A 72089-nucleotide genomic window follows, 5' to 3' on the forward strand; every position below is an offset into this window, starting at 1 on the left:
ACACTTGGAAAGAAGAGATTATTCGAAATACGTTCCTCCCGCATGAAGCAGAAACTATCCTTGGAATCCCTCTTAGCTCCTTCCTTACTGAAGACAAGCTTGTATGGTTAGCCACTGCAAATGGCATGTTCTCTATTCATAGTGCATATAGTGTTGCCCAAAAACTTCTAGACAATAAAAACAGGGGGCAAAGTTCAGATGGCACAGCAATGACAGGCTTATGGAAGTCTATTTGGAGCCTCAAATGGCCATGCAAGCTACGAAATTTTTCCTGGCAGGCTTGCAAAAATATCCTCCCTACCAAGACTCGCCTTAAGAACCACCATGTTTCGGTTGATGTGGATTGTGATATGTATGAAGCAGTGGAAACATTGGGGCACATTTTCTGGGGATGCGACCTGGCCATGGAAGTGTGGAAAATCCTCAATATAAAGTCGCCTAACACCACCTGGGAACCAAGGGACTTTTGTGACTGAGCGACACCAAAATGCTGATTTGGAAATCCTTGTAGCTGCGGCCTGGGGCATTTGGAATAACAGAAATGATGTCAGACATGGTGGCTCCTCCAAAACAGCAATGGCGATTGTTATTAATGCACGTAGGTACATGGAAGAATTTAGACAAGCAGTATCCAACATAGTCACAAGGCACGAATCCCCCTAGGAACATTGGATGCCCTCGCCTCATGGTTGGTATAAGGTGAATGTAGATGGAGCAACTTTCAAGGATTCAGGGCAATGTGGGCTAGGTGTAATAGTTCGAAATGATAAAGGTGAGATCATGGGAGCACTATCAAAAAAGGTTCGCTCCCCTCTAGGCACGTTAGAGGCTGAAGCAAAGGCGGCGAAGTGTGGACTAATTTTTGCATTGGAGCTGGGACTTAGAGAAGTCATTATTGAAGGGGATTCACAGGTGATAATTCATGCTCTCTCTACAAAGCAACCTGCTCCATTATCAATCCAGAAAATCATCTCGGGAACTAAATCATGGCTGCTAACTTTCAGATCCTGGAAAGCAAGATTTGCGCGAAGGGACTGTAACAAAGCAGCACACTTGATGGCTAGACATGCCAAGGACATTGAAGATTGTATTATCTGGGTGGAGGACACTACCCCTTGGCATGTGAAGGTGACCCAATGGAACTTGAGATAGTGGCTGCAGGACAAGCTTCATCATCTAGAAGCCGAGGCAAGAGGAGTAGAGTTTCAACCTCATCAGAGGTACCTCTAGATGCATTCCAGATCATCCTGGAGAGGATTGATGGACTCAGAGAGGTCCAGAATGAGCATACTGATAGGATGGCAGCAATTTAGGATCAGCTCGACATACTTTCAGCCAAGTTTAACAGCTTCAGCACCCAGCAGTGACCCTTTGGCCATTCCGGTCAAAAAGGGGGAGAACTTTGAAGGGACAGCTCTTGAAGGGGAGTGTCATTTTAAAGGGGAGCTTGTCATAAGCAGTGTTTTCAGTTTATGTTTTAGTTTTACTTTTTGTTTATCATGGTATTATGTTTTATGGGTTTAATACACTATGATGAAAGTTCTGGTTTAAAGGTTTAAAACTCATGGATTTGTTTTACTTTTAAAACACTTATGTTACTTTGGTTTGATAATATTTAAAGTTTTTTTTTTTTTTTTTTTTTTTTTTTTTTTTTTTTTTTTTTTTTTTTCAGTTTATTGTGTTTGGTTTGTGCCCATGTTGCTTTTGTAAGCTTTTAGGGTTTGTTTCCATAAGTTTTTTGTAGGCTTTTATGGTTTGTACCATGCTATGCAGCCTTAATGTTTTGTTGCCTAATACTTCTAGCTAAATGTTTTGTATAATCTTTAAGTATTCTCACTCTTGTGCCCTTGTAGGATTTTGTTCCTAGATGCATATACTTTATGTATTGTGCATTGGTTGAGTGTTGGGCATGCAAGTGATTTGCATTGAGCTTATTTTCTTGTATGTTCGGATGTTCATTCCAAGTGGAAATGAGCATTGTGGTCACTATTTTATAGTGATTTCCTGTTTGGTCAAGCCATGGTTTATTTCTCATTCCATTTTACTTGATCGCATTGTGCTTGTCTCATATGCAATTACAAGTTTTTCTACATACAATGATGATACTATGTTGTTATGTTTCAGGAGATTCTTGTTCATATGATTCAAGAGCTTATCAGATTCTAGAGTTAGGTGTGAATGAGTTTTGTTCAACTGTTCCCTACTCACATTTTAAGTCTAGAGTTTGTTTTAGGGTTTTGTCACGGAATAGCCAAAGGGGGAGATTGTAAGGTTGAATTTTATCAACCATCTTGTTGGCTTTATTCCGTGCCAAATTTGCTTGTATTTTAGCAATTAGTAACCTTGTATTTAGGTGGGAATCTTGTAAGGGTAGTGAGTGAGAGAGTGTGAAGAAATGCCCAAAATTGTGCAAGGATGCAGAGACTCGCGGCTGGACTCGTGGGTGACTCACGACTAGCAAGCCGCCAAAATTGGCACACACGTGAAGCATGCAGGGGAGTTGAAGAGTCATGCCAGCTGTTGCACTATAGGAGAAAAGTCCAAGGCTAGCCAGGCCATTAACTCATGGCTTGAACTCGCGACTTAGCCTAGTCGTGAGGCCAAGTCGCCAGACCACCCTGTTTGGGAAAAACTAACTTTTCACATTCCTTCTCACCCTCCTATATATAGACCCTTATACCCACGAAATGTAGAGAGCTTCTACAGAGAATTTTGAGAGAAAAACAAGATTAATTCATCCACAATCTTCACATAGAGACTCTTCAAATTCCTTTACTGTCTTCCTCTCCATTGTTAAATCCTTGAGAGGTACATTACCAAAACATTTTCTCACCATACCCATATCTGTGAGAAGGCTATTTGGTACTTTGGGAAGCAGTTAAGAAGGGACCAATTTCATATTGGTAGATGCTGTGGTCAAGTAGCAGAATCCGGTAAGCTAAATAAGAAATAGGTTCGGCGGAACCTTGTTGGAGTAGGAGCTTGGAGGGCTTAGGTACATTGGGTAGATTAGTCTTGAAGGGTCTTCTGCTGTTCGTGTATCCCAACTACATTCCTTAGTGGATTATTTACCGTTTCGAGGGCGGCGGAGAGGTTTTACGCCGAGGGCTTCGATTTCCTCTTCGATAACACATCGTGTGTTGTCCTTGTGTTTGCATCCCTCTTCCCTTAATCTTTGCCATTTAATTTCTGCTGTGGATGTGATTTTATTTGGTTTAGATTGTTTATCAAGTTTGTGTTAAGCTTATGTTCATATTCCGTACATTAATTGTTTGATATTAAGCTTGAATTGGTAACTTGTTAATTGGGGGTCTAAACGTTCATAGTGTTTTATACACTAATTGAACTTTCAATTTTTTTTTTATCCTTTTTCACCTTAACAAGCACTGAACCGGTGTTTGTTAACAAATCTCTTTGTTTATTAGTTTTGGTAGGGGTGAATAGGAAGTCAATGAAATTTGACAAGTCATAAATTATAGTGTAAAAAAAAAAAAGGAATAATGGTTGTTTTTCCGTAAGGCCATGTGCTTAGCTTGTACTTGGAGTTGTCATCATCTCAAAAGATGATAATGGTGGCAGGTGGCAGGAAAAGTAAAATAAAATAAAATAAAAGGGAACACACGTACTTGAAGATGGCCCACGTGCCTACATAGTAATTGGAGTTATGGTCTTATCTCTAGGGCTTTAGTTGTGGTAGAAATATATATATATATATATATATAAAGAAAAATATTATGATTAGGTGGAATTTTGGTGTGAGATAACAGTAGATAGTTATTGGATATTTTAGTAGTCTCTCTTCTCGTCAGGTGCTGCTATAAGTTTTTCTTGAATTATTTTTAGATGAAATCCAAGGATTTTAGAGAATGTGTTAGGAAGAAGTTCTTTTGTGGTGAGCTAGCTGAGGTAAGTAACCTCATCCTAATTGGTTTTATTTCGCGTATTTTAACTACTGAACATTGTTTATAATTGTTATAATTTTATTTAATTGTTTTAGCGGCATTGATTTAAAGTAAAGAATAAAGAATTATGTCAAATATATTTGATTTATTAAATATATGATTTTATGTATGTATTTGAATGAAATAGATTTTTGTTTGAATTATGATTTGATATATATGATTTTAGACAATCTGACTATGTTTTGACTCTGATACCCAGCCAATGGGGATTATTCATTGGTACTGAAACTAGTTCTATCTGGGGCATCATGAGCCTATCGTGTTTCCGGACCCAGATAATAGGGGATATACATTAGCACATAATTAGTTTCATCTAAATCTGATGCCTAGTCACGGGGATATAGCGTGACCATAGTCGTAAAGATTGTTGAGAATATGAATTATGTTGAATATTTGAATTGTTTTAAGTCCTTGAAACTGCTTATGTGTTTTTGGAACCTACTGTAAATTATAGCTTTGATATATATGGAAAACAGATTAATTTCTAATTCATCTATGATATATTTGTAAGATTTAAAATATTTGATCTATATACAACTTATTATTTTACAAATCTATTTGCTTGATAGAACTTATTAGGACTTTGGTTACTTATTGAGTAGTCAACTCACCTCCCTCCCTCCCTCTTTCCCCTTTCAGATTTTGATCATGAAGAGTAGCATATGTTTGGGCTTCCGCTAGGATGTGCGCATGAGTGAAGTTTAGGAAATCAATGGAATAAGATTTAAACTTTTATGTTTAAAGTACTTGCACCCTCAACATAGCAGCCTCCATTTCTGCAAAGAATGGATGATGGAAATTGAATCAAGTGACGCCTAAAAAAAAAAAAAAAGGAGCAAAGGCGACGGAGAAAATTATACTCACGGCGACGAGAGTAAGTATTTAATCTACGAGCTACCGGAGTTGGTTCTAGCCCACCACAGTACGAGTGTAGGGTGTCGAGAGTAATCAAATCCCTACACTTGCGTTGCTTGAATGGAATTTCGATCACTCATTGGATGAAGGCCTCCTACTCATCAGATATGGATGGATGGATACTATCTGAAATAGAAAAAATGATGACGACATTAAAACACTTGAAAAGTTGACGGCATTAAAGAAAAAGTTGACGACATTGAAAACTTGAATCTTTAACAATGCCCCAAGTGTTATCAAAACCATGGGGCATTGTATCCCACTCCTCCGGACGGCATACCCAATCCGTCCATTTGACAAAGAATTATCTACCCTTCCAATTCTTGATGGAGTCGGGCATATTTGACACAAGCCTCAGCACCTTTTTCCTAGCAGCAAAGTGATAAATCCCTTGCGACGAGATTATGTGCTGAGGACGATAACACCAGAAGAACTCATCAAGCGTAAGCTAACAGTTCCCTCCACTTAGACGACCCCACAAGATCTCCGCCCTAATAAAGATCCTCCAAGCATTAGGAGCAATCTGGCTGACGGACAGACTGAGGAAGTTAGCCAGCTGACATGCAATGCCGTCAGTGGTAGTCTCAACCCTACCACCAGTATGGCGTCGTACATACCAAAGTCCGCCATCTTTCCTGAATAGCATTTCTTGAACTTCCCAAGGAGATAGATTGGTATGTGGTCCGGGATTTGGTAACGGTCTCTCAGGTCCTTAAAAATTTTGGCCGTCATTGTTGGGAGAAAGTCATTGACGGTCCATATTTTAGGAAGAATGAACGGACGAGTGTACCCACTCTCAGGATTTCCCGAACTCCCAATCTCGAGTGCCCTCCTCGGGCTCATGACCTATCTGGTAGACCTCGTCGTAGCCTACCCCTTCACGGACTAACGACTGCTCACTAATTGCTCCCCTAGACATTCACCTACAAGTGACGAAGTCATTCTAAGTACCTAAGTCGACGACCTCACTAAAAAATTACACTATCAACTAAGGTGTAAAAAACATATAGAAGAAAAGGATAGAGGACTTACCAAGCAAATAGTCTTTGGGAGAAGTGACGGTCTCAACGAACGGGTGAAGAGTGTGGAGAGACGACGAGAGTAGGGTTCTTGAAGTAACAAGTTCTCTCTCTGAATCAACGATGAAATGAGAGGGGAGGAAGAACTAAGGCATTATATATATATATATATATATATATTGGATGTACACGGAAGATGAAGCGACACCCTCATCCAGAAGCGGGGCCAATTGAGTTGCGCCACGTGTCCAAGCAATAAATAATGGCTGCTCGAGGAATCGCCCATAAATGATTTTCCCTCCTAAAAAATAATATTAAAATAATAATCAGGTTCATAAACTCCGTTGTCCGTCAGCTGACGAAGCTATGGAGTAGGGGGCAGCTGATAAGGGTATAATGGTAAGTATGCTCACTGATACAATGGCATAGAGCAACGTTACAGACGAACTCATCGACTTGTTATCTACTAACACATGGCGACCATATGAAGTCTACGGCTCCATATTGATAGGGTCAGCATGGAGCAAAAGTGGAAACTGACGACAAAGAGCCGAAGGGGTAATATGAAAGTGATGGTTCTAACACAACCAATTGCTTGGCCTCCACGCATGTCTACGTAAGGAAATATCCTGTGCCCCACACTTAGAAAGACTCCTACAAGGAAAGGGTTCCGTAAAGTATGCTCATAAGGATCCCTATATGGAAAAGACTTCTAAACCAAGGAAAAGATGTCAACCCTTACTACTATAAAAGCCCCAATACCCTCACTAACCAAGGTACGCATAATTTACCCCGCTCTGGCACTCTAGAGTTGTGAGAAGTTCTAACTTGACCTTCAGAGGGTACTTGGCCGGCACCACACCGGTGCTCTCTGTTAGGTCTTCTACTTTTGTTGTGTAGGTGTTGTTTCGAGCGTACGAGAACCGTGTGGCTTACTTTTGATTTTTCGACATCATCAATATATATATATTGCAGATTCTTCATTATGATTAAATGTATGAGTGAATTAATCGACTTCTATATACATACATACATACATATATATATATATTTATATATATTGTAGATGACTAGTGTTCCCAATATCCAGCGCAGAGAGCGTGCTGTAGAGAAGTTGAAAAAGGAAATGGAGCAGGATGAGTCAAATAAAAAAGAAAAGGCTTATGAGCTTTATATGGAGGCATTAGAGAACGCGGGCGTTTTGTGGACCATTATATAAGGGCAACAAATACAAGAGCCTTCTCATTAGCAATTGTAAAATTTTTAACATTTACAATTTCAAAACACTACTTTTACAGTTTTAACACCTCATTTTACAATATATCAAACATTCTATTTTTTTTACAACTTCATATAAATATTCTTTGTTTAATATTTTTATTCATTTTTTTTATTATTTCTCACTCTCCCTCTCCCTCTTTCAAGAAAGCGGGCCCGACCTAAATAAAAAAATAATGTAAGTTTTACAATTTGTGAACAGTGCGGTCTCAAATTTAAGATTGCACTGTTCATCAATGCCAAATATTATAGCATTTAAAACACTTGATGAAAGTGATTTTTTAAAGTTTGGTGTGTCAAATGCCAAATATTTGATTGAAAACTAAAAACTAAAAACACTGTAACAAAATAATTTTTAAATGTGTGAATAGTGCCATGGGACCTATTTTTAATGAAAGTTTTGTTGAAAAAGAGGTTTGTGGGTCCCGTGAATAGTGCACGGGACACATTGGAACTCAGTTTACGCGCTTCTAAAAAAAATAATAAATAAATAAAAGAAGCCAAAACACAGAAGCGTGAGTTTTCATCCTATCCAAACGGATACTTAATGGTAATGCTCTAAGAGACAATCAATACATTCAAGAATCCTATTTATCTCATAGAGCAGTAGTCAGTCTTGGCCTTGCAGACTCGTCCTTGAAGTTGAGTGATGTGGGCGGACTTGATACAAGCAAAAAATTATTGAAAGAAGCTACCATACTGCCTATTGAGTTTCCTCATTTTTTTACTGGCAATCTCCTCCTCCATCATTGTGGTTTTGTTAATCTTTGCTTTTTGTTAGATTATCTTGATATTCTTAGTGGTTAATAATTGTTGCCCACAAATTGTTATTTATAGTTGGATTTTACTAACGTGTGCCCTAAGGGCACACAATAGTATACCATTTTTGGAAAAAGTTTTATTGGGAATTAAAAAAGTTTTATAGCTTTTACAATTTTCCATAAAATGTTTTCAAAAATGAATGGCTTAATATGTGCCCTAAGGGCACACATTAACCAAACCTTTTAACTTGAATGCTCGTGGTCACCGTAATCCAGTCGTTCTTATTAGCATTGAAACTAAGAATGGTTGTACTTATACACACAATCTATTACACATAATTTTACACATGCCCATTTTTGAATAGAAATTATGATCATGACTTCAGAGTTACAGTTTTAATTTAAAAATGAGGTGTGTGTAAGATATTTGAGTTTCAGCAAATGTGGACTTGAGGGTTTTCTGTTTTTTGTTTTTTTTTAATGGAGCCTTGAGTTCTTAATATTTTATATTGTTGATGCAGTTTAATTTCTTACTTCATATGGTTGTATCTTTGAGTCCTTTCATATGCTTTTTCATTGCAGCTATCACATTATTGGAGTGTGTTGAATTTCTTAATTCATCATCTACTCCATTACGCTTCAATCACTACAACAAAATGTATTTTCAGTGACGAATTTTAGTGAGGAAAATTTTTTCGTCACAAAAAGGTACCATATAGTGATGAAATTTATATTTCATCACTATTTCTAAAAAAAATTAGTAACTTTTAGTGACGAAAATTAAATTTCGTCATTATATGTTGTGTTGAACTAAAGGGGCCAAACAAAAATGTAGGCGCCAAACTAAATTCATCTACAGCGATGAATTATTTCGTCGCTAAAAGTTTAAGTTTTTTGTGACGAAAACTTTCATCACTAAAGGTGTTGCTAAGAACACTATTAGTGACGAAACTCATTTCATCGCTAAATGTGACAAATAGTGACAAAAATAAGTCGTCACTAAAAATAGGAACATAAAATCAGATGGGAGTATCAGCGACGAATCCAAATTTTTGTCGCTAAAGGTAGCCTATAATGACGACATACAAGTCGTCACTAAAAGTTTAATACTTAAAACACTTCAGCTCGCCGTTGGCGACGATCACGACGCTTCAGCTCGCTGAACGTTCGCGACACTTCAATTCGCACCATCTGGCCACGCTTCAGTTCGTACCATCTGACGATGCTTTCGACGACCCTTCGCCTTCCACCCAGCCAGTGACCCTTCGCCTCCAACCCCCACCGGCAACCCTTTGCCTCCCACCACAACTGGCGACGCATCAGTTTGTGTAATGGGTATTTTTTTCATTTTTTATTTTCTTTTGAGTTAATTTTTTTGTTAATTTTTGTTTAATGATCCAAATCTGAGTTTGTTTTTCCATGTTGGAAATACATAATTTGTTTTTGTTTTGTTTTTGTTTTTTTAATTTTTTATTGTTCTAGTTGAAATAGCAATAGGTGATTACTTATGTGTTTGCTCCAAAATAAGGAAAAGATTACTTGTTTGTTGTATTGTGTTGCTTGATTGATTTAATTGAAAATGTTAAACAATTGCTTGCTTTTTAGTAGAAACTTAAGGCAGTGTTTTATAGGATTTGGATTCATTCTGGACTCTATGATATAATAATAATGTGTGTTACTCTTTTGCAAGTTTTAGTGATATAAATGTGGGATTTTTGGTGAAAGCTTTTGTATGAATAGTTGGTATGTTGATAATGGTTGTTGAACAGGGGGAAATCTCTAGTTAAACAGTGTTAGTTGCACCATCTTTATGTTGGTATTGAATTGGGTGAATCTTCACAATTAGGTAAATGTTTGGTGTTGTTTCTCTAAAGAGTTGTTCAGTTGAATTGTTGATTTTTTGAATCTGATTTTTCCATTATAGTACAAGTAGTGTTGTTTCTAGATTGTGGCTTTTGTTTGCTAGTTTTCATGTGGGGTAGTGATTTTGAAGAATTAGATATTTGTGCTGACATTTGGTTGTTTACAAGCTTTTCATTCCCCTATAAATATCTTTCTTCATTGGTGGTTCTAATTATTGTCTTATATGCTTGTTTAACTTTTCTTAACTTTTGTACTTATAAATTTAACTTTTCTTTTGCAGACTAAATACACATTGTTTGTAGTAACTTTGGATTTTTTTCTAAAAGTTGTAAATTTAGCTTGAGCAAAGTAAGTAAATTCTAGTTAAAAACTTATAAAACTCTATACTTCTGATGTTGGAAATTGGATTTGTGGTGGTATATTGTGTTGGAGCAAGCGGATGGCTTGCATGATGTTATAAGGTGGTTTAAATTCATATTGGAAGTGTTTTTAATTTCTTGCAAATGTGAATGAAACTTGTTGATTAGTAGCAATTGTGTTCCTTTAATCGATTTCAATACTTGTAAGCATTGTACTTGTGATGTTTATGATTGGTTTTGTAGTGGGTTGTTGTGTTGGAGCAAGTGGGTGGCTTGCATGGTGTTATAAGATGGTTTAAATTCATATTAGGAGTGTTTTTAATTTCTTGCAAATGTGAATGGACTTTGTTGATTAGATGTGATGAATAGTACTTTAATTGATTTCAATACTTGTAAACACTCTATATTTGTGATGTTTGTGATTGATTTTGTGGTGGGTTGTTGTGTTGGAGCAAGCGGGTGGCTTGCATGGTGTTATAAGGTGGGTTGTGTTGGATTTTTGAGATTGGTGAAAATTTTATGAACCTTTTGAGGAGGGTTAAAGTGTGATGAGTAGATTAGGTACTACTTCATTCATTTCAATTAGTTTGTATGTATATGCTATGGGATGTGGATTTTTGAGATTGGTGAAAATTGTATGAACTTTTTGAGGAGGGTTAAAGTGTGATGAGTAGATTTTTCACAAATGGGGTATTGGGTTTTACTTAGACTTTGATGTTTTGGCATTTGGGTGTTTGTTTCAAAATGTGGTTCAATATTTACTTATAATTGTTTGGTTGTTGCTTTCAAGAATTAAGGTTCAAAGATTAATTAGTTGTTTATGGGGGATTCTTTGGTTTCACATTATTTCAAGGTGATCTAATGTAAGGGCTATATACATAAAACTTGGATAAAAAAGGGTAAAATGAGAGGTAAAGAGGCGTGTTCTTGTTAAGTAATTTTTTTTTTCCAGGAAAAGGGTCCTCTTCATTTGTCTTTGAAATGGAAAATGTCCATTTAATGGTGTGCATGATGTCTTGTCCTCTAAAATAAGTATTCATCCTTGGTGTAGTAAGAATAGAATATTAAATGATGTGCTACCATGTACACCTTTACATCCGAACACTGAAATGGAAAGTATAAGGGAGTCCTATAATTTGAATATATATGTCACCAAGAGCCTTGTACTTAGCGGCATTGGCACATTGTCCAGTTCTCTATAGAGGCAGGAGAACTTAAGTTTGAATCTCCCTCCCCCACTTAATGTTAGCAAAAAAAAAAAAAAAAAAAAACTTGAACATGCATGTCAGAAATGTTAAACAATGTTAGTTTTGAGAATCTAGTTTCATATTTGATGGTAGATGCTAAGATTTTGTTTGTGGTAATATGTAGGTTTTTGGTCCCTCAACTCAACAAAGAGATCTTTATGATTAAGCAGTGATTCCAATAGTACATGAAGTTTTAGAAGGCTTTAATTGTACCAAGAGGAGCGGCAAGAGGCATGAGGACATCTTCTGTTAGTTCTAATTATATTATACTATACTTTTTGTATTGTTATAAAACATCTTGAGTTATTGTATGTGTTGCAAACAATTATTGTATACTTGTATGGAAGGAGTTTGAATTGGATACATGTTTTATTTTTTACTTGTGGAATGTATGGATCTTTTTTTATAAATGTGTTGTTGAAATAAATGTGTTATTCAAATGTGAGGTTTTAATAATGTAATGACAGGTTACAGGTTAATATCAAAGCCATTAAAAAAATAAAAATAGAAAATAATTTTTAGTGACGAATTTTTTCATCACAAATATATTAACAAAAAATTGTTTTAGTGATGAAATATTTCGTCGCTAAATGTAGCAAAATTTTGTAAGAAATGGTTTTAGTGACGAAAATTTTCGTCGCTATATATGCCTAGATTTTCTTAAAAATGTTTTTAGTGACAAACTTTTTCATCATTATATGTACCCGAAAATAGTTTTAGTGACGAAATTATTCGTCACTAAATATGATTTAATAAACTAAAGTGTTTTTAGTGACGAAATATTTTTGTCACTAAATAGTGTTTTTATCAAGGAAAACATTTAGTGACAAAATGTTTTCGTCACTAAAAGTTTTTTTTTTTTTTAAATCAAATCGGACTTTTAGTGACGAAATTTTTCGTCGCTAGGACTTTTAGTGACGGGGTTTCAGTGACGAAATGAGTTTCGTCACTAAAAGTCCAATTTCATCACTAAAGGTCTTTAGTGACGAAAAACTGGACTTTTAGTGAGGAATTTTTTCGTCACTGAAAATACATTTTGTTGTAGTGAATTGATTCACATATCCAATTGTTTTGTTGTCTACTTCTTCCAATTAGTTATTTTGGGGTGCATTATTACAACTCATGTACAATTTTTCCATAGATGTAGATGCGTTTGCTCTGTAATCATTCAATATAGATGGGATGTTGCCAACACAATTACATGTCTACTATCTATACACAGTGTTTTGGCATCGAACATTGTGTCCAAATGGATGAGAGAAAGTGAAAAGCAAGTCTCAAATCTTTTCCAATCTGCCCGTGATGAAGCTCCATCCATTATTTTTATAGATGAAATTGATTCCATATGTGGCTCGCGAGGTAATGACAATGAGAATGAAGCCACTCGACGAATCAAAACAGAATTTCTTGTACAAATGCAGGTAATATGTTTTCCCTGGAAGTAGATTAGAGTGATTTTTTCCAAGAATTTTTATATAATATAATTGACATGCTTTAGATTAATTGGAGCAAGTAGTTTGTCAATAACTTATTGCAGTTTATTACTATTCTGTTTGGTATGAATATTTTACATTTCATGATATGAGTTGCAAGGCATCTTATTGAACATTTTTATACTTAAAATGGAATTGAGGGATTTGATTGAAAATTTAAACTGAAATGTTTGGTATTGGTAACCTAACTTTAAGGTATTTAAGCTTAAGCAACTTAAAATCATGTATGTGGTCCAAAGAAGGATGTAGTTTCTTTTGAACTTTAGGTTTTAGTTTTTCTTTTTGATTTTTACTCTTGTGCATGCCTAATAAGTGGAGGAGAAGTACTTTGATACCTATCTACAAGAACAAGGGAGATATTTAAAATTGTATAAATGACTACGGAATTAAACTTATGAGTCACACTATAACATTTGGAAGAGAATAATTGAATGTAAGTTATGACAAGAAACAACAACATTCGAGAATCAATTTGGTATTATGTCCGAACAATCTACCATGGAAATTATTTTATTACTTAGACATCTAATGAAAAAATATAGAGGCTGGTAAATATCTTCATATGGTCTTTATTGTTCTTGAGAAAGCACATGATATGGTCCCTAGAAAAGTTATGTGGTAGGTTTTGGAAAAGCAAGGCTGATGCGGACAAGAAAGAGTTTAATGGAATACAAGATTAAATATCAAAAGAATCGAGATTTGTGGTCTAGTTATGATGTCATACTTTCTTCACAAATTTCATAGGTTGTTTTAATTATTATTGAATCTTAGTATTATGTTTTTATGGTTAAAAACTTACTGGTTTAGTTTTAATAAAATAAGAGTAGTTTAGTAATTTCCAAATTTTCTGGAATTGGCTGTCCTGGAGGCCTGTGAGTCTTCTTTTATGTTTTGAGTCCTTTCCTATTTGGTTTAGAAGTTATTAAATCCTTTTTGGTTTGTTATTAGTATTCCTTGTCATTCTAGGAATAGTTTATTTATAAGGCTATATTGTATTCAATAATATTCATATAGTGATTGATAAACAAAATTCATGTGGCTTATTTTAAGCCTTGAGGGTGTGATTGCCTTCTCTTACATAAGTTTGATTATTTAGGAAGACGTAGATGTGATTGCCTAGTGTTTTATCTGTTTTATTTTTTGTTTAAAACTCTGTTTTAGGCTTTTAGACCTAAACAACCATCAAAGATCCATTCTTTTCTAACTTGAAACCCTTAAACATGAAGAACCCTTCAAGAACTCATCAAGAAATCTAGTATAGTGCTGAATTCTAAAAGATCTTGCATCAAGAGAAAGTCCCTTGGTGTATGCTTGTTGCAAATAATATAGTTTTAGTAGATGAAACTAGAAGTGGAGTTAATGTCAAGATAGAAACTTGGGAAGATGCTCTAAAATATGGAATTTTTTTATTAAGTAAATCTAAAACAGAGTACATGGAATGTAAGTTTAGTAAAAGTGTAAATGGAGCTAGATGAAGGGGTTGTAAGACTTGATCGTCAAAAGATGGTAAAGAACAAGAGCTCCCAATATCTTGGATCAATAATTCATAAAAGGTGGAGAGATTGAAGACGATGTAAAGCAGGTTGGATGAAGTGGAGAAGCGCATAAAAAGTATTTTGTGATCGTAGAGTGCTTATTACATTAAAAGGAAAAATTTTATAAGACTACTATAAGACCAACTATCCTCTATGGTACTAAATGTTGGGTTGTTGGGAAGAAACATATTTATAAAATGAGTTTAATTGAAATGCAATAGTTAAGATTGATAGGTGAAAATAGACAGGAGGATAGGATTTCAAATGAAAAAAAATCCACTTAAAGATTGAGTTTGCTACTAACAATGAAAATATGAGGGAGAGTCACTTAAGATGGTTTGATCATATTCAGAGGAGAGTGACTAATTCACTATTAAGAAAAACAGTAGAGGAAGACCAAAAATAACATTAGTAGAAGTAGTTAAAAATGACATCAATTAAGGAAGTGATAGAAAATATTACTTTGAATAGAATATAATGGAAGAAATGAATATACGTATCTGACTCTAGTTTATTTGTTGAAAATCCATAATCAACCCCAAAAAATTGCTTTTTTTATTGTTTTTACTCTTGTATACATCCCATGCACTATGTTCTATTATTTGTGATTTTAATCAAATCTATTAATTAATTAAAAAAAGAGGAATTATTAACATACAATTAATAGAGGAGAAAATGACAAACCATTTTGTTAGGTTCTAAAGACTTAGGTATTTATGTATTTAGAACTCTAATGTGTATTGTTGGCAAACCATGATCAAAACAATGTGTTTAGAAGTGTTTTAGTCTTGCTCAAAGTTGTGTATTTATGTAAAGTTGGAATCGAGCTAATGCAGAAAAGATTTATGCATTTCGGCCTGGCTCGATCGATCGAAGCTTAGGCTCGATCGATCGAAGCTCGGGTAGAATGTTTTTTTCTGTAGATTTCCAACTCAGCCCTAATTGTTTAAAACATTTTAGGGTTTTCTAATTTGTCCTAAGTATAAAAAGCAAACCCTAGCCACGTTTTAGTGTTGCTCATATTACGGTTTATGTAAATCTCTTGTAAGATCTAGAGGAGCTTTCCTGTACACAAACTTAGGGTTTTCAATGAGGAGATATTATCTATACCTTGATGATCAACTCAGTTGCTGCCATTGAAGCTTAAAGAAAACACAAGCGGGTGTGCTTGTATCTGGTGGTGAAACCAAGAAAGAAGGCGTCCGTGGATTCGGAGCTTGCACGTGGTCGTGTCAGTAAGTTCTACTAGTTGGTAGCAATAAGAAGTTAAGCGTGAGGGCTTGTAAGTCTTATTGTATGAACTTCAATTCTTTCAAGATAGTGGATTCAAGTTTACCTTGAGGATAGCTAGGTCAAATCCTCCCCATGTTTTTACCAGTTTGGTTTCCTGGATGATCATATCTTGTGTTATTTATCTTTCTGCTATTTTGCATGATATGATCTTTGTGATTGTGATAACCTAGATTTGTTAAATTGGAATAAGTAACAACTTGGCTAATTACCTAGGTTAAATCAATTGTGTTTTAAAGGGTCTAAAAACCAACAAGTGGTATCAGAGCGGGTTGCTCTCTTATTGTTGATCTTTTGATCACTGAGCTGATCCTTGACCCCTGTTGTCATGGAACACGGACACTCTCTGATTATTTCTCCACACTTTGATGGGAATAATTATGCTTATTGGAAAGTAAGGATGAAAGCATTCCTGAAATCGATTGATGAGAGAGTCTGAAACTTCGTTGAATACATATGGGAGAAGCCCACTACTCCTGTTAGTGAGTGGGAAACTTCTCAAAAAGAAGCGGCTGCGTTCAATAGCAAGGCTATGAATGCTATCTTTAACGCTGTTTCTATGGAGGAATTTAAGAGAATCTCTAATGTTGAGATTGCTCACACTACTTGAAATATCCTCCAGACTGTGCATGAAGGCACAAAGGCTGTCAGAATCAATAAATTGCAGCAATTGACTTCTAAATTTGAAAGTATTAGGATGTCTGATGATGAATCTTTCGATGAATTCTATGCTAAATTAAATGATATTGTTAATTCTGCTTTTAACTTGGGTGAAATCTATGATCAACCTAAAATTGTTAGGAAGATTTTTAGATCTTTAACTGAAGACTTTAGACCTAAGGTGACTGTCATTACTAAAAGTAAGGATGTGAACTCCATCCTTGTTGATGAACTTGTAGGATCTCTTCAATCTTATGAGTTGGATCTACCCAAAACTACCAAATCCAAATCAATGGCTCTTAAGTCAGTTGATGATGTTGAAGGTGGTAGATTTGATGATGAGCTCTTTGCTATAGAAATTGCTTACCTTGCCAAGAACTTTAGAAACTTTCTCAGGAATAGTAACAGAAAGGCAAGAGGCACGAACACTGCTGAATCTAGAAACTTTAGGAAGCATGATCCCACTAAGGTTAACAATAATGATAAACCTAGAGAAAAAGTAGATCAATCTTCTAATAATTCTTTGGGTTCTCAGTGTTTTGGATGTCAAGGGTATGGTCACATGAAATCTGAATGTCCTACCTATTTGAAGTCAAAGGGTAAGGCTATAACTGTAACCCTTAGTGATGGTGAAGTTTCTGATAATGAGTCTGATTGTGATGAGGATGGAAACTTCATTGCTTTCACTGCTACTACTGTAGTCAATGAGAGCATATCTGTTAAAGAGAGCCCTTCTGATGGGGAACTCTCTGAAGATGTAGATCTTCAAGAGGCCAATAATAAACTTTGCAAAGTGGCTGCAAAGGATGCTATGAATGTTGAACTTGGCCTGAAGAAAATTGAATCTCTTGAGCTTGATAAGAAGAACTTGCTTGTAAAACTGTTTGATGCTAATGAACTTTTGAACAATGTGAAAACTGAGAATATGCTTTTGCTTGATAAAGTTAAATCTTTGGAACTTGATTTATCTGTTGCTAGATCTGCTAGTTCTAAACTTGATCAAATGTTGAGTGTTCGAAAGTCTCCTTCTGACAAATCTGGATTAGGTTATGTTGAAAACATCTCTGTGTCTGCTCCACATTCCACAAATTTTGTTCATTCATCTTCTTCTGAACCTTCTGTGAGTGAGACTGTGAGTGAAATTGTCAAACTCCCTATGAGTGAGGTTTTCAAACCCATAGAAGTTTCATCATCTAGGAAGATTAGGGTTGATCTGAAAGAGTCTAAGTCTAAGAAGCTTACCCTATCTAAGGACAAGACACATGATAAGTCTGCATGGGTTTGTCACTTTTGTGGAAAGTCTGGACACATACGTCCAAACTGTTACAAGCTGCAAGCTGCAAAGAGAGCAAACAAACCAAAGGTACCTGTGCCTCAAGCACAAGATCCTATGGTACTTATTGGTGAATTGGTAAAGGCTTTAAACCTTTATTCCAATCCTAGATTTGGAAATCATTCTCATGTGAATAAGAACTCCAATGCTCATGGTGCATCTAAAAGGTTTTGGATGCAAAAGACTCGAACTAACTGAGTTTTTTTGATATGGTCCTTGTGCTTCATTGCTCTACCCTTTGTGACCATTGTTCTTTGGTTTTGTTTTGTTTTGTTTTTTTTTTTTTTTTTTTTTTTTTTTGTGTTTTTGTTTTCTAGGATTTGCATTGCATAACATTCATGCATTTCATTCTAGGTGTTTTTTTTTTTTTTTTTTTTTTTAAAGGAAGAAAAAGGAAGCAAAGTGTTTTTTGTACTATTCTTCTTGGTTTTTGAGAACAAAGTTGGTCAATTTATTTTCACATAAAATGTCGTTTGTACTTTGCTTAACTTTGATGAGCTTACTTATTGCACTTTACCAGTTGAAACTTTGTAGTGCATGTCGTGTGGGAAAGATGTTTATGGTTTTTGATTACTCTGTCTTGATCTTGAAGTCACATGTTTTTGACTATTGGACTTGATCTTTTGAGAAAGGCATAAATAACCATCTCACCACTGTTCACTAGCCAATCATGAACATCTTAGTGCATATCATAAGATTTTGTACTCGAGAAAATGTAACACATGCACAAAAAGAACATAAGGTGAAGCCTCGGTTTAAATTGCTTAATACTTAAAATTGGTGTGTACTATTAGGCTTGATGCCAAAATCACATGACTTGAAATTGGTGTGTATATTATGAGGCATAAATTCAAGAAACTTACATGATTGCAAGCTTATGATTTAGGAGATGTGGGAGTTATATGATGTAACTCTTTAGGTGATAGTCTCTTTTAAATTCTTTGTGATGAATTTTGTAGACTTTGTGATTGATTGTTATTCACATATCACCTCACATGTATCTCAAGCTTTTGCTAGTTGCACACACTACACAAGTTTCTCTTTGCTAAACATTGTACATGTTATTGTGTGTGTTTATGGTCTGACCAACCAAGTTTTGCAAATACTTTGAATTTTGTGCAAAAGTAACTTGATGCTCGAAAATTTTATGGAGAATGCAAGAAATTTTAATTTTGGGAATTTTGGGCTTAAATTTTTGTTGTTGAAAATCACATCATCACATACTCATGCATTTTGTTCTTCGATGTTAATGCTTTGAGTTGTTTCTGAATCGTTTTCAAAAACTGTGTTTTTCCTCAATTTTAGTGAGCCTCTATCCATTTCGATTGATCCATTCAAATTTTCGATCGATCGAAATTTTTAAAAAATTGTTTTGTTAAGTCTCTGTTTGTTTCGATCGATCGGAGCAGTTTTTCGATTGATCGAAACTCGTGAATCAAGTTTTTTTAAAACTCATATTGGACTTTTCCAAACTTACTTTTTCAAACTTTCCTCTCTCTCCGACTTGGCAAGGCTCCACTAAGGATTTTTTGTCGTTTTCGATCAAATTTTTTGCAAGGTTTTTGTCTCCCAAGGCCGGTAAGACCTTTATACCCTTCCTTTTGCATTTATTTTCATTTTTTCATGCATAAACTCATGCATTTTAAGGGAATTTTCGGAACTTTTTCCTATTAGGATTTTTGTTGAATCAATCAATTTTTTTTGAAATTGATCATTGGGTTTTACTCTTATATGGTTATATTCATGATATATGTTGGTAATTTTGATCAATTTGGGGCTTTGTGAAAAATTGAAAATTCTAGGGCTTGTAATTAACCCAAATTGGGGATTTTGTTCAAATTTGGTTAAATTGATGAAATTGGCTTCTTCAATTGATGTAATTGGTCATTATTTTCTGAAATCTATCTTGTATGATGATCAATTAGTCAATATCTTTCAAATTGATCAAGTGGTTTTTCAAAATGTTGGGGTTTTTGTGTTAAAAACTCTATGCTCAAGCCAATTTTGTGGATTTGAACTTATTTGAACTTAATTGCACTGCATTAGGACATGTATCATGCCATTTATATTGTTCATGCATCATATAGATTTTGTTCTATATTTTTTTTTTCTTGTGCTAACTTGCAATATGCCCTTGGTATTTTTTTGTGTTTTTGTTCCTTTGCTTTGTGTTTTGGTCCTTATCCTAGAGCCCAAGACCCCTTCCACTTCCTCTGAGTCTCCCTCTAGGAGTGAGGTGTTTAGGAATGATAGAAGCAAAGAAGCCTTTGAGACTTTGAACAGTAAGCGTAAGATTGGGGCTAAGCGTGCTGTGATTTTAGATGAGATTGATCCGATCATTAGGGCTAACTTTAAGTCTAGAGGTTGGTTGCCTCTCTTAGAGATAGATCATCCACCCCCGACCGCCTTGATTAGAGAGTTCTTCTCGAACCTCTCTTGTCACATCTATGATTCCAACACCCTTGTTAGGAGTTGGATACGAGGTGTTGAGTTCACCATTACCCCTCGGGTAGTGGCTAAGGCTCTTGGGGTTCCAATTGTTCGAGAGCCTGACTATCCCTATGATGAGTCTCCTTCCTTAGATGTTGTCATGTCCTACATCACTGGGTCATCTATCCAGTGGGGTTCTGATCCTCGGATCATGTCTGCTAAGCTTACCGAGACTACCTATCTCTTCTTTAGGATAGCGTGTCATTCGTTGTGGCCTATTTCTCTTTTCCACACCATTCCTCTAGAGCGATGTGTGTTTTTGTATGCGTTCGTTTCCGGTGCGTCTACCAATTTCCCTCATCTGTTCCTTTGTTCTTTGAATGAGGTTCATAGGATTTCTGCCGTTGGGCATGCACTTATTCATCCTATTTTCATTCATAGGATTTTGCTATTTTTGGGTCTAGATGGTTTCCCTTCTAGTGAGCCTGTTCATGTCGTTGCTCCCATAGGTGCCACCTTTCTTAGACAGAGGGCTACTTACTTGAGAGTTTCTCCTTCGCGTCCTAGAGGTGCGTCATCTGGTGTTGTTCTCCCTCCTCCCTCTTCTACAGGTACTGATGCTGCTGAGATGTCGGGTGCTGCTGCTGCTAATGCTGATGTTCCTCCACCGACTACTTCGGATGATTCAGACATTCGACGTACGTTGGATCATGTCTTGACCGTTCAGGCGGCTTATGGACAGATTTTGGTAGACGTGCTCGATGAGATCTGTGCCTTGCGTGCGGAGTTGGCGCAGTTTAGACGCTCTTCCACACCACCTCCCTTTTGATGATGGTTTTTGTTTGCCCTTTGGCATTCCGTCACAAAAAGGGAGAGTACATTGGAGAGTTTTTGTTTTTAGGGGGAGAGTATTTTGTGGTTGGAGTTTGTGGAGTTTAGATTGTAGCTAGGTGCTTCACATTGTATTTTATCTTTTTTAGCTCTTGCCATGTTTTTGATGGGATATTAATGTTAGGGGGAGTATGTTTCTTGTTTCAAACTGTTTATTGATTTATATTTATGAGTTATTCATTGATACATGTCTTTATTGTGTGTTATTTAAAATCAAGAATTTAATTTGTTTACTTGTATTTTTTTCCACACATGTGGTTATGCATTTTGTTTAGTGTTTCAGGAAATATACAGGTTGATTCAATTGAGCTATTGTCTACACTTGCAACTAATGGATAGCAATTAGGATTGAATTTGTTTTATAAGCATTATTTGTGTAAAGGGCTTTTTATTTTGTAAACTTTGAGTTTCTAGTTGTGTTTTGTCACGGATTGCCAAAGAGGAAGTTTGTTAGGTTCTAAAGACTTAGGTATTTATGTATTTAGAACTCTAATGTATATTGTTGGCAAACCATGATCAAAACAATGTGTTTAGAAGTATTTTAGTCTTGCTCAAAGTTGTGTATTTATGTAAAGTTGGAATCGAGCTAATGTAGAAAAGATTTATGCATTTCGGCCTGGCTCGATCAATCGAAACTTAGGCTCGATCGATCGAAGCTCGGGTAGAATGTTTTTTTTTCTGCAGATTTCCAACTCAGCCCTAGTTGTTTAAAACATTTTAGGGTTTTCTAATTTGTCTTAAGTATAAAAGGCAAACCCTAGCCACATTTTAGTGTTGCTCATATTGCGGTTTGTGTAAATCTCTTGTGAGATCTAGAGGAGCTTTCCTTTACACGAACTTAGGGTTTTCAAGGAGGAGATATTATCTACACCTTGATGATCAACTCGGTTATTTCCATTGAAGTTTAAAGAAAACACAAGCGGGTGTGCTTGTATCTGGTGGTGAATCCAAGAAAGAAGGCGTCCGTGGATTCGGAGTTTGCACGTGGTCGTGTCAGTAAGTTCTACTGGTTGGTAACAATAAGAAATCGAGCGTGGGAGCTTGTAAGTCTTATTGTATGAACTTTGATTCTTTCAAAATAGTGGATTCAAGTTTACCTTGAGGATAGCTAGGTCAAATCCTCCCCAGGTTTTTACCGGTTTAGTTTCCTGGGTGATCATATCTTGTATTATTTATCTTTCCGCTGTTTTGCATGATATAATCTTTGTGATTGTGATAACCTAGATTTGTTAAATTGGACTAAGTAACAACTTGGCTAATTACTTAGGTTAAATCAATTGTGTTTTAAGGGGTCTAAAAACTAACACATTTCCTTGTAGCCTTGTTTGCCTTAAAATGGCTGGCTAGTTTGCAATGCAGTTCATAATAACTTTATGTTTTATTAGATAGTTAATCCATAGCATTATCTTGCATTGTTTCCTTCCACTTATCTACATGTAATATTGAAATAGAAATTTTCTTTAATACATTTCAGGCTGTATCCAACGATGCGAAAAATGTTCTGGTTCTTGCAGCCACAAATACTCCTTATCATTTGGATGTGGTGAGAAAAAAAATACCACCCTTCTAACCTACGGCCATGTATTGAAAATATTTTATGGTCTACAATGCTTTAGGTTTGAGGCTAATGCTAAGTTTATTATCGTAGGCCATTAGGAGGCGTTTTGATAAGCGAATCTATATCCCTCTCCCAACTCAGGATGCAAGGGAACAAATGTTTAGGGTACTTCAGTTTCGTAATGCAATGCATTTGGAAAATCAAAGCAATGTAGTTATAAACCCATTGTGATTAATGCTTTTGTTGTTTATCTTGTCTTGTTTAATATCCTCTAGTTTTTTTATTTGAGCAGTGGCATATTGGGAAAACTCCTCATAACCTTAGTACAGAGGATTTTCAGGATTTAGCAAGCAAAACAGATGGTTTCTCTGGTTCAGATATATCCATTTGCGTAAGTATCAATTTTACATTAGGTGTCAGCATTTCCTCAAAGTGATTATATGGCTGAAAACTGGTAGTTACTTGTAGGTTAAAGATGCACTATATCAGCCTGTTCGTGCAACTCTTGATGCTGAATTCTTCAGAGAATATTCTCCAGGCATGTGGGTCCCTTGCGAAGGTACTCACCCAGAAGCTGAGAAGTATACCTTCGAGCTCGAGGAACTTAAAGCAAAAGTCGAAGCTTCAAAGGTATGGATTAGCTAGGAAACTGATGTTCAACACATGAAATCATTCTAATAAATCATGTTTATGGCTGAGTATTAGTAACTAATAAATAAATTTCTTGAACATATGTAGATTGTCCTGACTTTAGTAGTTAGTTAATTTATGGAAAATAGGATTGAAGAAAAACGCAAAAGAGGGGAGGGGATTAGTGTACTAGAAAGCAAAAGTCTCATTGAATTGCATTGATTCATGTTTGGTGTTGATTTTCTCTTCCATTAATATAGGCGGATTCTTTCTTCTTTTTTTCAAGTTCGGTATTTGTGGTAGTATTTTTGTAGCCCCTATGTTCACTTTGAATTTTCATATTCGTGTGTCTGGGAATTGATGACTTGCAGATCCAGCTACCACCCAACACAAAAGTAGATTTTGACATTGTGCTTGAGGAACAAAAGCCAACTGTAAGTAAAGCTGAAATTGAAGCGTGTGAGAGATTCACCGAGGAGTTTGAGATTGACGGTTAAGGGCAAAAACTGTAGAGGCAGATATTATTATTTCTGAAGTTTCTTCCTATTGTGTTTCTAATTATGGTTTTTTTTTTTTTTTTTTTTTTTGGGGGGGGGGGGGGGTATGGGGGGTGGTGGCGCTATTGTTAACCATATGCTAGTGTTTTGTGAATTTATCTGGGTTAGACATTTGTCAGTATGGTTAGAAGCTTTCTAGCCCCCCAAAAAGAAAAGCAATAAACTAGCTTGTCCAACTTTTTATTTTAATAAAAAAGCAATAAACTAGCTTCTTCTTTTTTTTCTTTTTTTTTTCCAAAAAAGTGTTAACTTTTTTTGTATTTGAACTTTTTCTGACTTTTGACAAATAAGAAACTATATATGGGATGACATAGTTAAGTGTTGTGAATATGATCTGCCATGTCATGTGATGCCATTGGATTGTTCCAGAAAATGTTAGAGAAATGAGTCATTGGATTATAGGTAGTCTATAAATACAGAATTGAAAAAGTAGTTAGGAACTTAGGATAGACATGTTTTTGAAAGCTTAAGTGTCTGTTTGGAAACAGCTTATTTAGCTTTTTGTTAAAAATGTGCTAAAGTATAATTTTATCTTGAAAAAGTGTGAAAAATGATATTTTAAAAAGTTGTACATAAAAATTAAAAGCTAAAACTTAAGCTTATAGACTAATGCCAAACAGACACTTTAGTGAGATAGCAATTGCTTTTTTTTTTTTTTTTTTTTTTTTAACTAGTCGCTAACCAGTGTGATGCACGGAAAAACTATTAATTTTGAAAAAAAAATCCAATAATGAGTAAATAAACATTCTGAAAAAAAAAATTAATTGAAATTAATCAAACAAATAATTAATCAACCAAAAATATAGCTTTTCATAAGAAAACAAAAAATCACATGAACCTAAATAAAAAACATTTAAGGTGAAGAATTAAGATCAACTTACTAAGATGCAAATACCAAAAACCCCAAGACTTAAAACTTCAAAATTTATGGAATCCCCAAATTCTACTTCAGAACCAAACCAAATTCAACAAATTTATATATAACATACCAAATAAAAATGTATCGTTCCCTAAGCTAGAAGACATAGGTTGCATCTTTGATTTTTTTCCAAAAAAAGAGAGATGTTTTATCGGCCATGTACAATATAAAAATATAATTAGTAGAAATTTCAACCTAAAAACCAAACCCACGATTACCAACGTGAGTCTAACATACCAAGTAAAAATTTATCGTTCCTTAGGATAGAAGACATAGGTTGCATATTTGATTTTGCTCCAAAAAAATAGATATGCTTTATTTGTCATGTACAATATAAAAAAATAATTAGGAGAAATTTCAACCCAAAAACCAAATCCACGATTATCAACGTGAGTCTCTTTTTTTTCAACATTAGTCTTTTTTTTTTTTTTTTTTGAGTCCTATGATAATTTTTGTTTTTATATAGATTATCAATGTTTGAGTTTGAGTTTAAGTTAGACTTGTTAGAAAGATAGAATTTCACTCCTAGTTAAGTTTAAATTAAAAATAATAATTTTATTTAAATAAAATAATAATTTTATTTAAATATTATGCTGACGTGAAAAATAAGTTTTAAATAAACAAAAATAATTTTTTTTTTTTAAAATGATAATAACGAGTTTCAGTTCAAGTTGGACTTGATAGAGTTTCACTCCTAGTTAAGTTTGAACTAAAAATAATAATTTTATTTAAATATTGTGTTGACGTGGAAAATTGTGAGGGCTTCATAGGTTTCGGTTTTATATATATATAAAAATGATAATAATGAGTTTGAGTTTAAGTTAGACTTATTAGATAAATAGAGTTTCACTTCTAGTTAAGTTTGAACTCAAAAAATCATTTTATTTAAATATTGTGCTGACGTGGAAAATAAGTTTTGATTAAACAAAAATAATTTTATTTAAAAAAAAAACGATAATGATGAGTTTGAGTTTAAGTTGGATTTATTAGGAAGATAGAGTTTCACTGCTAGTTTAGTTTGAACTAAAAAAAATAATTTTATTTAAATACTGTGCAGACGTGAAAAATTGTGAGAGCTTTATAGGTTTCGGTTTTATATATATATATATATATATATAAATGATAATGATGAGTTTAAGTTTAAGTTAGACTTATTAGATAAATAGAGTTTCACTCCTAGATATATATATATATATATATATATATATATAAATGATAATGATGAGTTTAAGTTTAAGTTAGACTTATTAGATAAATAGAGTTTCACTCCTAGTTAAGTTTGAACTAAAAAACAAAATTTATTTAAATAAAATAATAATTTTGTTTAAATATTGTGCTGACGTGGAAAATTGTGAGAGTTTCAGAAGCTTCGGTTTTATATATATATATATATATATATATATATTAGCCTTAAAAATATTAATTGAAAAAAATAAATAAATAAATAATTGTAAAAACAATTTCATATAAAATCTAATATAAATATAAGTTGTAATATATTTTTTTCATACCTAATTCAATTTACTCAACAATTTTTGATCCAAATGATTTATTCATTCCCAATTGTTTGAACTCATTATTATGCTCATGTTTCTCCATAATCTCAATTAACGATAAGTATATGTTTTCTATCATTAAATAAAGAAACAAACATAACCAATTCATAATTATTAACAAACAAAGTAAGAGATTAATCCAAATTTCATATTTTGTGTTTTAATTTTTTAATATTAAATGTAATGGCACATCACTTAAAATTTGTCACGTCATAGTTCCACAATGAGACTAACATCTATTAACAGAATGACCAATTAGCAAACTTTAGAGACCAATAGTGTTTAATTAGCAAACATTAGAGACTAATAGTATAGTTTTGTTGTTTGCTTTTTTCTATGTCGGCATCTGTTTCTTAAGGTTGGAACTAGGAAGTGCCTTTTTACTTTTTTTCTATGTCAATGAGGGAAAAGTAGGTTCACATAATCACAATACAAGTATCTATAAAAATCCCCTCAATTCTCACTTAAACATGTGACCTACTGCTTTCGGTGAAAGGTGCTTGCTATCATACCAAGGCCCAACCTCTAATGTTGATAAAACTTATAATATACTATATTCACTCATCTGTTTCTTATTGTACTTTGACAAATCAGATTAACTTGAAGATGCTAGAGAATGCCAAGAAAGTTTTTTAAGGTATTGTACCATAAACCTTTTTGTCCAGTAAATTCCTGTACGTAAACCAAAAATGCTAGTGAATCTGCAGCTTCATGATGCTGATATTGCCAAAAAGATCATCTCTATGCCAATTTTGATTCATGCTGGTTTCACTGATGAAACCATTTGGCTTTACACAACATATGGGTTTTTACTTTTTAGAAAGTTAGCAGAGGGAACCCAATTCTAAGAAAGGAAAGAAAAAGGAATGGGGGGAAGGAAGAGAATCTAATTTGAATAATAATACGGTTATAAACTATTTTACAATATTTTTATAAACAGTTCTTGTGACCAATTCTTATTCATTCTCATTTGGGCCCACTATTAACATTACTTTTTTACTAGTAATGTTATAGTCACAAACTACTTTACAACATTTTTACTAATTATTGATGTAGCAAATTCTTACTGGTTCTCATTTGAGACCACCACTAAGATCATTTTTTTTTTTTTTTTACTTTACAATAACCAATTAATACATCAACAATTTATAAAATAGTTTGTAATTTTAGCATTTTTCATTTAGTAATTAATTTTGAGCTACAAGACAGTAGTACTTGTTATGATCCTTACGGACAATGTTGATATCCTTCAATTGTTTGTGCATCTATTAAATCTTTCTGTCTGAATGATTTTTGGAGTCCATTTTAAAACATTAGCAATAGGACTCCACATAGAGCTTCTGACAATTAGCTTGTGGTTTTAATTGTGAGCTCAAACAAGGAGTTCTCTGTCTCTGTCTTTTTTCACCTTGCAATCATAACTAACCCCATTTTTTTAATTAAAAAAAAAGGGTAAATCTAACGCCATTTCTATAAGCCTAACAGTGATCATTATACTAAAAGACTTTATATCACATTGGATCATATATCTTAAACTAGTAAACTCTACGAATTCCAAATAGATAAAAATAAATACTAACTTCCCATAATCTATAAATAAAATTAATCCTAATCCAAACTAATTTAACTAATCCCATTCCAAATGCATTTATTTTAAAAATAAAGCACATTTCTATCATTTTATCCAATACAAATTAAAATAAATTAGACACGTACCATTCCTCTCCTCTAAAAAACACCATTGTCCTCAGGATTAATTCTTAACCCATACAGAAATTATTCCTCTTTGATAAGTAAGCCAGCCAACAATCCATACACACCAAGAACTTGCTAAAGAGTTAATCTAAGAACCCACGTGAATGGTCACAAGATTCTTGAAGATTTTTGCTTTTTGTTATAATACTGCTAAATAAATTTGAATTTGATTGGGAAATTCAAAAAGAAAAGAAAAACAAAACTCGTCTTTCTTATTTTGCAGATTCAAGGGGATTCTTAGATGAACTCTTTAGCAAGTTCTAGTTGTGCATGGATGTTGGCTGGCATACTTATCAAAGAAGGAAAATTTTGTATACGGGTTATTTGTAAGCTCCTAATATATATGGAAAAGTTTGGGCTTTAGATATTTGTAACCAATGGTCTTGAGACCTGTTATTTCATTTCTCCAGATTTCTTGTGAAATCTAATATGTCACTTGAGTTATTAAATAGGGGAAAAATCGGCTTGTTGTTTGGGTATATATTCAATTTTAAGTATCGATCGTCTTTTTCCTCCTTTTCTAATATTCTCTTTCTTTGTTCATTTTTCTTATTCTGAAATAGGATTTATTTGTGTGTTGTAAACCTCAAGGCATTAGATTGGTTAAATTAAACCTTTGTTTAATTGACTTTTTGGGGTTGCCTTACTTGACATTAATTTACCACTTGTGCAAATTCTATAGTTGGTAGTCACAAGATTTTGTTTTTGTTTTTTTTTTTTACAAGATAGAAATTTTACTCTAATCTAATATAAATATATATATATATATATATATGTGTGTGTGTGTGTGTGTAAAACTCCCTCTTGGAGACTTGAACCCTAACTTTTAGCCCACATCTCTCAAGTACTTATACTTATAGAATGACCATCGCCAATAATGCGTGGTGGTCACTTTCGAGTATATATATAAAATAGTCATTTCTCTAACCTTTTCTAAAACAATCACATGACATCAAATGACATGGTAGTTTAGATTTACAATCCCATGGCGAGTAAAAAACGTAAAAGTTAATTTATTTATTTATACTAGTTAGGGCAGCACGTGTAAGACACATGCTTGCCGTGGAATAAGAGTGATAATTAAGGCCAATTCTAAATTTTATTCACATCACAAAACAAAGATATAAATCATTTAATTTTTAAAGTACATAAAGATTTACATTAATCAAAAGAGAAATTAATTTTAAGAATTTTAATAATTATGTCATAAAAAGTTAATATCATTCATATAAGATTTTTTTTTTTTTTTTTTGGGATAATTTTCGCATAAGAATTTTGATCACACACAAAGTTAGGATAGCTATTTAACATATAAATATCTATTATACTATAATAGTTTTTTAGTACCTATTTGCTAAAGGCAATATATCCACTTAAAAAAATTTCTAAGAATGATAATGAATATTATCATTTTTCAATAATAAGCAACTGAGTTTTGCTAAGGAAAAAAGAAAAAAAAAAAAAAGACTTGTGTGATCAAATTTTCTATTAGATTATATGTTTCGATAATTTAAACCTAGAAAATCAATATTCTTTAGATAACAAATAAAACACCTTATATCATCATTCTAACTTTCCAAACATTACTACCATCTAAGACTTAAAATACGTGAAGAAAATTTTTTAAATGTTAAAATTTAGTTGGAGTATTTTAGACATTACACAATAAAATATTTTAAAAAGCATAAGCTCTAATTAAGGTTTAATTGAGAAAATCACAATATGACATATTTGCTAATTCTAAAATTTAAGGATGAATTGTAAACTACCCCAAACATAAAGGATGAAAGTGTTTTTATCCTAAGTTTTTTTTTTTCTTCTTTTTTTTTTGTTGTAAAACTATGTGTTTTTACTTAAAATTGCGCGTAAAGGAAAAAAAAATATAAAAAGTTAATCCAAGAAAATTATATGTGAAACAGTAAATTTTGGTTCAACAAAGTTGACTAAACCAATAAAAAATTTCTAAAAACACAACAAAATGGCACAACATTTTCATAATGTCTTTATAATTTTGCTATATTTTATTTTGACTTGTAAAGAATTGACAGCTCAGCAGTTTTGAAAATATTGTGACAACAACAAGATGTCTTAAAATTTTTACAAAAAAAAATGTTATGTTCATGATATTTTCATAACAAATTAAAAGTAGTAAGCTGTTACAGATTGTTATTAGTGGGCAAAAAAGTAATTTCATTAGAAAGTTTAAATTAGAACTGTAGGGTCACGTTTCGCGACGAACCGCAATAGAGTTGGGTTCGCACGTGAATGGGCCCAAACAATATCATTTGTAGAGAGTGGATTCGAAAGGCTAGGCCTTAGTTATCCAATGGTGGTTCTGGTGGTGTTCATATGTGATTTAAGCGTTTTCACCCTTGGGGCCTTTCTCCTGGAGGTAGACTGGGAGCCCCCCTCCTTTTTTCCAGTCCCCATCCTTATATTACTTATTTTTTCTTTTATACTAGTCTGCATTCATTTTCCTTCGTCCACGTGTAGGGTCAACATTTCCAAGACTGATACTTGTCCTGTCAATCCCAACCCAAAGTTGTTGGGAGTGGTTAATAAAGTTAAAGGATAAGGCTCTGTTAGGCGCAGAGATATGCATGAGAAAGATGGTAAAGGCAACCTTTCCTAAATATTTTAGATTTCCCTTCAAGCATGTCCCTTTACCGTTTTGCCCCTCTTCTTGGTGGATCTTTGGGTCAGCCGAGGACTGCACTGTCCTCGGCTGCTTCTCCGGGCCAATTGGGCCTTATTATTCTTGAGCTCGGGCCATGACCTTTTTCGGCTTAGGCCTTTGAACTCTCCATCAGCAAGTGGGCCTGGCCCATCAATTATTGGACCCCACAAGAACCAATAACAATTTACCATCTATGATTTGTTATGAAAATATTGTAAAAAATGTTGTAAATGTAGCACTTTTTTTTCACAATACCTTTATTTTTAGTTGTAATTGGTTCCAATATGATAGTTTATTATTTTATTTTGACCTATAAGAAATTAACACACTAACAATTGTGACAATATTGTGCTAATTTGTTATGTTAATATTTTTTATTATTTTGTGAAACATTGCAAATTGAACAAACCAAAAATAATGTAACAAAACTACTGTTACTTTCGCATTCAAAAAAAAAAAGGCCAGTGAAACAGTAAAAATTGAACAAACCAAAAATACTGTTACGAAACTACTATAGCTTTAAGGCATTCGCTCTTTTTATATATAGATAATATAATATAAAACAAAAACAAACCGGTATACTTGAGAAGAAAAAAAAAATCCATCTCACCAAATTGACCAAATACCATGAATAAGTATGAAAGATTTTTTAGTAGCATTAGAATGAGTCTAAAAATATGACTAATCCAAAACACTATTTCTAAAACTATTTCTAAGCGTGCTCTGTTTATATTGTTAATAGATTTATTAAAGAAAAGCTAGTTTTATTGCATTTTTGTAATATAAAAAGTAGGACAAAAAGCTTCTAATTAACCAAACTGACACACGTAACTCATTGAGATAAGTTCAGATAATACTAGGGAGTTTTACATACATATACATTAAAATTAGGCTAGATTAAAAATTCTATCTAGGATCGAAAAACAAAAATAGACAAAAACAAAAAAAAGACCACTAGCATATGGATAACATATGGATAACGGTTACTCAGAAAAATAATAATAAAAATAAAAAATAAATATAAAAACCAACGTCTCTCTACATTTCTATCCAGTTCAGGGTTACCCGGGTCGGACTGTCCGGTCCCGTTCGAGTTTGAAAGCGTTGACCCAAACTCGTTATGGAACTTCTCAAGCAGGTTAAGGTCAGCTTCAGTTACAGTTCGCTTATGTTTCTTTTCCACGTCCTTAAAATGATCAATTGTGACATTTGGTACCTGGATCTGCAAGTCATCAATTTCCAGAGACACGAATGAATATGAAAATTCAAAGTGGATATAGGGGTCTTAAAAAATACTACTACAAACAAAAAATACTACTACAAATAAACTTGATCAAAAAAAAAAAAAAGAACAAAACCTATTTTAATGGAAGAGAAAATCAACACCAAACATGAATCAATGCAATTTTGTGACCCGCTCTTTTTCTTTTTCTTTCCAGTGTACTAACCCCCTCCCCTCTTTCAAGTTTTTCTTCAATCCTATTTCACATAAGGACTTTTATAGGTTTAAAATTTTTCTTTTCCAGACTTTTATTGACTTACATTGTACTAGCTGTACACATTTGTGTCTATAATGTAAACTAAGAATTCTCTCTTCCCCATAAATTAACTACTAAAGTAAAGGCAGTCTACGTATCTTCAAGAATTCTATCCATAATTAAGTTACTTATACTCGGCCAAAAACATAATTTTTTGGAATGATTTCTTGTCTTGAACATCAGTTTCCTAGCTCGTCCATACCTTTGAATTTTGTCCGTCTTTCTCAAGTTTCTCAAGAGTTGAACGAATAGACTGATATAGTGCATCTTTGACCTAAAAGTAAGTAACAGGTTTTAGTCATATAATCACTTTGGAGACATACTGACACCTAATGTCAAATTGACACTTACGTAATAGGATATATCTGAACCAGAGAAACCTTCTGTATCCTTAGCTAAATGCTTTAATTCTTCTTTAGCAATGCTATTAGGAGTTTCCCCAATCTGAACCTGCTCAAATAAAAAACTGGAGGATATTAAACGAGACATAAACTACAAAAGCATAAAGTACAGTGAGTTGCTTTGATTCTCCAAATTCATTGCATTACAAGAACTGAAGTACCTCAAATATGCGTTTCCTTGCCTCGTAATCTGGGAGAGGGATATAGATTCGCATATCAAAACGCCTCCTTAGGGCCTACGTTAACTTTGCATTAGCCTCAACCCTAAAGCAATGTAGATCATAAAATCTTTTCTATCCATGGCCGTATGTTAGAAGTATTTTATTTTTTACTTACCTGATCCAAAGCATAAGGAGTATTTGTGGCTGCTAGAATCAGAACATGTTTCTCAACTTTGAATTCACCATCTTCGACATCCTGAAATGTATTGAAGAAAATTTCCATTTCAAGATTACATGTAGATAAGCAGAAGGAAACAACGTAGATAATGTCATGTATTAACTATTTGAGATTAAATTTTATAAGGATATAGTGTAAAACCATATTTTACACTCTTCAATATTAATCCCAACATGACACATTATCTTATCAAATATTAAAAAATAAGTATAATCATACACAATCCATTCTAATATCCATTTGAAAATTCAACCAAATTAAGAGTTTATTAAAAGGTTATTAGATGTGATTGGATGTATTAAATTTTAAGTAAAAATCTTATATGGCAAAATCTCTTATTAGATAGAGTAAAACATTGGTTTTGCACCATATCATTACCAAATTCGGACTCTTAACTATTTAATAAAACATAAAGTTACTATGAACAGCATTGCAAACTACACTACCATTAATTTTAAGGCCAACAAGGAAATGGTTGATCATCTTCTCATCTATTTTATGTTAATAATTCCTTTTTTTAATTAATTAATAAATTTAATCATAAATAATGTTCAACTCTAGTACAAGATATGTGTTAGAATTATGGTTAAATGATTAAATTCATCATTTTCTGATAGTTTAAACTTTTTGAACAATCAGTAATTAACATGGTATCAGAACAGGAGATCTTGGATTCAATCTTTGTCTTCATTCTATCTCAATCCCAACACGACACGACACGAAATTAGTAAGTAATGGGTTAAGGCTTAATGGGTTTGTGTCATATTCAAGTTGACACGACTGACCCGTTTAATAAATGGGTTGGGTTAGTGTCCATCACATGAAACCTGTTTGACCTATTTGACCCGTTTAATTAAATAACATTTTACCAATATACCCTTCAAGCCCTAGGTATATAAACTTATTAGTTATTGTGGTTTATTTTCTTTGACATATTATGATTGATTATTTGTGATATTGAGATATGCTTTAATTTTGAATGATTATTAGTGATTCAGTTACTCGTTAATTTTGAATTTTATGTTAAAAATATTTATTTGTTTGGTTTTTCATAATTCATATCAATTTGGTTAATACTAAAATTAGTTTTTTTTTTTTTCCCCTTTATTTTGATAAAATTTGATAAAAGGTCGACACGACTAACCCGTTTAATAAATGGGTTGGCTTAGAGTTGAGGAATCCTGACCCGTTTAATAAACATGTTAGGTTAGAGTTGACCCAAATAGTCGAATACTTATGAGTTGACACGACATGAACCCGACACGCGAACATGAATTGCTACCCCTATTGAGCCCCCACTTATTACTGGGAATTTAGACCCACAAGTTACAGAAAGTGTTAGAATTATGGTTAAATGATTAAATTCATATTTTCCTAATAGCTTAAACTTTTGGCATAATTGGTAATTAACAGGATGCATACAATAATAATAACAACAACAATAAAAAGGCCTTAGTCCCAATTTTGTTGGGGCCGACTATTGATCTTCAACAAATTAATCAAGGTCGGCTATATGTATTTTTTCCTCCATTTTATTCTATTCAAACTCATCCACTCTGTCACTTCCTTAATTGATGTCATTTTTTACTATTTCTACTAACATTATTGTTTTGTCTTCCTCTGTTATTTTTCTTTACTTCAACTTGAATTGACCTCACTTTTTCCTACGAGTGCATTAGTTGCTCTTCTCTGAGTATGACCAAATCATCTCAAGTGACTCTCTCTCATCTTTTCAACAATAAAGGTCACCCCTATCTTTTTGTGGATTTCTTCATTTCAAATCCTCTATTTCCACTTATCCATTTTAACCATCTCATTTCAGATACACTTATTTTATGAATACGTTGCTTCTTAACAACCCAGCATTTAGCCCCATAGAGCATATCTAGTCTTATAACAATCTTATAAAAATTTTCCTTTAACTTTATAAGTATTCTACTATCACAATTTTTTTTTTTTTTTTTTGTTTCTCCACTTCATCCGCAATGCTCTTATCCTATAATTCACATCATCTTCAATCTCTCAATCTTTATGAATTATTTATCCAAGATATCCTTCATCCCGAGTTGCCTTTGCATGGACTTCCCTTGCTAGTCTTTTCCAATGCCTACTAGTTGAGCCCAATACCTCTGACGTCCAGCCCTTCTTCTCGTCAAAACACATGGCTAATGGGCCCAATTCAAGATTCTCATAATTTGGCCCATCATCCTTTAAATTGGACCCATAGTTTGGCGCCTGACTTGAAGTATTCTCTTTCTGTGCCTCATGGTTAGTAAGAGCCTGTTTGGGTAAGCTTTTTTCATCACTCAATTTTCGTCACTCAATTTCCATCACTCATAACTCATCACTCATCACTCATTTTTTTACACTCATTTGGCAACATCACTTTTATTTTTATCACTCAATTTTTTCACACTATTCATGGGTCCCACACCTGTCAGCCAGTACAGTTTTTTTTTTTTTTTTTTTTTTAGTACCCAACTCACCGAAGCTAATATAAAAAATAAAAAATAAACCGAACAGCCAACCCAGGAAAAGAAAAAAAAAAAAAAAAAGAACAACGCCAACCCAAAAAAAAAAAAAAAAAAAAAAGTCAAAATGTGGTCAAAAGTTGAGACTGTGGGTCCCCTATGTGTGTTTAATTACAATATTGTCATTGAGTTATGAGTTATGGAAACTGAAAACAGCCAAAAGTTGTTTTCAGTTTCCATAACTCATAACTCAAAAATTAGAGAATTGAGTGATGGAAACAGAATTATGAAAACAAAGTTATTGTTTGCCAAACAAACTTTTTACTATGGGTCCGACCATTTTTGAGTTATGAGTTATGAAAACAGAGAATTGAGTTATCAAAAAACTCAATCCAAACGAGCTCTAACTATCTCCACTTCCATGTCTGCCACTAATTCAGGCTTAGCTGCAAACTTATCTTTGCTTGACTTCCCCAACTTAGTTTCTTTCGCCTCACTCTTTTCCAATGCCTTTTTGACCATTCCCTCTGCATGTAATTCTTCTGACATAGGCCTAGGATGGTCTAATCCCGTCACACATCGTGTAGGATTGCTATCTTCCTGGACTTTCGTGTCAAGCACGTGACTCCCACCTACCTCCGATGCTTCCTTCACCGTTTGAACCAGCACCGGTGGCTTTTCCATATCGACCACTGCTGACCCGGGTCGCTGCACCACCCCACCTCTGTTATCTTGTTTATTCAGCTCAATTTCACCACGCTGGGCTGGTTCGCCCCTTAGCCAAGCACCATATTGCAGCTGGTTGTCTTCCCTCGACTTGCTTTGGTCCTGATTATCAGTGCAGTCCTTGAGGGCATGATTAAGAACTCCACACCTGTAGCAAAAGTTGGGTAACCTCTCGTATTTGAAATAAACCCATTTTGATTCGCCTCCTTCGATGGTGATCCTCCTTCCATGCACCAGACGCCTTGTTGCGCCGATACGCACTCGTACACGCAAACATTTACCCCACTGCACCCCCGAGTCTGGCACATCCACATCTAGCATCGACCCTAAACTAAACCAATATCCCATCCTGTTTCTTTCATTCTGCTTTTCAAGGGTAAGTTATAGATCTGAATCCAAAAGGGAGCCCATTTTAAGTCTATCTCCTTCGGGGTTAACTCCCCTTCAAATTCCTGGATTATAACTAATTGCTTCTCATAACTCCAAGGGCACATGTCCATCACCTTCTTTTTGTCTTTCTCATCTCCAAATTCTACCAGAAATACATCCTCTTCTAACTCAAGAGATTTGGACCCCTTTGTTGGGTTTCCATAACATTCTTAAATTTTTCCTCAGAGCATCCAGATTTATACGTCTCTGAGTCAAAATCTTCATGATAGCACAACACCTTCCCACATCTCTTGCTGCCTTAGTACTACTACTGTCTAGATCTATCCTTATACCTTCCTTCTCTGTAAACTTGAACTTTTTCCAGAGCTCTTCAAGATCCTCTACCATAGCTTACTCTTCCTAATCAACCCAAAGACCAGACGTGCACCACTCTCAGGAAGGAGAGGACACGGAACACCCTGCCACCACTACCTCACACAAGGGAGGCCACCCCACCTCTCGCAAGAGCTACGAGACACCCTACTGCAACTACACACCTAAGCATGAGTGCACCTCCTCGAGGTAAAACGTGAAGGTCCAGTACCACTTTAGGAATTAGACCCTAACATATGTGACCTAAAATGCGGAAGAGGCAACAAGGGACATAACCAAAATCAGAATGGAGAGGAGCAAAGGGATGGCGGTGTGGCGGTGGCTGTGGAGCAGCACCGCCAAGCCACATAAGCGTCATAGCCTGGAACTGCCGGGGACTGGGGTCCTCCCTAGCGGTTCGGACACTCACCAATGAGGTGAGAACGAAAGAACCCCTACTGGTCTTCTTGTTAAAAACGAAGGCTGGTGCAAGTAGGATTAAAGGAATTCAAAATAAATTGGAATACACACAGGGTATTTTGGTTCCCAGTGACAGGCCAAGTGGTGGTTTGGCAATGTTGTGGAGGGAGGGCACGGATGTGAGGTTTAAGAGCTGCTCCAATTCGCACATCGATTTCGAGATCCATGAGAACTCTTCACCAAATCCTTGGCGAGCCATTGAGTTTTATGGGCAACCAGATGCAGCCAAACGTTTTATTTCTTAGCAATTGGTGGAAGTTCTAAAAGAGCAAAGTCACTTGCCGTGGGTGGTGTTTGGGGACTTCAATGAAATCTCCCATTTCGACGAAAAGCTAGGTGGGCCGAAGAGAAATGCAGAACAAATGAAGGATTTCAGAGAGTGCTTGAGCAGATGCGGCCTCTATGATATGGGGTTTGTGGGACAGAGATATACTTGGTGCAATGGAAGGGCAGGGGAGCAAAGAACCAAACACCGACTAGATAGGATGGTGGCAAGTGAGAGCTGGTTCGAGAAATTTCCAGAGGCAAGTGTGCATCATTTTTCAATGTCTATTTCCGATCATTGCTTGCTAACACTGTTTCTACACCAGAGACAACCCCGCAAACCGACAAGAAAGAGGTTTTTCTTTGAGGCGATGTGGACTAGGGAAATTGGTTACAGAGAGGTGATTAAGGAGGCGTGGAATCCTTTGAGGAGAGACCCGGATTTTAAAATCATGGATCATCTGAAATGCTGCCAAGAACAACTTCGAAGGTGGAATTGGAGGGTTTTCGGGAATGTGAACAACACCTTGAAGCAAAAAAGAAATCAGCTTCAACAACTTGAAGCTATTGACGGAATGATTGATAAAGCCGAGGATATCAAGTGCTCGAAGAAGGAAATCAATGAGGTATTGTTAAGGGAGGAAATTATGTTGAAACAAAGGTCTAGGGCATTGTAGCTGAAGTGGGGAGACCAAAATACGAAATTTTTTCACGCCACAGCTAGCCAACAGTGGAGGAAAAACCGAATTGAGGGGCTGCAAAATCTAAATGGGGAGTGGATAGATGATCAAGAGGGCCCTGAAACCATAATTTTAGAGTACTTTGCAAATATCTACAAGTCGGACAACCCTTCTAATTTTGAAGCAAGTTTGGGTGCAATATCCTCCCGGGTCACTTCAGTCATGAACGAAGAACTTTTGGCAAAGTTTAAGGCGGGGGAGGTTTGGAAAGCGCTGAAGTAGATGCAACCTACAAAGGCACCAGGTCCCAATGGTATGTCTCCTATATTCTTTCATCAATATTGGGATATTGTAGACTCTGATGTTGTTAGTTGTGTGTTGGAGCTATTAAATTCTGGTGTGATGTCTTGTGATCTTAATGAAACTTATATATGTCTCATTCCGAAAGTAGCTTATCCCCAAAAAATCACTGAGTTCAGGCCTATAAACTTATGCAACGTGGTGTATAAAACTATATCTAAAGTTTTTGCAAACAGGCTAAAAAGGATCCTAAGGGAGGTGGTTGATGAATCCCAAAATGCCTTTGTGCCAGGTAGATCAATAACAAACAATGTGCTTGTTGCCTTCGAAACGATGCATTGCATCGATCAAAGAAGAAAAGGCAAGAAAGCACTAATGGCGGTGAAGCTTGACATGAGTAAGGCCTACGATAGGGTCGAATGGTCATATCTCGAAGCTATAATGAAGAAAATGAGGTTCTATGAGAAGTGGATTGCGCTAATGATGATATGTGTTAGCACAATATCGTACTCAGTTTTAATAAATGGGGAGCCAAAAGGAAAAATTATTCCATCGAGAGGTTTAAGGCAATAAGATCCTATTTCGCCGTGTTTATTCTTATTATGTGCCCAGGGGTTGTCAGCAATGCTGAAAAAAGAGGAGAAAAAGGGTCATGTTAAAGGAGTGGCAGTGAGTAGAGGGGCACAGAGTATTTCACACTTGTTATTCACGGATGATAGTATCATTTTTTGTAGAGCTTCGATGTTGGAGTGTGTCGCAGATGATAGTATCATTTTTTGTAGAGCTTTGGTGTTGGAGTGTGATAAGGTGCTAAAGGTGCTGGATGATTATGAGCGTGTTTCAGGTCAAAAGCTAAATAAGAAAAAAACCTCCTTATACTTCAGCAAGAACACAGATAGGGATGTGCAGGAACAAGTAAAGCAAAAATTCGGGGCGGAGATTGTCCGGCACCATGAAAAGTATCTTGGGTTGCCGCAATTGGTAGGAAGGGGGAAAAGGAAAGCTTTTAATCGGATTAAAGATCAAGTGGGCAGGAAAATCGCAAGGTGGAAAGGTAAACTGTTATCCAATGTAGGTCGAGAAGTCCTTATCAAAGTCGTAACACAAGCCAAACCCACATACACAATGAGTGTGTTCAAGCTGCCAGATTCGCTATGCAAGAATCTAAACTCTTTGATGGGTAATTTTTGGTGGAGGCAGAAGGAAAGGGAAAGAAAAATGGCTTGGGTATCTTGGGAGAAATTATGTACACCAAAGGCTGAGGGGAGCATGGGTTTTAGAGATCTCAAAGCCTTCAACTTAGCTCTTCTTGCCAAGCAAGGATGGAGAATTTTGAAAAACCCAAATTCTCTAGTGCATAGGGTGTACAAAGCGAAATACTTTGCGAAGGATTCATTTCTGCAGGCTCAACTGGGCCATAGACCTCTTACGCGTGGAAGAGCATCATGGTAGCTAAAGAGATTATTGCAAAGGGGTCTCGGTGGAACATAGGCAATGGACTAAAGGTAAATATTTGGAATGATAAGTGGGTCCCAAGACCTGAATCCTTCAAAGTATTTAGCCCACGGCTGTCCTAGCATGATGTAGTGCAAGTCTCGAATCTGATTGATACTGACAGAAGAAGCTGGGATATAGCTAAGGTCAGAAGCACTTTTATCACTCAGGAAGCTGAAGTTGTATTGGGATTACCAGTTAGCTCTCGCTTGCCAGAAGATTCAATTGTATGAGAATGGACTACACATGGGAAGTTTACAATAAAGAGGGCTCATGTGGTGGAGCAAAAATGGTTGAAAGAACGAAATGTCCGTCCTGAGATAGGTGGCAGCTCAGATAGCTCATGGATAGGGTCCATATGGAAGTTAATTTGGCAGCTGAATTTCCCAAATAAAATAAAGCATTTTATGTGGAGGGCGTGCAGGAACATCCTCCCCACTAAGAATCGCCTCATGGCTAGGGGCCTGGGGAGTGAAGACTACTGTGCACTGTGTGGTCATAGTGAGATTGTGGGTCATATCCTATGGGGCTGCCAATATGCAAAGGATGTTTGGAATGGAACTAAGATCAAACTTCCATGGATGCAAGAACCACTAAATGAGTTCATCGACATAGTATGGGATATAATGGAATCATACCCGAATGTTGATTGGATCATGTTTGCTGTGACTGTGTGGAGCTTATGGAGCAACAAAAACTCAGTAATCCATGAGGGGAAATGTAAAGGGCACGAAGTTTTGATCAGGTCAGCGGCTGACTATGTAGAAGAAATCAAGCAGGAGAAACAACCACAATTGAGGCACCCCCCAAAGACCATGCATCCTTGGTCTCCTCTTAGAAAGGACTAGTATAAAATTAATACAAATGGTGCGGTGTTTAGGGAGTTTGGAAGCTACGGAAGTGGTATGATGATAAGGAATGAAGAGGGACAAATAATGGGAGGAATGAGTAAAAGATTCCTGCCTTGGGGAGCATTAGAGATAGAAGCTAAAGCAGTGGAAGATGGGGTACAGCTTGCATGGGACCTCGGCCTAAAACAGATTATTATTGAAAGTGACTCACAAACAATGGTCAGCTCGTTTTGCGATCAAAGCTTGGTACCTAGCAGCATCCAAAAAGTCATAGAAGGCATAAAGATGGATCTCCATTGTTTTGAAGCGTGGGATGTGTGTCACATTAGCAGAGGGTCAAACTCTGCGGCTCACATTTTGGCAAGACATGCCAAGTCAGTATTTGATAAGGTCATTTGGGTGGAAGATACCCCACCTATAGTTTATGCACAAGTGCAACATGATGTAATATGTATGAAGTCCAATTCAGTTTAATGAAGTTAAAGTTGAGAATCAAAAAAAAAAAAAAAATTTATCCAAGATATCAAGAGCTCTTATTCTTTAGTATCTCTTCATCATTGAATTTTATATCTCCTTCATCTATATTTATACTTTTACTAAACTTACATTCCATATATTATGTTTTAGTTCAACTTAATCGAAAGCATTTAGATTCTAGAGCGTATCTCCAAATATATAATGATAGGTCATAGTATCTTACTTGTGATGCTTTCACTTATGCTCACACTACATACTTACAGCTCCATCAAACACTTAATCAACTTAATATACTCGGAGGAAAGCCTTTCTTCTCCAAAACCCATTGCATAAACTCTCTAGAGACCATATCATATGTTTTCTCTAGGTCAATAAAGACCGTATGAAGATCTTTACAAGCTTCTATATTTTTCCATTAGATGTCTATGTAAGAAAACAACTTCCATGGTAGATTGTCCTAGCATAAAACCAAATTAATTTTCTAATATTGTTGTTTTATGTCTTAACCTATATTTAATCACTCTTTTCCAAAGTTTCAAAGAGTGATTCATAAGTTTAATTTTACAATAATTTGTACAGTTTTGAATATCCTCATTGTTCTTGTAGATAGCTATTAAAGTACTTCTCCTCAACTCATCAGACATATATACAAGAATGCAAAACAAAAAGAAAAATTAAAACCTAAAATTCAAAAGAAAAAATAGCCTTTCTTTGGGCCACATACATGATTTGAATTTACTTAAGCTTAAATACCTTCAGTTAGGTCACCCATACTAAACATTTCAGTTCAATTTTTCATCAAATCCCTCAAATTCCATTTTATAAGTATAAAAATGTTCAATAAGATGCCTTTCAACTAATATTATGAAATGTAAAAAATTCTTACTGAACAGAATAGTAATAAACTAAAAGAAGTTATTGACGAACGACTTGTCCCCAATCTTAATCTAAGCATGTGAATTATAATATATAAAAATGAAGCTTGGAGCAAATCACTCTAAATTTATTTCCAAGGAAAACAAAATACCTGCATATGTACAAGAAGTTCTGATTTGATTCGTCGAGATGCTTCATTCTCATTGTTTTCACCTCGTGGGCCACATAAGCAATCAATTTCGTCAATAAAAATAATGGAGGGAGCTTTTTCACGAGCCTCTTTAAAAAGATCTTTGACATGCTGTTCACTCTTTCCCATCCATTCAGACACAATGTCTGATGGAGAAATTCTATGTATAAACAGTACACATGTAAATGTGTTGGCAACATTTCATCTATATAAAATGATTGTAAAGCAAACACATCTACATCTATGGGAAATCTGTACATGAACTGTAATAAATGCACCCAAAAATAACTGGTTGGAAGAAGTAGAGAATAAAACAATCGGAAATGGGAATCAATTGAAGCATAATGGCATAGATGATGAATTCAGAAATTCAACACATTCCAATAATGTGATAATTGCATTGAAAAAGCTTATAAATGGAGCCAAAGACCCAACCATATGAAGTAAGGAAACTAAATCAACAATATAAAATACTAAGAACTCAAGTCCACATTTGCTGAAACTCAAATATCTTAGATTTCAACAAGAATATTTAATCTATTAAATCCAAATTTAAAGACTTTTGTCCGTCATCGGAATTAATGGACATTGAAAACAAAAGATTTGAATGGTGTTCAGTGCATCAAAGATAAGAATCAAATAGTGTTAGTAAAAGAAGAAAAAAATAAAGAGAGATGGAAAGTTATTTAATAAACGTTTTAATGTAAAGCAATCTGGATAACCCAACAGAGGATAGATATTGTACATTTGTTCAAAGAATCAAGACTCTGAACACCTTGCCACCTTTGTCGCACACCACTTTGGACCCTAGCTAATTCCACTTGTTGGGAAGATAATACCTTAGGGAGTTTCCAATTGAATAGTTAATATAATAATAGGGACACTACTTGATCCAAAAGGCTTAAGCCTATGAGTTTATGTTAATAAAATGCCTAATGAGTGGAGGCTTCAATTACTATTTATAAGAACAAGGGGGATATCCAAAACTGTACAACAAAGTACCATGAAATTAAACTTAAGTGAAACATTGGGAAAGAGTGATTGAACATAGGTTAAGAATGAAGCATTAGTATCAGAAAATCAATTTGGGTTTATGCTAGGATGATCTACCGTGGAAGCTATTCACTAACATAGACATCTAATGGAAAAAAAATAGAGAGACCTATGAAGATCTTCATATGGTTTTCATTGATCTTGAGAAAACATCTAGTAGAGTACCTAAAGAGGTTATGAGGTAGGTATTGGCGAAGAGTTCCTCTAAAGTATATTAAGTTGATTAAGGATATGTATGACAAAGCTGTAATTAGTGTGTAAACAAGTTGAGGAATCACAAGTGATCGCTATAGGTTTGCATTACAAGTTGAGGAATCACAAGTGATCGCTATAGGTTTGCATTAAGGGTCAACATTAAACCCATATATCTTTGCACTAGTGAGGGGTGAGCTCACTAAATCAATTCAAGAGGAAGTCCCTTGGTGTATGGATTATGCAAATGATATAGGTAAAGAGGACGAAACTAAAAGTGGAGTTAATGCAAAGTTAGAAATTTTGCAAGACGCTCTAAATCTAAAGGCTTTCATTTAATAGAACTAAGGGAATATAAGTTCAATAAAAACACAAACATAAACAAAGGGACGATAAGACTTGATGGCAACGGATACTAAAGAGCTCAACTTTCCATACCTTGGATTAATAATTCATAAAAATAGAGAGATTGAGAGGATGTCAATTGTAGGATAAGAGTAGGATGGATGAAGTGGAGAGGTGCATTATGAGTATTATGTGATCGGAGAATACCTATTAAGATAAAGGGAAAATTTTATAAGACTAGTATACAACTAGCTATGCTCTATGGTACTGAATGTTGGACAATTTAAAAGCAACATATCCATAAAATGAGTATAGCAGAAATGAAAATATTAAGATGGATAAGTGGAAATACAGAAAAGTATAAAATGAAATAGGAAATCTGTTTAAAAATTGGAGTAGCTTCTATTGATGAAAAGATGAGGGGGAGTTTAATATGGTTTGGTTATATTTTGGGGGGAGCGAGTAATGAACTGGTAAGTGTAATTAACAACAGGTGTTGCCATTTACACCTCATTTGGGAAGAGAGAATGGAATGAAAAGAATATTTTTAAAATATTCCTTCCATTCCGTTGTTTGGAAGTTTTAATCAAGGGAATAAAAAATTCATTTTCTTATTTAGAAGTTTAAGCGGAAAATAATAAAATGGATAGAACACTCATTTCTCTCTAGTCCCTCAAGAGGTCAATTTTTGTTTCCCCCAAAATTGGGAGTAATCAAAGGGGATGAAATTAAGTTTAATGAAATTTTAACTGAAACTTTCAAAATACTTCTATATATTCAATCATTTATTTTAAAATTGAGGTCTAATAGTAATATCATCATAAAATGGCTTCATTCATTACTATCTATATTACTCCCATATATAGTTACTTACCTTTCATTCCTTTTCATTTATTTATTTTAAAACATCCAAACAAGATTACTTAATTCCATTATATTCTATTATTTTCCATTTAATTCCCCTATTTAAAAACATTTTCCTTCCACTATATTCATTTCCATTCCTTTATGAATTCTTAGACAAAGTGTAACACTTGCTAGAAGATGAAAATTAGCTCTTTTATCTCTTTCCATGTACAATTCTTTCATCATCAGTTATTGTAATTCATTTGTTTGCTATGTATTGGCATTGGGTTTGGTAAAAATATAAATAGGAAAGTTATATGTTTACGTTGTACTTGCAATGTAAATTTACATTGCAATGTAAATTTACATTGTAAACACATGAGAGGTTGTAACACATTTGCAAAAAGTATATAATATTTTCCACCTTTTGTAAATATGTACAATAATTTTCATTTTTTATGTGTCCATAACATAAGTTTATATTGCAAGTTCAATGTGAACATATAGGGTCCGTTTGGTTGGAGGGGTGGAAAAGTGAGATGGAAAATTGTGAGAGGATAGAAAAGTGGGAGGATAGAAAATATTTAGTTTTCTCTTTTGTGTGTTTGGTTGGAAGGGTGGAAAAGTAAGAGGGTGGAAAACTTTTTTGTTTGGTTGGAGAGAAAAAGGAAATGATGGAAAATATAATTTATATAAATTGACTATTATACCCTTGTTACATAATAGGTAAGAAATAGATTTATTTGTACTCATTAAATAATATAAAATTTACCACATTTTATATATATATATATATATATATAAATTTATGTTATTATTTTTATTATTTTAATGTAAAAATTACAATAATGTACAACTTGATCAGGTCAAGTTGAAAAAAAAAAAAAAAAAAAAAAAAGAGAACCTGGACAGCTGGACATTAGTGTGGTGTAAAGGTAAGATGAGAAGAGGTAAAAGTGATAAGAACATCCGCATCAGTTTGTCTAAAAAATTCCGTCTATTTTATACAAAAAATTTATTTTTTCTATTTTACACCATCATTTTTACAAAACACGCACGTCAATTTATCTATTATACATAATTTTTTTATTAAAATAATATTTCTCTTACCTTTTTCTATTATTTCCCAACTAACCCCCACCTAACCACTCCTCCTTTTTCTGATTCATAATAACACTCTTCAGTCCTCTCTTATCTCTCTATCTCCGCCTCTCTTTCTTCTCCTTTTTTTCTTTTTTCTTTTTTTTTTTTGAGAATCTTTTTCTTTCCTCTTCTTCTTTTACAATTTGAGTTTTATGCTTTTATTATAGATGAAATTTCAGGTTGGGTTTGATTAAGGGCAGTAATTTTGGGCGGTGAAATTTCTTCTCCGGTTTGGGTTTTTCTTCCTCTTCTTCAGCATCTTCTTCTTCTCCTTCTTCTTTTTTCAATTTCGGTTAGATTATTTATATGAATTTGTATATGGGTTTGATGAATTTGGATCTAGATTTAGAACGATTTTGATGATTTTGTGATGTGTCTGTGATGATTTTGAGTTGGGTTTCCCGGTGAGTTTTGATTGATTTTGAGTTGGGTTTTTCAGTGGGTTTGTCTTAATTTTGAGTTGAGTTTTCTAATTGCTTTTCCATTGATTTTGGGTTAATTTTCTATTGATTTTGGGTTAATTTTTTGTGCTAGGTTGCAGTGTTTGGTGGTGGTGCGGGGTTTGGTGGTTGGGTGGTTATATTCTGCCGCGTTGAGTTGTTGTAGAGGTTGGGAGAGGGCATTATGGGAAAAGTGCAATGAGGAAGTTTTCTCTCATGGCCTTTCCTCCCGATTTGGGAGGAAAAAATTTGTGGGCCCGGGAGAGAAAATTTTCTCCCGGGTTTTCCATCCTTCCTATTTTCTCTCTATTCCCAAACGGAGGAAAATTCAGTTTTCTACCCTATTTTCCATCCTATATTTTCCATCCTTCCTAAATTCCACCCAACCAAACACAGTAATAAAGTTCCATATAAATATTACCTAGAGAAATAAGAGTTCGCTTCTGCTGCAATTGCCTTTGCTAGAAGGGTCTTCCCTGATCCAGGTGGACCAAATAGTAATACAGTCCTCAATGGTTTTCGATTCCCTAAACAGAGGATTAAAACCCAGCAATTCTTATTGGAATTGAAACTTCAGAATATCAAGATAAACTAACTAAAAGCAGAGATTAGAAAACCCAAAAGTTAAATACAATGATGGAGGAGGAACTTACCAGTAAAAAATTTACTATACTTAACGGGCCATATGGCAGCTTCCTTCAATAACTGTTTGCAAACCTCAAGTCCACCCACATCATCCAACTTAACATTACTCAACTTCTCAAAATGACTCGATTTCGGGGACGAGACCGTAGAGTCATGCTGCTGCTGATGTTTAAACATCTATAACAGAGAGAGATATATATGTCAATTAGTTCACTCATACAGTTAATCTGCAATAGATATATGCATGAGCAATAAATCTAATCAGCGTGTCTGATTTCCCCTGACCTCTCTATATTCCTCTAACGGGTGAGAGGGGGAGGCCTGGGCCAACGAAACCAATCATCACAATTTATATGGGTAGTAAATTATTTAGGAGAATAGCCTCGTGATAAAATCGTATTTTGAATATACAATTTTACTTAAAATCATGTTTTACAAACATAATTTCAATGTAAAATGTTGAAGTGTAAGTTATAAAGTGCAATTATACCATTTAAATCAATTAAATCTTAAAATTTCAGTTTTTACTAAAATCGTGTTTTAAAAACAATAGTTCAAGCCAACCATTATTTTTACGATGAAGCTATTCTCCTAAATTAGGGTCCGTTTGGATACAGCTTATTGTTGCTGAAACTGAAAATTGTTGCTGAAAACACTGTAGCAAAATAATTTTTAAATGTGTAAATAGTACCGTGGGACCCATTTTTAATATTTTTTTATATGTAAACAGTAAAAGCACAGTACGTGAACAGTACATTTACTGTTCATAATAGTGAAATTTGTCTCCCAAAGTCAACAAAAGCGGGCCAAAAAAAAAAAAAAAAAAAAAAAAAAAAGAGAAAACGCGAACTGGGAAAACGCAGACGCAGCGAACGCGGAGCCCAAACGCTCACTTATTCTCCCAAAGTGCTATTTTTAATAACAAATAATAAAGTAATATTATTTTTGAAAAAGAGAGGTTTTGGGGGGAGAAATTTTTTTATGATCTTGGAATAAAAGTTTGGAACTAATGATCTAGGAGGAGATAAATTAGATAATAAAAAAATTATGATCAGGATCACGCCTAAATCAAGCACTCAAAGCCCGCTAAAGACCATGAACATAGCTCAAAAATATTAATCAGACCCAGTACCAGCTTTTTCCAAAGTCCAAATTAATTATAATAATAATAATTTTATAAAAAAAAAAAAAAAAATAGCTGATGATACCTGCAGAACGCTGTTTGTTTTTACTCCCAAAAGATCGCCGAGCTAAATCAAAGGTTCCGACAAAGATATCGTTTGTAATTGTGGTAGGAGGGTGGGATTGTTACAAATATGATACTAATAGGAATTTGTGTCGGTGGAATGTACGGAAAATAAACAGTATATTTTGTCTTTTCTTTGCTTACCATTTTTTTTTTTTTTTTAAATACATTTTTCAACAAATTCTCTACATTCCTTTCATTTCATTTAAATATTTTTTTATGCAAAAATTAATGTTTTATTTAAATATTATTTCTTTATTCATTCTTTATTTTTTTTATTATCATTTATTTTTTCTATATCCATCCCTAACAATTATATTTTTCAATGAAAAATGTTATATCCACAATATTTTTCACAATACTTTTACAAAAATCACATCAAAATTTTATGTGGAAAGTTGTTACTAATTCTAATTTGAACCCACCACTAAAATGATTGTTGTGTTTGTAGCCGTTGTGAATGTTTGATTGAGACTGATTTTAGAGATGTTTGAGAGAAAATATCAAGAAAAGTTCTGTTGTTACCGTTGTGATTATTGAGTAAAAATTAAATATTTTAATCAATTGTGATTATTGAAACTGAATTAATTCTTTTGCTCACGAACAGGTCTCTCTCTTTTCTCTTTTCTCTTTTTTCTGATTCCATTTGGTTTATGAGAAAAATTATTTTCGTGTTTGGCTTGTATTTTGCGTTTTGTAGCCGTTGAGATAAAGAAGAGAGAAAGAGAGTGAGGAAGAAAGAGATAGGGAGGAAAGAGAAAAAAAAGTAAGTTTTTATTCAACCGGGTAATACTTTAAGGGAGGATATTATTTAAAGGAGCTACAATAATTGCTACAGTGCTCTCCATGCCTGGAGAGCTACTGTAGCAAATCTAAAAAAAAATTGGAGATGGAGAGGCTATTGGAGGGAGTTTTTGGGGTGAACAGTGGCTTTTCTCTCCAAAAAATAGATTTAGCCAGCCTGCTGGTGATGCTCTAAGGGTCTGTTTGGATATCTCTTATTGCTAAAAACTAAAAACTGAAAATACTGTAACAAAATAATTTTTAAATGTGTGAATAGTACCGTGAGATCCATTTTTAATAAAAATTTTGCTGAAAAAAGAGGTTTGTGGGTCTCATAAATAATGCATAAGACCGACTAACAGACACAAACGTGCAACGCAAGCGTTGAAAATGCTATCCAAACTCCACCTAAAAGTTCATTTTGCTTACTCTTTCAAAAGTAGTTTCCACCTAACTTTCTATCTATATTTTTCTTTTCCATTTTATTTAAATATTAAAAAAAATTAATCAATGTCTTAAGGGTATTAATTTGTAGAATATTTTTAAAAATATTTTATGAGAAAAGAAGAAAACAACTTATTTTTTTATAAATTCTTATATTTCCTTAAGAAAATGATATCAAAAATTTCTTAAAATAGTTTATTAATAAATGTCCTAAAAGCACTCACCAACAAGCATCTTTAAATAATTATTTCTTCATTATTTATTTATTCTTACTTTAATCTTCCTACATTCAATTTTTTAATCTTTCTAACTTATATTTTATTTTGACCTCACCAATTTTTTATCTTTTCTTTTGCTAATAAATAGTAACTCTTCAAACTAAGGGCTTGTTTGGATGTTTTTTTTCCATCACTCAATTTTCGTTACTCTTCACTCATCACTTTAAAATACCCTACCCGTTTGGCACCATCACTCACTTGTCATCACTCAATATTTTTCACACTGTTTGTGGGCCTCATACCTGTCACTTAGTGCAGCTTTTTTTTTTTTTTTCCACAGTACCCAAACTCACCGAACTTAGTAAAAATAAAAAATAAAAAAAAAGATAAACTCACCGAACCTAGTGAAAAAAAAAAAGAAAAAAAAAAAAAGAAAGAAAGAAAGAACCCAGCCAACGGAGACCAGTGAAAGAAGAAGAAAAAAAAGAAAAAGAAAAAGGAAGAAAGAACCCAGCTAACAGAGACAGTAGAGAAGAAAGAAAAAAAAAATGGTCAAAAATTGCAGCTAACCCTGACAGTGGATCCCTCCATGTGTGTTTAATTACAAAAATGTTATTGAAAACAGTTAAAATGTGTTTTCAGTTTTTATGACTCATAACTCAAAAATTAGAGAATTGAGTGATGGAAACAAAAAACTAGAAACAGAGTTATGTGGTGCCAAACAGACTTCTTAGCTATGGGTCCCACCATTTTTGAGTTATGAGTTATGGAAACAAAGTTATGAGTTATGGAAATCACTCGTCTAAACAGCCTCTAAGAAACTGACTACTCATTGTCATTTTCTTTTTTGCATTTTAGAGAGACCATTGAAGTTGTATTAAGGATTTACTCTTTAAAATAAAGATAACTTTGGTTTTAGTTAAGCTATTAGATAGCGGGAGCTCTAGGAAATTTTTCTAAGATATTTATTAAAAAACTTAAATTATACAAAATATTACCACATACATTTTTTACAATGGTCATTCCACAAGTATAAGTGCTTGTGGGATGTGGGGGGGTAAGGACCGGGATTTAAGTCTCTAGAAGAAAGTTTCACAGACATATACACTTAAATTAGGTTAGAGTAGAATTTCTGTCTTATATCAAAAAAGAACTTTGATATATCAACATAAATAAATAACACAAAAATACATAAGATTTTACAATTTCCTTATACTAATTAAAAAGCAAAAAGAATCTAATAGTAGATAAAGTAAGAACTGAGAATACTGATATGAGAATAATAAAATAAGAAAGATATGAAATGATGAGAGAGAGAGAGAGCAACGAATAATAACTACCATGAGTGCGAGTTACGATTATGAATTATTAGGAGTTTTATCTTTTATTTTTTATTTTTGAATAAGTTTATTGTTGAATGTTTTGTTCATTTGTTGTTGTTTGGGCTATTTTAACTGTTATTTGAGATATTTTTTTGTTCTTATTTGGGTTATTTTTTATTCTTTTAGGGATTGAGGATTGTGTTTTGTGAACCAAAATTACTTTTATAAGTAATGCTACGGACACAACATTTCTAACTTAGTATAGCAAAAAAATTGAATTAGAGATTGTCGTGGATCCATCTGTGAGTTGGCAGGTTAATTTTAAAAAGTAATGATATTTTGTTGTGTACATGTCATTAATCTTTTTTTAATTATTGACCTCAAATTTTTGCAATTCTTAAGTGAGTGTGTTCAAATTATATTTTTTGTTAATGCAGAGAAAACAAATAAATTTAAAAGTAATTATGTATATCAATATTTCTTAATATATATATATATATATATATATATGAGATGGATTCAAGTTATACTTGGTGTAGATCCAACGGTTAAAAAAAAACCCTCATTATTATAAATATTTTTATTAGGATCTCATTAATTACTCTCATTTATTACATTCTAAACCTATCTCTAAACTTGTTTCTGTCTCTCTCCGTTTCTCTCTCTATGATCCAACGGTATGAATCACATATGCTTATAATGTGTTTTTATTAGGATCTCACTAATTACGTTCATTTATTACATTCTAAACCTATCTCTAAACTTGTTTCTGTCTCTCTCTGTTTCTCTCTCTATGATCCAACGATATGAATCACATATGCTTATAATGTGGGCATGACTATGAGTCTATGAAGACAATAGGCCGCCCACAAACACTTCAAGGTCACTTCCAAGAAACTTCACTACAATTTCCTTCTCCCTGCAGTGCAGTCAACCAAAGCTTGGGAAAACAAGTAGATTCTTTGCAATTCCTATAAAGAAATAAATAAACAAAGACAAAGAAAAGCAGGTCAGCCTGATCCACATTTTTATATGTTTTATTTGGGAGCAAACATATCACAACAAAGCATTAAATTTTTCACAAAAAAAAAAAAAAAACATTAAATTCATACCTAAATACATTTTTATATATTTTATTTGGGAGCAAATATATCACAACAAAGCATTAAATTTTTCACCAAAAAAAAAGCATTAAATTCATACCTCATTACAAAGCATTAAATTTTTCACCAAAAAAAAGTATTAAATTCATACCTCAATACATTTTTATATGTTTTATTTGGAAGCAAACATATCACAACAAAGTATTAAATTTTTCACCAAAAAAAAGCATTAAATTTATACCTCAATAAATTTTTATATATTTTATTTGGAAGCAAACATATCACAACAAAGCATTAAATTTTTCACTAAAAAAAAAATAGCATTAAATTCATACCTCATTACAAAGCATTAAATTTTTCACCCAAAAAAGTATTAAATTCATAGCTCAATACATTTTTATATGTTTTATTTGGGAGCAAACATATCACAACAAAGCATTAAATTTTTCACCAAAAAAAGCATTAAATTCATACCTCAATAAATTTTTATATATTTTATTTGGAGGCAAACGTGTCACAACAAAGCATTAAATTTTTCATCCAAAAAAAAGCATTAAATTCATACCTCATTACATTTCTATATATTTTATTTAGGAGCAAACATATCACAACAAATCATAATACATTCTTTAAAAAAATGAAACAAAACACAACGAGACAAAATAAATTATACCTCCATTACTTTGAAAATTGGGTTCTTTGATGGTTATGTGAACCAGATTTTGTCTCTTTACACTACAACTTTTCACTTGATTTCACTAAAAAATCACTCATAGCAACATTTGTTTGACGTCACACTGTGCACTTATGGCCTGTTTGGATGTTAAAAAAAGGAGGGGGAGTAGAGTAGAAGGAAGGAGAGTAATTCATTTACTTTGTTTAGAAGTTTTTTAAGGAAGGAGGGGGAGGGATTTGGAGGGGTTTGGAGGGGTTTCAACTACCTCCAACCCCTCATTTTTAATTCCCCCAAATTGGAGAGATTTGGAGGGAGAGTAAAACACATAAATTATTAAATATGTAAATTACCTAATTTACCCTTATTATATTAAAAAAATTACAAGGCATATTTTAACGTTAAAATAAAACACTGTAACCCACAAGGTCTCAGTTCTCTCAAGCTCTCTGTGTTCTCTGTGTTCTCTCAAGCTCTCTCGGCGCTCAAGCTCTCTCGGCTCTCTCAGCTTACACTGGCTCTCTCTCTCTCTCTCAACTTCTTCACTGTTCTCTCTCACGCCTAGCATTCTCTCACAAAGGTAAACTCTATTTTTAATTTCTATTTCATGGGTTTCTTTTAAGTTGAATCAAATAACTATGTTCTTAAAATTGTGATTTTATTGGGTAATTTCTTACTAATTGTGATTTTATGGGGTAATAACATGTTATTTGTGGGTGGGTTTCGGATTTGAGGGCTTTTTTTTCTTAAATTTTAAAGTTTCAAAATATTGCTCATAACGTGTTTGATAAAATGCTTGAGTGAGTCTAGATTGTGAACTTGCATAAATTTGTATATTTTGGCTATGGATCTATGTTTCTTGTTGATTTTTATTGGGTAATTTCTTGTTTTTTGTGAAGGGGTTTCTGATTTGGGTAATTTCTTGTTTTTTTGTTTTTTTTTTTTTTTTTGTGATGATTTGCCTAATATGTTTGTTAATGATTTGCCTCAAATTAAAAAGTGGCATGTTTTAATCATTGAGATAGACGACAATCACTACCATTTTTTCTTTTTTCTTTTTTTAATTCTTTTGAATGATAATTTTGGGTGCGAATGTAGCTCAGTTTGTGGTGCGAATGTATGTTCTAGTTCTGTTTAGAAACCAAGATATCTCATCAATAGTACTGGGTGTAGGGGTATGTAGCTCACTTTGTAGTGCGAATGTCATGTTCTAGTTCTGTTTAGAAACAGGATATCTCATCAACCAGTTAAGGGATTCATAGATCAATTTACTTGAATGAATATAATTTTCTTCCCAGTTTCATATGCATGTCAAGAAGGGAAGTCCATGCTAATGACCATTTATCTGCCTTGGCTTCTTGACTAGACTTGTCCCTTTTACTGTATTTTTCCCTAAAAGCTTACATTACATTGGTAATGTCTCACACTGGGCTTGCAGAAAGAGTCAACATGTGACTATCAATATATATTTGCAAAATGAGGAATAACTAAAAATAGCAATTTCAAGAGCATGCTTTGATAAGGTAGATTTGCTTTTTCAACTTAATCTGTTATACTTGTTAGATGAGTTGTGTTCTTCATAACATACTGGGCTTGGCTCAAGATAGGAGGCATTTTATATAAATACACTTATGCACCAAACCTTAAGCTGCTCGCCTGCCTATGGTCAAAGCCAATATTCATAGTTATGGGTCCTCCAATAAGCAACGGATTGTTGTAGTAGAGTTTAAGGTTGACTTTGTAATAAAAGGGATTACAGGGGAAGATAACAAAATTATTCCTCTTGGATTTGAGCAATGTTGCTGGGTGGCAAAAACAGTTTAGGGCATAAATGAATCTGCTAAGCCAGCTTACCCATTATGCCTTATGACTGTGCTCATTCAAAAACATATTGAGCAATGTAAGAAAGACAAACTCGAAAGGTAACTTCCCAAGACCACCTGCCCTGCTATACAACTACCTAATGCCTTTCCAAAGATCCACTCCATAAGAAGAAGTCCCTAACCTACTAAAATATTCATGCCCCCTCTCCATATTTCTTCTTTATCTCAAGCCTACAAAGCCCTTTCCAGAAAATTTTTCAAAAGCCATTACTTTGGAAGAACTTGATGAAACACTCCTAACCTACTGGAGCACAAACGCCACAACCTATTAAATAGAGATGGCATATGTGAAGATCTACTATACCCATAAACCCATATACCCACACATGCATGCACTCAATGTTAGAATACCGGTTATATGATTGAATTCACCATTTCCTAATAACTTAAAATGGCTATGAAGTTGTTTCTTTTATTTGATTTTAGTTTTAGTCATTACTATAACCATGAAGTGGCATTTCACTAGCAAGCCAAATACTTTCTAAGTTTTATATTCTTATATAATAGATTACACAAAACACATTGAATTGTAATAGCTTAGTGTTTTTATGCATATTATGGATTGTAATAGCGTTTCTGTCATGGGATAATTTTATTAGATGGATAGACAAGAGAATAAAAGGAGACGTGTATTGCAAATTTGGGAATGGAGACGTGGATTATGGGATTGGGAATGGAGACGTCGAATGACAATTGCTTATGTAGTTTGTCTTGTTGCCTATTGGTTAATACTTCGAAGGAGGCCTCAAAGGAGACAAGTAACTTACTCAATTAGTAGTTTGAGTTTAGAAAGACGAAGTGTTCGCGATGAACTAATGAGAGAGATAATTGAAAATAAAAAGTGTCGTGATATTATACGCATGGGGCCTGGAGCTTTTTTAGATTTGTGTGACATGCTACGTAAAGAAGGTGGCCTCCAACCAACACAACGAGCAACGATTGAAGAACAAGTTGCCAAATTTCTTTACATATTATCACATGGTGTAAAGCATCGGGAAATATCTTTTTTTTTCCGTCGCTCTGGTGAGACTATAAACCGTCATTTCCATCAAGTGTTAAGATCTGTGATACAACTAGAAGAGAAGTTTCTGAAACAACCTGATGGATCTCAAACTTCAGTAGAAATACTCAACAGTTCTAGGTTCTTCCCATATTTTAAGGTAAAAAAAAAAATATATATTATACTCTAATAGCTTAATTGTGGTATATATAAAGATTTTAATATATAGAAGTAAGTGCTCAACAATTTTAGTTCTTCCCATGTCAGGATTGCATTGGGGCAATTGATGGAACGCACATTCGGGCAAAAGTTCCTATTGAAGATGCACCAAGATATCGTGGTAGAAAGGACTACCCAACACAAAATGTGCTAGCGGCATGTACATTTGATTTAAAATTTACATATGTTTTGCCTGGATGGGAAGGAACTGCGTCAGACTCAAGAATTTTAAAAAATGCATTAAGTAGACGAGATAAGCTAAAAGTCCCCCAAGGTAATTTTGTTAGAAAAAAAAAAAAAATATATATATATATATATAGCCATTAGTGTATAACAACATAATGAAGCATATCATTCCTATAGGCAAATATTACCTTGTTGATGCTGGATTCATGTTGAGGAGCACGCTTCTTGCACCTTATAGAGGAGTTCGTTATCACTTAAAAGAGTATTCAAGAAATCCACCACAAAATGCTAAAGAGTTATTCAACCTTCGACATTCATCCTTACGCAATGCGATTGAAAGAGCATTTGGAGTCTTGAAGAAAAGATTTCCTATAATAGCAAGCTCAAATGAACCATCTTACGGAGTTCCAACCCAGAAAAAAATAATTTTAGCATGTTGCATTTTGCACAATTACTTGATTGGTGCAGACCCGGATGATAGAATTCTTCATGAGGTGGATGAAGAAATTTTAAACAATCCTGAACCCCATGAACAGCTTGGTGCGCAAAGAGAGAGAAATAATGATGATGTTGCCCAAGGAGAGATTTTAAGAAACTTAATAGCAACTGATATGTGGAGGGATTATACATCCAATCCAACTTGATGTTATTCTAAATTTAATAATTGTAGACAAATGTTTCTAGTGAATTTGGAACTATATCTTTGTTTTAATGGGCTGATTCTCTTTAGAATTGTTTTATTATTTAATTTTCCTTTTATGGACTTATCATTTTGTATATGATACATTTAATTTGCTTGGGATAAACTATTGAATGAGTTTTGATTGTGACTTGAGAACGTGTTTCTTCCTGTGATGTTTGTGTGAGACTTTCCTCTTTAGTATACAAAATGAATTATTCCTCTATATTGTCCTTTAAGTTGCATTGGCAACTTTTTGCTTTCGACTTGCTTATGTTTGCCTACTTAGTTGTGTTGGTAAAATGAGCTTTTATTATTTCAACCATGGATAATGTGTAAATATATTTATTTGCTCAAATATTTTTTTATAGGTTCAAATATGTCAGAAAAAAGGACTATTGATGATGTGGTTAAGAAAGATAGAGAATATTGGACAGCTGTTATGGATGATGCACTTATTGATGCACTCTTGCATCAACATCATCTAGGTAACAGAAATGGTTCAGTCTTCACCACACATGCCTATGACAATATTGTGAAGGAATTGCGAGAAAAATTTGAAAAACCAATAGACAAGCAAAAGGTGAAAAATCGCATTAAAACCATTAAGTATAATTGGTCAGACTGTTATGATGTATTTAAGAATGGATTGAGTGGTTTTGCTTGGAGTCCAATCACCAAAATGTGGAGTGCTGAACCGGAAGTTTGGGAAAGTCTAATCCAGGTTTGTCACTCATACTCTAGGAGTTCAAGACTGTTCTTATTCAATTCCCTGTTTAATTATTAATTCAATGATCAAAATTTCTCACTTCTCATCAATTATCCTTTTAATCTAAGTGAAAATTTATCAATAGTTTCCTAGGAAATTTCTCTTTCATATTCTTCTTTGTATATAGTATTAATGCAATGATTATGACAACCCGATCCCATTTCAAAGATTATCCTTTTAATTTAATGGTATATACTATATATTATTTTCTCCTGATTCGTCTTTGAGAGTGATTTTCAAGAGCATCTTTGTGAGAGAGCTCCAATATTACCCTGCCCTGTTCATTTCCTTTTCTCTTTGGTTTAGTTGTCAAGGTATATACTTTATATAACACATGGTACACTTTGCCCTGCTCGATCAGTTCCTATGTCACAGGATGGGTTGAGTTTAAAAATTCAAACAATTAGATGGCTGGGAAAACAAATGAGTGGAATTAATGTCAATGGTCTTTGATTCAAATGGTGTTAGTACTTAGTAATCATGGCAGGGGAAAGTCACTAACAAAATAATAGATTTTCTGTTCTTTACCTATTTTTTTTAATTGGTCAGACAAATATATTTCTAATGATTAATAAAATTAATAGCTTTGTGTGTAATGGGTTTATTTTGTTGTCATTTTTTAACAGGCTAAACCTAAAGCAAAAGAGCTTAAGAACAAACCAATTCCAAACTACGACAAATTGGTTGAGCTTTATGGAAAAGATAGAGCAACTGGGGAACAATCTGAAACTGCATTAGAGATGAGGCAACGGTGGGCTACTTCAACTGGAGAGGGCTCTATGGAGAACATTGAAGATATTGATCATTTAGTTGCTCAAAATGAAGTTACTTTGGAGAGCTGTGATAATGTGGGTGATAATAATGTGGGTGAAGCCTCCTCAAAAGCCAAAAAGAGAAAAACATCAAAAAATGAGGACATGGAACAAATTATGGGAGCAATTCAAGATGTTGCTTTAGCAATGAGAGAAGGAAATTTAATTTTTGAGAGGAGCTTGGCACGTCTTCCCATTCCTGAGCAAGACGTGTTCCATCTCTTGGATGAGATAGGAATTGATTCTAGATTGCGAATGAGGGCTTATCTCTATCTTATTAAGAATCTAGATATGTTGAGAGCTTTTATTGGCTATCCAGTGGAGGAGCGCAAGGAGCTATTGTTCACAATGATGTCTAGTCCTTAAATTTCTCTAACAGTTAGGCAAGTAATGTTCCAAGACAATTTTAGCTTCTAAAAACCTTTTCAATTGACCATTAAACTGTAAACTCTTGGGATTAATTTTTCTTTGACACTAGCTTGTGTTTATTTTTAGTTTTTCTTTCTAAAACAAGTATGTTGACAATTACAGATATGGTCATAGCTCATTGTAACAGTGTCCTTTTTCAATGGCTTGAAAACTTTGTCTGCTTACATTCATTTTTATGCTTTTCACTTCTTAGTTGTCAGGCATGATACAATGTCATATGAGGCCTTTGATTCAAAAATTGGCTGTACTGCCAATGCTCACCTGCTCCATCTCCCCCACCCCTCTTATATAATTATATATCAAATTTGATTATATTAGAGCTGTAGGCATATTCGATTTGTGAGAGATGACTTCATTCGGCACAACAGCATAGCATTCTATTTAAATGGCGATAAGAATATTCGATTTGTAAGAGATGACTTAATTCGGCACAATAGAGATATTAGAGATATATCAAGTCCATATTCTAGGCCGAAGCTCATATACGAGTTTTTAGCTCAAATTGATTTCTTTTCTTTTGCCTCTTGCATGGTTCTATATGAAGAAGAAATAAAGGCATGTAAAGCTATCAAGCAGCAAATAATAAATAAGGGAAATCAGGCACACTATATGACAGAGAGGTACTCCCAATTTTTTTGACGAAAAGATTTGTAGTTGTTACTCTCAGTCTCATTTTTTAAAGGAAGGTGATCATCTTTCAAGTGTAAATTTGGACTCAATTAATCATGGTTCTATGGAGAACTTCTTGTGGACTAGAAACAAAGTTGAAGCAAGGAAATTAATTTTTAGTAAATGATTCTTCCAATGAGTTGATACACAACACCAGGGGCCCAGTGTATTCAAGTCCCCAAAAGAATTTCTGCTTCAGTTCTGTACTCTCAAAAGTTTTTCTAAAATATTATTTGTTGATAAATCCACCAAGAATCAATATTGGTTACAACAATTTTTTATCAAACTACCAAACCCATGGGATGAGATGCACAGAAAAGGTTATCTGGAATTTCTAATTTGCCAAGGCATGATATTTTTTATTAACCAAAACTCTTTATGCTTCAATGTCATTGTAAGCCCTTGCCGTAATATTCAACCTGGTGGGATGGCTGTGATTATTGAGATAGTCAAAATTCAATATTTTGTTGATTTTTTTAGTAAACAAACAAACCAAACATTTTTTTTCCTATTTTAATTATTATCAATTAAAGATGGTTTTTTTTTAATATAATAAAAAAGTAGAAAAAATATTTAATCATATACTAATGTTGATTATTTAATTCACATAAAAAAATTATCAAAAAAAAAATATATACTAACAAATTAATCATAAATCAATGTTGCAAGTTCATTTTCAAATAGGGGTAAATTTGTCTATTTTAATCATTTCCTCTCCTCTCCATCCTAATTTTGAAAACATCCAAACAAGGGGAAGGGCTAATTACTCCCTTCCCCCTTACTAATTTTAAAAACATCCAAATAAGGTGGAGGGAAATCATTCCCCTCTACTCTCCTCCCTCTCAAAACTTCCAAACAGGCCATTATTTTTTGTCGGCACCAAAGAGTAAGACTTGTGGCTTGTTTTTTTTGAGAATTAACGTTGGGGACTTCAAGAGTGTGCTGCCATTGTTGATGAGCTGTCCTATTCAAATTATGTCAGCACTTTCATCTGACCTGTTTTGTTCTTATTGGCTGGGACTACAAGGTCAGCTTGGTGACCTTGTAGTCCGGGACTAGGTAACGTAGATAACATTGTTTAGCTTACTTTTTATGTTATATAATAAATATATTTGAGTAAAAGTAATCTTTTCATTTTGTTTAGCTTACTTTTTCAAAAGCATTTTTCAACTAACTTCCTGTTCGTTTTTTCTCTGTTCGACCTCTCCTTACCTTTTATGGTAACATGCTTAATTAATAGGTTTTATGATACTGGATGTTGTCTTATTACTTGTTCATTAAGATTATCTAAGCCTACTAGAAGAGTGCAAATGCACATGGAACATTGCACATGCGCTTGTACCGTTGGGCCAGCATTGGTCATCTAAAAAATTTTGGGTACAACCAGACATCCACAAGCAACTACAATATGCTGGCATGCTAGACGCATCACATCATGGCCCCACTTCATTTTCACATAAATAAATGTGCAATTTTTTTGTAATCAGCAATCTGATGCGTGATAGCACAGCACCTGTACATAATGTTGTACTAGCCTTCGTGAATCGTCATATCAAGTCAATTCAAGACATCCAATATCGAACCTCGAAGATGACAAAGACTTATGTACTATCAAGCTTTTACCGAATAGAGATAAACCACCAATTACTGTGAACTCAATGGGCTTTAATTAGCACTCCTTTTAATCATTGAGAAAAAAATTACAGGTTAATACGTAAGTGATAAAAAATCACTTATTGTCGGTTAAGACGGAGCTGTTACAAAAAGTTGTGAAATAGCTCATGGTCTTGGAACCATTTTAATGAGTAAGGCAAAAGCTGACTTTGAAAAATTAATCCATGTGGTTTGACTCATTTGCAGCTTGTCCATATCTTATTTAAAATTTAACACTTTGTCTATTTGAGAGCTCCTTCGTTAGTCTTCTGCTATTCACCTATGTTAAAAACACCTTTTTAAGACTAAAACAAATTTAAAATGAATCAAAGAGTTAGAGTTTAAATTTTTTTCAAAAAAGGATGAATATTACAAATGAAATTCCAAACAATTACAAATCAAATTATTTGAAATTAAAACTTATACAAATCAAATGTCTACATATCACAACAAATACAAGACAATACAACACAAGATTGGAGAGAGAGAGCTCAGAGATATCAATAAACATAAAACAAAAGTTCCACCATGGGTATGGATTTGGTTTAGAATGAAGAGCGAGGAGGAAAGGGAGCGAAGCTTGAGGTCATAGGCTCAGTGTAGACAGTAGATCAGAGAAAGCAGAGAAGGTTTAAGAGAGAAATCGTTAGCCATGGAGATCGGTGAATCTTGGGCCATGGAGATCAATGAAAGCAGAGATGGCCATGGCTCCAGTGAAGCTTTGGCCATGGAGATTGGTGGTGGATCAGCTCCCCCTCTGTCTATCTCTCTTTGAGCTGCTGCTTGTGTGCCTAAAAGTGTAGTATTTTTGAAATTTAAGGTTAATCATGGATATAAGTGTTGTTTGTGGGTAAAAATAGCTGAATACCGTTATTTTTCGAAATGATTAGTGTTTTACGAATGTATTACATTTGCGAAAATCGAGTTTTAGAAACTCGAGTATCAGATCAAATTCAAACATAACATTGAACGTTGGTTTGATATGTCCATCATATTCATAGAGGTACAGTACTACCATGACTTTATGCATGCAGTAGGGGTCCTCTTCTGTAAGGGTTGTGTCAGAAGGACACATGTCTATGTGGGTTGAAAAGTGTCCACCCATTTCAACACTCTTCATCATCACCCACTAGAAACCTCTTTTTTCTTTCTTTTGTCAGGGTCACGTGGGAAAGGTAGTGAAAAACAGGATACATCCTGTACCCGGCATATAAAACCCCCTCGAAAAACAGAGACAAATTGTCAAAATCGAGTTTCACCCACACTCGAGTTTCAAAAAAGGTGTTGAATATTTCTGATAAAACACTAATCATTAAAAAAAAAAAAAAATAGTATTTGGTTATTTTTGCCACAGTTTGTGAACTTTTTTTAATTTTTATTTTACTTGGCTTGATTGGTTTAAGAATGTTCATACTGGAAGAAAAGGGTGTTCTTCAAATAAAGTTTTACAAATTTTAAAATTTTGTTTTAGATCTTATTTCTCTTATTGTTTTATGTATTATTTTGTTTAGGGAGGCGAGAGATATAAAATGCGAGAATAATACATATTTACCATTGTTTTTAATAGAGGTGGATGACTAATGGATGTAATCTCAAGTGGGCAAAGTGTTAAGTTTTGAATCACAAGTAGGCAAAGTGTAAATAGGCCAAACCACAAGTGGATTTACTGTAATTTTCCCTTATATTAACTGGAACGAAATTCATAACATCCTATTTTGCCACCCTATTTGCAACGTGGTACACAATTCCAAAAGGTTGTTTTTAGATTTGAAAATTTAAAATTAAATCATTTTAAAAAACAATTTCTAATATAAATTACTTTATATAAATTTAACAACTCATTATTATTCCAATTTTTTCCACAACTATAACGTGATAGAGTATAAATGATGGGAAAAAAATGGTAGGTAAACATGTAAGTGATAAGTAACCACTTACAATCTTTCAAGACAAAGTTGTAATAAAGAAGTTGTGAAATAATTTGTGATCATAGAACCATTTCAATGACTAAGGCAATAGGTGGGCTTTAAAGAATTGTATAAACATTAAACAAAATTCATATCATCCTATTTTGCCACCATATTTGCAATATGGTACACAATTCCATAAGGTTGTTTTTTAGATTTGAGATTTTAGAATTAAAGAACTTCAAAAAAAATCTAATATAAATTACTTCATAGAAATTTAACAACCCATTATAAATTTCAGTTGTAAGAACCAATTCTTGCTACAACTGCGATGTGGTAGAGCATAAGTAGTGGAGAAAAAATAGTAGGCCAATATATAAATAATAAGTGACCACTTATAGTCTGCTATGACAGAATTGTTACAAAGAAGTTTTGAAAAATTTGTGATCCTAAAAACACTTCAATGATTAAGGCAAAAGTTAGGTTTTGAAGAATTGTACTAACATGGAACAAATTAAATTCATATCATCCTATTTTGCCACCCTATTTGCAACATTGTACGCATTCCCGTAAGGCTGTTTTTAGATTTGAGAATTTAAATCTAAAGAATTAAAAAGACAATTTATAATATAAATTACTTCTTATTAATTTAACAACTCATTATAAATTTTGATAGTTTTTAGACCCCTTAAACAATTAATTAAATCTAGGTAATTAGCCAAGTTGTTAGTTAATTCAATTAAACAAGTCTAGGTTATCACAATATAAAAGATCAAATCATGCAAAGCAGCGGAAAATAAATAACACAAAATATGATCACTAAGGAAATCAAACCAGTAACAACCTGGGGAGGATTTGACCTAGCCATCCTCAAGGTAAACTTAAATCCACTATCTTGAAATAATCGAAGTTCATACAATAAGACTTACAAGCCCCCACGCTCGACTTCTTATTGCTACGAACCAGTAGAACTTACTGACACGACTACGTGCAAACTCCGAATCCATGGACTCCTTCTTTCTTGGATTCATCACCAGCTACAAGCACACCCGTTTGTGTTTTCTTTAAGTTTTAATGGTAGCAACTGAATTGATCATCAAGGCGTAGATAAATCTTCTCCTTGATAACCCTAAGTTTGTGTAAAGGAAAACTCCTCTAGATCTCATAAGAGATTTACACAAATTGCAAATATGAACAACATTAAAACGTCGCTAAGGTTTGCCTTTTATACTTAGGACAAATAAGAAACCCTAAAAACATTTTAAAACAACTAGGGCTGAGTTGGACGAATCTGCAGAAAAACATTCTGCCCGAGCTTCGATCGATCGAGCCTGTCTTTCGATCGATCGAGCCAGGCTGAAAGGCACAATCCTTTCCTGCTTTAACTTGATTCCAACTTTACATTGACACAAAACTTTGAGCTAGCTTTAAACACTTCTAAACACATTGTTTTGATCATGGTTTGCCAACAATACAAATTAGAGTTCTAAATACATAAAATCCTAAATTTTAGAACCTAACAAATTCCCCTTTTAGCAATCCGTGACAAAACACAACTAGAAGCTCAAAGTTTACAAAATAAAAAGCCCTTTACAAAATAATGCTCATAAAGCAAATTCAATCCTACCTACTATCCATTAGTTGCAAGTGTAGACAGCAGCTCAATTGAATCAACCTGTATATTTCCTGAAACACTAAACAAAATGTATAACCGCATGTGTGAAAACAATACAAGTAAACAAATAACTTCTTGATTTCAAACAACACACAAATAAAGACATATATCAATGAATAACTCATAAATATAAATCAATAAGCAGTTTGAAATAAGAAACATATAAAGTACCAACAAAAACATAAAACTCCCCCTAACATGAATATCCCATCAAAAACAAGGTAAGAGCTAAAAATGTTAAGTACAAAGTGAAGCACCTAGATACAATCTAAATTCCATAAGCTCCAACCAAAAACAAATAAACTCCCTCTGAAAGCAAAAACTCTACAAAGTACTTCCCATTTTTGTGACGGAATGCCAAAGGGCAAACAAGATATCCATCATCAAAAGGAAGGTGGTCTAAATTGCGCCAACTCTGCACGCAAGGCACGGATCTCATCGAGGACGTCCACCAAAATCTGTCCTTGAGCCGCCTGAACGGTCAAGACATGATCTAACGTGCGACGAATGTCTAAATCATCTGAAGTAGTTGGTGGAGGAACATTAGCATCAGCAGCAGCACCTGAAGTCTCAACAGCAGCTGTACCTGTAGAAGAGGGAGGAGGGAGAACACCATTAGATGACGCACCTCTAGGACGAGAAGGAGCAACTCTCAACTGAATAGCTCTCTGACGAAGAAAGGTGGCACCTATGGGAGCAATCACAAGAACAGGCTCACCAGAAGGAAAACCATCTAGACCTAAAAAGAGCAAAATCCTATGAATGAAAATAGGATGAATCAGCACATGCCCTACGGCAGAAATTCTATGAACTTCGTTCAAAGAACAAAGGAATAAGTGAGGAAAACTGATAAATGCTCCAGAAATAAAGGCATATAAAAACACACATCGCTCTAAAGGGATGGTGTGGAAGTGAGAGATAAGCCACAAGGAATGACACGCTATCCTAAAGAAAAGATAGACCGTCTCGGTAAGCTCAGCGGACGTGATCCGAAGATCAGAACCCCACTAGATAGATGACCCAGTGATGTAAGACATGACAACATCTAATGAGGGTGACTCAACATAGAGATAGTCAGCATCCTGAACAATCGGCACCTCAAGAGTCTCAGCCACTACCCGAGAGGTAATGGTGAACTCTACACCTCGTATCCAACTCCTAACAAAGGTATTGGAATCATAGATGTGGCAAGAGAGGTTCGAGAAGAACTCTCTAATCAGAGCGGTCGGGGGTGGATGATCTATCTCTAAGAGAGGCAACCAACCTCTAGACTCAAAATTGGCCTTAATGGCCGGATCAAGCTCATCTAAGATCACAGCTCGCTCAGCCCAAATCTTACGCTTACGGTTCAAAGTCTTATAGGCCTCACGACACTTCTCATTCCTAAACTCCTCAACCCTAAAAGGAGACACAGAGGAAGTGGAAGGGTTCCTATTGGCTCTAGTTTTCCTAAGCATGGTGCTAAGATAAGGACCAAAACACAGAGCAAAAGAACAAAACACAAAACCAAAGACAGACTGCAAGTTAGCATAAAAAAAATATAGAAATAAAATCTATATGATGCATGACAAATTTAAATGGTATGATGCATGTTCTAATGTAGTGAATTAAGTCCAAAAAGTTCAAATTCACAAAATTGGCTTGAACATTGAGGGATTAACACAAAAACCCCAAAATTTGGAAAACCACTTGATCAATTTGAAAAATATTGACGAATTGATCATCACACATGATAGAATAACAAAAATAATGACCAAATACATCAATTTGATAAGCCAATTTCATCAATTTAACCCAATTAGACAAAAATCCCCAATTCGGATCAAATTCAAACCCTAGAATTTCCAATTTTTCAAAAACCAAAAAATTGATCAAATTAAACTACAAGAATCATCATTATAGCATCCTAGGACAAAAACCCATTGATCAATTTCACAGAAACAAGTTTGAAACATCAAAAACCCCAGTATTTTGAAAGTGCCAAAAATACCTATGATAATGCATGAAAATGCATGAAATCAAGAAATAAAATTGAAAAGGAAGGGCAAAAAGGACATATCGGCCTCCAAGGAAAAAAACCTTACAAAAATCTTGAAGGAAAACGACAAAAAATTTGATGGTGGAGCCTAGAGCCAACGCGGAGAGAGAGAAAAGTTGAAAACTATTTGAAAAAGTGACTTTGAAAAAGTCCAATCTATCTTTTTAAAAAACTTGATTCACGAGTTTCGATCGGTCGAAAATCATCCTCGATCGATTGAAACAGACAGAGACTCTTTCTTGCAAATTTAAAAATTTTCGATTGATCGAATTAGGCAGAGGCTCACTATATTTTTGAGGAAAAACACAACTTTTGAAAAACAATTTGATTTAGCTCAAAGTATTGAAATTTAAGAACAAAAATGCATGAGTATGGGATGATATGATTTTCAAAACAAGAATTTTAAACCCAAAATTCCCAAAACAAAATTTCTTGCATTTTCCACAAATTTTCAAGCAACAAATTAATTTTGCACAAAATTCAAAGTATTTTCAAAACTTGGTTGGTCAGACCATAAACACACACAATAACATGTACAATGTTTAGTAAAGAGTAACTCGTGTAGTGTGTGCAACTAGCAAAAACTTGAGATACATGTGAGGTGATATGTGAATAGTAATCAATCACAAAGTCTACAAAATTCATCACAAAGAATTTAAAAGAGACTCTCACCTAAAGAGTTACATCATATAACTCCCACATCTCCTAGATCATAAGCTTGCAATCATGTAAGTTTATTGTATTTATGCCTCATAATATACATTCCAATTTTAAGTTATGTGAGTTTGGCATCAAGCCTAATAGTACACACCAATTTTGATTTTAAGAATTACGCAATTTAACCCGAGGTTTCACCTTATGTTCTTTTTGTGCATGTGCTACACTTTCTCGAGCATAAAATCTTATGATATGCACTAAAGTGTTCATGATTGGCTTGTGAACAGTGGTGAGATGGTTATTTATGCCTTTCTCTAAAAGTTCAAGTCAAACATTTAAAAACATGTGACCTCAAAAATAAGACATAGTAATCAAACGCTATAAATATCTTTCCCACACAACATGTACTACAAGGTTTCAACTAGTAAAGTGCAATAAATAAGCTCATCAAAGTTAAACAAGATACAAAAGACATGTTATGTGAAAATAAATTGACCAACCTTGTTCACAAAAACCAAGAAGAATAATACAAAACAAAATGTGCTTCCTTTTTCTTCCTTTTTTTTTTAATTTTATTTATTTTTTTATTTTTTTTATAATAAAATAAAAAAACTCCTAGAATGAAATGCATTAATGTTATGCTATGCAAATCCTAGAAACAATAAAACAAAACAAAACCAAAGAACAATAGTCACAAAGGGTAGAGCAATGAAGCACAAGGACCTTGTCAGAAAGACTCAGTTAGGTCGAGTCTTTTGCATCCAAAACCTTTTAGATGCACCATGGGCATTGGAGTTCTTATTCGCATGAGAATGATTACCAATTCCAGGATTGGAATAAAGGTTTAAAACCTTTACCAAATCACCAATAAGTACCATAGGATCAAGTGCTTAAGGCACAGGTACTTTTGGTTTATTTGCTCTCTTAGCAGCTTGCAGCTTGTAGCAGTTTGGACGGATGTGTCTAGACTTTCCACAAAAGTGACAAACCCATGCAAGCTTATCATGTGTCTTGTCCTTAGATAGGGTAGGCTTCTTAGACTTAGACTCTTTCAGATTAACTCTAATCTTCTTAGATGATGAACCTTCTAAGGGTTTAACAACCTCACTTACAGAGGGTTTGACAGTTTCACACACTATCTCACTCACTGAAGGTTCAGAAGAAGAAGATGAAGGAACAAACTTTATGGAATGGGGAGTGGACACAGAGATGCTATCAACATAACCTAATCCAGTTTTGTCAGAAGAAGACTTTTGAACACTTAGCATTTGATCAAGTTTAGAACTAGCAGATCTAGCAATAGATAAATCAAGTTCCAAAGATTTAACTTTATCAAGCAAAAGCATATTTTCAGTTTTCACATTGTTCAAAAGATTATTAGCATCAAACAATTTAACAAGCAAATTTTTCTTTTCAAGCTCAAGAGATTCAATTTTCTTCAGGCCAAGTTCAACATTCATAGCATCCTTTGTAGCAACTTTGCAAAGTTTATTATAGGCCTCTTGAAGATCTGCATCTTCAGAGAGTTCCCCATCAGAAGGGTTCTCTTCAACAGATATGCTCTCATCAACTACAGCAGTAGCGGTGAAAGCAATGAAATTTCCATTCTCATCACAATCAGACTCGTTATCAGAAACTTTACCATCACTAAGGGTTACAGCCATAACCTTACCCTTAGACTTCAAATAGGTTGGATATTCAGATTTCATGTGTCCATACCCTTGACATCCAAAACACTGAGAGCCCAAGGAATTATTGGAAGATTGACCTACTCTTTCTCTAGGTTTATCATTGTTGTTAACCTTAGTGAGATCATGCTTCCTAAAATTTCTAGGTTCAGCTGCGTTTGTGCGTCTTGCCTTTCTATTGCTATTCCTGAGAAAGTTTCTAAAGTTCTTGGCAAGATAGGCAATCTCTGTAGCAGAGAGCTCATCATCAAATCCACCATCTTCAACATCATCAACTGTCTTAAGAGCCATTGATTTGGATTTGGTTGTTTTGGGTAGATCCAACTCATAGGATTGAAGAGATCCTACAAGTTCATCAACAGGGATGGAGTCCACATCCTTACTTTCAGTAATGACAGTCACCTTGGATCTAAAGTCTTCAGTCAAAGATTTAAGAATTTTCCTAACAATTTTAGGTTGATCATAGATTTCACCCAAGTTAAAAGCAGAATTAACAATATCATTCAATTTAGCATAGAATTCATCAAAAGATTCATCATCAGACATCCTAATGCTTTCAAATTTAGAATTCAATTGTTGCAATTTATTTATTTTGACAGCCTTTGTGCCTTCATGCACAGTCTGGAGGATATTCCAAGCAGTATGAGCGATCTCAACATTAGAGATTCTCTTAAATTCTTCCATAGAAACAGCGTCAAAGATCGCATTCATAGCTTTGCTATTAAACGAAGCTGCTTTTTTTTTTAGAAGTTTCCCACTCACTAACAGGAGTAGTGAGCTTCTCCCATTTGTATTCAATGGAGTTCCATACCCTCTCATCAATGGATTTCAAGAATGCTTTCATTCTTACTTTCCAGTAAGCATAATTATTCTCATCAAAGTGAGAAGGAATAACTAGAGAGTGTTCGTGTTCCATGACAACATGAGTCAAGGATCAACTCAGTGATCAAAGGATCAACAACAAAAGAGCTACCTGTTCTGATACCACTTGATGGTTTTTAGACTCCTTAAACAATTGATTAAACCTAGGTAATTAGCCAAGTTGTTACTTAGTCCAATTAAACAAGTCTAGGTTATCACAATATAAAAATCAAATCATGCAAAGCAGCGGCAAATAAATAACACAAGATATGATCACCCAGGAAACCAAACCGGTAAAAGCCTGGGGAGGATTTGACCTAACTATCCTCAAGGTAAACTTGAATCCACTATCTTGAAAGAATCGAAATTCATACAATAAGACTTACAAGCCCTCACGCTCGACTTCTTATTGCTACCAACCAGTAAAACTTACTGACACGACCACGTGCAAGTTCCGAATCCACAGACTCCTTCTTTCTTGGATTCACCATCAGCTACAAGCACACCCACTTGTGTTTTCTTTAAGCTTCAATGGCAGTAACTGAATTGATCATCAAGGCGTAGATAAATCTTCTCCTTGAAAACCCTAAGTTTGTATAAAAGAAAGCTCCTCTAGATCTCACAAGATATTTATACAAATTGCAAATATGAGCAACACTAAAACGTGGCTAGGGTTTGCCTTTTATACTTAGAACAAATAAGAAACCCTAAAAACGTTTTAAAACAACTAGGGCTGAGTTGGACGAATCTGCAGAAAAACATTCTGCCCAAGCTTCGATCGATCGAGCCTGTCTTTCGATTGATCGAGCCAGGCCGAATGGCACAATTCTTTCCTGCTTTAACTCGATTCCAACTTTACATTGACGCATAACTTTGAGCTAGCTTTAAACACTTCTAAACACATTGTTTTGATCATGATTTGCCAACAATACAAATTAGAGTTCTAAATACATAAAATCCTAAACTTTAGAACCTAACAAATTTCAGTTATAAGAACTAATTTTTGCCACAATTGTGATGTGACAAAGTATAAGTGTTAGAGAAAAAATAGTAGGTCAATATATAAATGATAAGTAACCACTTACAATCTGCCATGACAAAATTGTGACAAAGAAGTTGTAAAATAATTTGTGGTTCTAAAAACACTCCAATGATTAAGGCAAAAGTTAGGCTTTGAAGAATTTTGTTAACATGAAACAAAATTCACATTGTCCTATTTTGCCACCCTATTTGCAACATAGTTCATAATTTCATTAGGTAGTTTTTAGATTTAAGAATTTAAAATTAAAGGATTTTAAAAAAAATTTCTAATATAAATTTAATAACCCATAATAAATTTTAGTTCTAAGAACCAATTTTTGTCACAATTATGATGTGGCCAAATACAAGTGAGGGAGAAAAAATGTTAGGTTAATATTTAAGTGATAAGCAATCACTTACAGTCTATTACGACAAAACTGTAACAAAGAAGTTGTGAAATAGTTTGTGGTTCTAGAACCACTCTAATGATTAAGTTAAAAGTTAGGTTTTGAAGAATTGTATTAACATGGAACAAAATTCACATCGTACAGTTTTGCCATCCTAATTGCAACAAGATACACGATTCCATAAAAATTGTTTATAGATTTGAGAATTTAAAATTAATGAATTTTTTTTTTTTTAAAATCTAATATAAATTACTTCATATAAATTTAAAAACCCATTATAAATTTAAGTTGTAAGGACCAAAACAAACACTTATGATGTTCTAGATTTAAAATAATATCTTCCACCTAATAATTTCAAAACTAGATATTAAAAAAACTTAAATCCATTCATAAATTTTATCATTAGAAAAAATTACTCTTCCATGCTTTATTCAAGACATTCCTGATCAATTTGGAAGAATTAATTCTAGAAGAACAAGCCTTGCAAAAGTAAAAACTCTCCAACAGT

The 72089-nt window shown here is 34.0% G+C and overlaps 3 protein-coding genes across 4 annotated transcripts; 2 read left to right on the plus strand and 1 right to left on the minus strand.

Annotated features, from left to right (window-relative positions):
• Positions 1–6962: 6962 nt before the first annotated feature.
• LOC126721315 (protein SUPPRESSOR OF K(+) TRANSPORT GROWTH DEFECT 1-like) lies at positions 6963–23721 on the plus strand. Its single transcript, XM_050424367.1, has 7 exons — positions 6963–7099; positions 12582–12825; positions 22511–22579; positions 22685–22759; positions 22887–22985; positions 23063–23224; positions 23596–23721. The coding sequence occupies exons 1-7, from the start codon at positions 6963–6965 to the stop codon at positions 23719–23721; spliced, it is 912 nt and encodes a 303-aa protein (XP_050280324.1).
• Positions 23722–31507: 7786 nt separating this feature from the next.
• Positions 31508–48572, minus strand: LOC126720523 (protein SUPPRESSOR OF K(+) TRANSPORT GROWTH DEFECT 1-like). The gene is made up of 9 exons (XM_050423030.1): positions 48449–48572; positions 47249–47417; positions 47017–47122; positions 42538–42736; positions 32964–33044; positions 32789–32863; positions 32578–32676; positions 32429–32500; positions 31508–31910 (listed from the first exon to the last, which is right to left on the minus strand). The coding sequence occupies exons 2-9, from the start codon at positions 47415–47417 to the stop codon at positions 31599–31601; spliced, it is 1113 nt and encodes a 370-aa protein (XP_050278987.1). The 5' UTR covers positions 48449–48572; the 3' UTR covers positions 31508–31598.
• Positions 48573–53166: 4594 nt separating this feature from the next.
• Positions 53167–59170, plus strand: LOC126720527 (uncharacterized). Of its 2 annotated transcripts, XM_050423031.1 has the most exons (4): positions 53167–53609; positions 55512–56072; positions 56180–56405; positions 56495–57149. In XM_050423031.1, exons 2-4 carry the CDS (start codon positions 55512–55514, stop codon positions 56959–56961), a joined length of 1254 nt encoding a protein of 417 aa, XP_050278988.1. In that variant the 5' UTR covers positions 53167–53609; the 3' UTR covers positions 56962–57149. The 2 variants fall into 2 exon arrangements, with proteins under 2 accessions (XP_050278988.1, XP_050278990.1); XM_050423033.1 differs by lacking the exons at positions 55512–56072; positions 56180–56405; positions 56495–57149 and adding exons at positions 57368–57720; positions 58392–59170 and having other exon boundaries at positions 53190–53609.
• The last annotated feature ends 12919 nt before the right edge of the window (positions 59171–72089 follow it).

This window comes from Quercus robur, chromosome 4, assembly GCF_932294415.1.
Source record: "Quercus robur chromosome 4, dhQueRobu3.1, whole genome shotgun sequence".
Taxonomy (NCBI): Eukaryota; Viridiplantae; Streptophyta; class Magnoliopsida; order Fagales; family Fagaceae; genus Quercus; species Quercus robur.

What these genes read in the sequence shown, in the direction of transcription:
- LOC126721315 (XM_050424367.1), top strand. Translation starts at nt 6,963, where the DNA reads ATGACTAGTGTTCCCAATATCCAGCGCAGAGAGCGTGCTGTAGAGAAG. An exon ending in AATTTCTTGTACAAATGCAG is followed by an intron (nt 12,826 to 22,510) that starts GTAATATGTTTT and finishes AATACATTTCAG; the next exon opens with GCTGTATCCAACGATGCGAA. An exon ending in CTCCTTATCATTTGGATGTG is followed by an intron (nt 22,580 to 22,684) that starts GTGAGAAAAAAA and finishes TTATTATCGTAG; the next exon opens with GCCATTAGGAGGCGTTTTGA.
- LOC126720527 (XM_050423031.1), top strand. Translation starts at nt 55,512, where the DNA reads ATGGATAGACAAGAGAATAAAAGGAGACGTGTATTGCAAATTTGGGAA. An exon ending in GGTTCTTCCCATATTTTAAG is followed by an intron (nt 56,073 to 56,179) that starts GTAAAAAAAAAA and finishes TTCCCATGTCAG; the next exon opens with GATTGCATTGGGGCAATTGA. An exon ending in TAAGCTAAAAGTCCCCCAAG is followed by an intron (nt 56,406 to 56,494) that starts GTAATTTTGTTA and finishes TCATTCCTATAG; the next exon opens with GCAAATATTACCTTGTTGAT.
- LOC126720523 (XM_050423030.1), bottom strand. Translation starts at nt 47,417, where the DNA reads ATGTTTAAACATCAGCAGCAGCATGACTCTACGGTCTCGTCCCCGAAA. An exon ending in GCGAACTCTTATTTCTCTAG is followed by an intron (nt 42,737 to 47,016) that starts GTAATATTTATA and finishes GTTTATACATAG; the next exon opens with AATTTCTCCATCAGACATTG. An exon ending in AACTTCTTGTACATATGCAG is followed by an intron (nt 33,045 to 42,537) that starts GTATTTTGTTTT and finishes AATACATTTCAG; the next exon opens with GATGTCGAAGATGGTGAATT.